The sequence below is a fragment of the Artemia sp. Qi Xiang Cuo genome, chromosome 2 (assembly GCF_049724085.1).
Source record: "Artemia sp. Qi Xiang Cuo chromosome 2, ASM4972408v1, whole genome shotgun sequence".
Lineage (NCBI taxonomy): Eukaryota > Metazoa > Arthropoda > Branchiopoda > Anostraca > Artemiidae > Artemia > Artemia sp. Qi Xiang Cuo.
Genome location: NC_142795.1, coordinates 72,698,085 through 72,770,173, shown reverse-complemented (window position 1 = coordinate 72,770,173; position 72,089 = coordinate 72,698,085). Strand labels below are relative to the sequence as shown.

The 72,089-nt window shown below is 35.9% G+C and overlaps 2 protein-coding genes across 4 annotated transcripts in view; one reads left to right on the top strand and one right to left on the bottom strand.

Moving 5' to 3' along the window:
* Positions 1-13,090: 13,090 nt before the first annotated feature.
* LOC148955586 (myotrophin) lies at positions 13,091-38,565 on the top strand. Its single transcript, XM_089103115.1, has 4 exons — positions 13,091-13,181; positions 22,392-22,502; positions 29,661-29,744; positions 36,996-38,565. Exons 1-4 carry the CDS (start codon positions 13,113-13,115, stop codon positions 37,080-37,082), a joined length of 351 nt encoding a protein of 116 aa, XP_088959241.1. The 5' UTR covers positions 13,091-13,112; the 3' UTR covers positions 37,083-38,565.
* Positions 38,566-60,294: 21,729 nt separating this feature from the next.
* Positions 60,295-72,089, bottom strand: part of LOC148955585 (uncharacterized) — a 136,665-nt gene continuing 124,870 nt past the window's right edge. For all 3 annotated transcript variants that reach the window (XM_089103085.1, XM_089103076.1, XM_089103101.1), the window contains exons 5-6: positions 69,383-69,631; positions 60,295-61,199 (exon numbers count right to left, since the gene is read on the bottom strand). In XM_089103085.1, coding sequence (XP_088959211.1) covers positions 60,988-61,199; positions 69,383-69,631 — 461 coding nt within the window. In that variant the 3' untranslated portion in view covers positions 60,295-60,987. The remainder of the gene's footprint in view (positions 61,200-69,382; positions 69,632-72,089) is intronic.

The window sequence follows — 72,089 nt, the reverse complement described above, 5'->3', positions numbered from 1 at the left end:
AGGATTGAAATTCTCTAAAAAAAAAAATAAATGAATAATAGGAAAATAATAAAAAGTTTCCTATAAAAAACATAAATTAAAGTTGTAAAATTCCATAAGCTTCTTTATAAAATGTTGACTATATCTCCAGAAAGTTCCCAAATTCTTCCTTCCAGTTTGTTTACAAGTTTCTGCCTGCTTATGGCGTTTTCTCTGGAAAAGAGACTTTTCATTCCCTGAAGGCTCATCTGCAATTCAAATTTCCCGCCAAGACCGAAGTTCCTATGGTTCGATATCTTGCTATACGAGGAAACTTAACTGAATATTCATTAGATAGAGTTCTGTCTTAAGAAGGGAGAAGCTGAGATTTTTGGTTGGATGGATACTTGGAACGATGCTACTAGACAGATAAAAGGAAATTTTATGCCTGCATTAAATATAATAGTTAGATATATACTGACAACAACATGGTGCTTCTTCGTAGTAGGAAAAAAGAAAAATGTCGTCTGTAGCACAAAGAGCTGCAAGAGTTGCACAATAACTTCTACAGATCTATCCATAAGCGTGAATGAAAGATATATTTTTGCAGACTAGTCTTGCCCCAGATGCAATTTAGGAGTTTATAATATGACACACATTCTAGCAGGGTGCCATCAGCTTTCTCATTTAAGAAGTCATTCTTTTAGGGTGATACCCCTATACGCGTGGAGATCCAGCGGACATCTTTAAAAAAGGCTATCTTTCAGGTTTTTAAAGAGATTAGTGAAGTGAAGGGGTAAAGAAAGAATAGTAATTTAAGTGTGTGTTTTTTTTTACTGTTTTGTGTTTTTTTTTTTTTTTGAAGGGCAGGGATGATTAATATTTTTCTTTTGATATTGTGATGTGTATTAATAGTGTTTTGTATTGTAGGGCCTTGTTCGGCTTGCAGTGAATTTATTTAATTAGTGAATGTATTTAATTAGTTATCTAAAACGTATTATTTTAAAGCTGCTCATAAAAATGTTTCTATTATATGAAGGTTATTCTCGTATTGGGCGATATTTCAAACATTATTCCCAATGTAAAGTTTTTTTTTCTGTTAGAATGACTTTTCTCCGCCTTGAATGAAGTTCCTTTTTACCCCATTTTTTTTCCTTTTTTTTACATGGTACAATTTATGTACTAATGACGATCACTAGAGTATGTGGTCGAAATATCCAGATTTTTTCATCTGTTTTCACCGTCTAATAAAAGGACATGTCCCTATTTTGAAATTTTATTTGTTTGTCATAGAAAAACTGTATGGTCTTAGAAAAAAAAGATACTTTCAGGGTACATAATTTATCAAATCTGGTGAAGGGTTTGCTAAAATTTTCAAAGACAAAAAACTGACTCACTTTGTCAGATTTTCCAAAATCGTCCTGATTTATATGTAGTTTAAAAATTTAACCTTAGGACAATATATTTTCAGCAGATTTACCGAAATTATGTATGCCTGAGCACATTAACAATATTGCTCTTATGGCAGAAAGCCGGAAAAACTTACAAATCCTCCCTAACTTCGTCCATTAAATGAAGGAATAAAAAATGAACACAGTTTTGTTTTTCATGATATTTAGGACTAGATAAGTTAAGAGAGGAGAATTTCAGTTTCGAGCATTTAGAGCCCCAAGTTGAAGACGAATAGGAAATTAGGTTGCTAACTTAAGATGAGCATTTTAGTAAGCATATCATTGTTGCAGCTGTGGCGGCAACCTAGTAAAGGACGAACAACGGCCCATAGTAACTAAAAAATCGCCCGAAGTCCCTAAAAATGGCGTCGAAACAAAAGGAAAAGAACACCATTGTATTTACCTTTGATGAAAACTTTATCCAGTAAACTTACAGTCCCTTGCCTTCATCAAGGAAAATCCGTTGGCTCGAACAGTAATGAAAATCACTTTTTTGCATAGGAAGTACCTATTTTGTACCTTCTCCGCAGCTAGTGGGGCACTGGAACATCATAGAGCTTTTTAAGAGCTTATTTTAATGGATATTGTCACATCTACGTCCTTTTGTAATTAACAAAACTCAATATTTAAAATAAAAAAATGTTGATATAGTTTTAGAAAGATCACTAAAAGTCAGTTTTGTGGTAATTTGATTTTCAGGAGCACCCCCCCCCCCCTTCCTGAGGTTTGCATAAAATATCAAAATACACACACACGTATTTAGGACTAAGGCAGTGACGATAGCTCATCATGGTTCAAAGTTAGGGCGATTGGAAAAGACTGAGAAGCTGGAATAATTATTGTAGTTAGGTCATTTCAATAAATTTAGGGGTTGTACAGATGAATACCGCAGGAACTAAAGTAGAAATTTTTTTTTAAGGACTACCAGGCAATTAAATAGGGTAAGGTATTGGAAAAAAAAATATTGGTTTACCAGTAAAGAGGTTGGTAAAATCAGTATGCCTGGAGTTAATCAGGAATTTGGTGGAGTACTCCTGTGTTAATCAGAAAGGGAACATTTTAGAGAATTGTGGACTGACTGAGTTTTGGAATGAGGGTAAAGGTTTGGATATAGAGACTGGTAGCCCTTCAAACGACTAATGATGGTTTAACATATTCAATTACTATCCCAGAACGGCTTCGCCAGCTTTTTGTCACTTCTCTCTATAATTGTTGGTATAAAGGCCCATTCATGAGGGTCTAAGGCTCAAGTCGCCGCTTGAGCAAAACAAATGCCATTAACGACCTTGGTTGAGCCAAACGAGGATCATCAATAACCCGCAAAGCACATCAACTTATTGTCATCAATATATTTTTTCAAAAGAGGTTGCCGGATCTTAAAGAAACTTTGGGGAAAGTAAGAGCTAATTAAATAGCTAGGTTCTTGGGGATAAGAACCCGACCTGATCTTTTTAGAGAGGTTAATAGAGAAGAGCCGATGAATCCGCGTCATCTAAAAATCCAGTTGAATAGGTAATCGAATCTCAGCCGAAGCCATTTACATAGAATTGTCACCGAATCTTAACCAAACTTGGTGGTAAGTAAAAGTTAGTCTCCTAGTTGCGCCTTTTGGTGTTCAAGACCCGATGCAAGCTATTTGGGAGAGAAATCCGCTTCCTAAATGTTTGTCATCAGAGCGGTAACCAGTTGGGTGATCTTCAAAACATCTTTTAAACAAGGCTGTGAAGTTTAAAACCCAGAGGTGAGTATGAGCTAGTCTCAAAATTGTGTCTCTTAGGAGCCTAGGCTCGTTCCAGCATCTGTTGGGGACAAGGGTAAAGGCTCCTAAGTCCTTTCCATACATCCACCCAAATGAGTTGTTGAATTTTGGCCTAATGTGGTAGAAAGTAACGGTAATCTAAGTTCCCTCGTGTTATTTTTCCAAGTTTCGTACACGATTTGCCTGTTGTGGGTAGAAGGAGTTCCTCCATTCTTTTCATCATGACATAACCTAAAATGTTGCCAAATATACATAAACCTTAATGGAAAGGAATAGATAGTATCCTGCTTTTATTTTATTTACAGCCAATCTCACCTTTCCGGGTAATAGGGCAGGTATAAATTATTGTAGCTGGGATATTGTAAAACGGGTTGTTGGATTTCAACAAAATTTGATGGAAAGTGAGGAATAATTTCCAGTGTGGCTCTTTGAATTCCATGTATGATCTGATCGAATCGGGCAATGATACGAGGCGTACTTTAAATTTTTCGTATCAGGACTCCTACCAGAGAGATGGCTCAGTTTCAACAGAATTTAGAGATGACAGCTAATACCGAAAAATATATTCCAAGGATGAGTGGTTGGGGTCTATCCAACCTCTTTGGACGAGGAAGACTAAAAATATTATCGTCAAAGTATCTAGCAAAACGGAATGTTTGATCTCAGTCAAATTAAGTAAAAATTAACAGTAGATGTCCTAGACATCTCTTTTCAGAATCTAGGATTAATTCAATATCTGTGGGAGAGAAGGTAGGGAGGTGCCTAACCGCCAGGGTAGCATAAAACTATTTTTTACTGATCTAGATACTAGATATGTTGGTGGAACTTATTAAAAAAAACTAGTCAAACGATATAATTACGACATCGGGTGATCGTGCTTGATCGAATCTGTGTGAATAGGCTACATTCCTATTCACCACATCCATAAGAAATATCCATGGGGTGTGAATGAAGTTTGGTAGGGATTAGCAGTTTGAGCTTTTCTTGTGCTTTTAGAGGGTGTTTGGTCTTATTTGATTGACATTGCTGCTTGGGCTTCTCCAAAACTGCAACCCATAGGTTAGAGTTGTTGCAGCGTTTCATGGTGCTTTGGCACAGGAGGCCTGGTTGTTAATGCTCATTAGGATTTATTTTCAATTTGAATTTTAACGTAAGTTAATTTCTGCTGGCTCCAAATTTAATATTCATCTCTGCTTTGTATTACAAGATTGTTTTTTATTAATTTAATATTTCAAAAGACGAGGAATAGTCTTTCTTGTTTTAGCAGAGGTATGGTACCTTTTTGCAGGGCTGACCGTCAACACCTTGTGGTTCCTACTATACTGAAGCTCATCAAGCAGGATGGTCAACCCCGAGAAGCGAGCTGGGATGAGCTATAGCAGTAACATGAACAATATCTTTCTAGGGCAAATTCTATAAACTTAGCGATAGGAAAACTAATAACTTGAAACACAGCAGGCAGGTACAAGAATCTGTTCAATCGAAGCAAGAGCCATCTGTCAGGGTGCAAATATATATATATATATATATAATATATATATATATATATATATATATATATATATATATATATATATATATATATATATATATATATATATATATATATATATATATATATATATATATATATATATATATATATATATATATATATATATATATATATATATATATATATATATATATATATATATATATATATATATGTGTGTGTATGTATATATTCACTTTAATCTCGTTATCACTTGCTAAAATTCAGGCAGCAAATGAGTCTAGTAGCTGGTTTCACAGTGAGTCAGGACTTAAGTTGGGTCGCGTTTTATCCCTATTTATATGAATCGTTTTGATGAACTTTGTTCTAAGTAACACAGCAAAGGCCCTGGGGCAGTACGGAGTGAAATTGGGAAAGCAAAACTCTCCTAAACCAAAATTATCATGATGATTTGAACGTCCTAGATGAAATATATATCAAAATAATTATTTTTCTTTTTTCTGATGTTTTGAGAGCTCAGGGTGCAAGAATTAACTTTAAGAGGACTAAGTCGCTCAGACTGGGAATAAGCGAAAGTGAAGAGGTGATTTTGGGGAACGAGGAGATTGATCAACTGGACAGCTTCATTTATCTAGGTAGCAAGGCCGTATCCAGGGGGGGGGGGGGGGTTACCCGGTTTGAACCCCCCCCATCGAAATTTTTGACCGACTCGAAAATAAGTAGAAAATTAGTAAAACCCAGGTAAAAATCAGTAAAATTAATCGAAAACTGAGTCAAAAATTAGTAAACCCCCCCCCCAAAAAAAAGTCAAAAATTAGTAAAACCCCCCCTGAACAAAAATCCTGGATACGGCCCTGCTAGGTAGTATTATTAGTAAAGATGGTGGATGCAGTAAAACTATTTAAAGTAAAATGCCGAGGCCCATGCTTTTTTTTACGTTTAAAAATTTTTTTAATAATAGCAAGATAACAAAAATTAGAATATTGGAAGCTACGGTGATGACAGTGGTCAAGTATGGTTTCAAAACGTGGGTGCTCCGAAAGACGGGGGAGGATTTATTCAAAATTTTCCAGAAGAATTGTCTACGAATTGTTTTGGATACCGTCTGACAGACAGTATTTCAAAGAGTAACTTTGACTAAATGGATTTAAAGCTGTTGCTCGGCAATGTCACCAGCGCAGAGGGAACCAGACGTCAGTGCCGTTAAACATCTCCAGATTATTCTTTCCTCGGCAAGTGCTGGAGCTTCATCGGCTTCGATGTTCATGATAGTGAGTCGACCGCGGATGACCTCCACTCATCTTGCGCGTGGTCTTCCTGTGGAGCGTTTCCAGCCATTTGCTGTTGGAGCGAAGTCAAAGAGGACTCGGTAGGGTGTTTGAGTGGGCAGGAAAAGTAGATGACCGCACCAACGAAGCGAGTGAGACTTGAGCTGCCCAGACAGGGGAGGCAATTTAAAAGACCAGAGGATATCCCAGTTCTGTACGCGTTAAACCATCTGACGCATTCGATTTTACGGAGGTGTTCCGTCTGGCCAGTATCTACCTTGATGATCTGCGTCTGAGCCGTTGGCCAACTCTCTGTCCAGTACAACATAACACTAGCTACACAGGCAGAGTAGATTCGTGATTTCAAAGAGTAAGCTGTATGGAAAATGTGGTTCTATCCCGCTTTCTAGGGATATAATAAGGGTTCTATATGATTACCCCCGGAAAACCCCTCCTTCCGCGGAAAATACCTCTCAAAAAATACCCCACCGAAAAATACCCCGCCCCCCACGAGAAATGCCCCCGTGGAAAATACATCCCAGCTCTCGTTGGGTCATTAGATAAATACAGAACTGGTTCTAAGGGAGAGATGAGACGTGTGTGGAGGCTGAAGTTGATGTACGATCCCCAGGGCCGTAGCCAGGATTTTAATTGAGGGGGGGGGGGTTCAGGGGGAGGTCAGGGGGAGAAAGAAACTTTATAAAACGCATTGAAAATGTCAAATTAATATCTAATCCCTTATGATTTCTGGGAGTATTTCTGGTCTACGCTGTTATCATGAAAGTAAAGTAGTATTCAACCGGAATCTCTCAAAAACGGATAAGCAAAAATAGATGGCAGCACTTTCAATTAAATGCGAAAAATGCTCCTGTTTCGGATCTCTAATTTTTGTTCTTCCAAAATATAAGAAGATAGTTTGGCAATAAGTTTGAGAAACCACTGCACATCTAAAATACTTTTGGATTTTAGAATTGTTTTCATCTGAAACTAGTGCTTGCTTGCTTGCTTGCTCAAATAAAGCGTTAGTTGTGAAACCACAAACATGACTCGAAGGAATGATAGTTTAGCGGAGCAGCTTTCGATAGAATTCCAAACTATACAATTCAACTCCATCTATCCGTTGACCATCCTTTCTGCCGTATGTAAGAACGGCTCACAGTTTTCCGAAATGTAATGTCCTTCTCATGCATCTGGTTTGAGTCTCAGACTTCCCGTTAAATCTTCAAAGGTTGGACACTCGCCACTTTGTTTCAATAGGTCAATATGAATGTATTGAAAAAAGGACTTAACAGAACCAAATTTTTGACCCCATAAAGCAATGATGTGGGTGATGAAAAATAATATAACATCATGCGTTTTAATTTTGAGCTCAGAAGTGAAAAATTTTCTCCCAACTAGTATATTAAGATTATTGTATTTTTCAATTGTACATCCATATCTATTATATTGTTCTTCAGTATGGTCGTCTACTTTTGGAACGCATCTTCTGCCCCTGCGTGTACTACAAAATTCGGCAATAAGGCTTTTGATTGGTAAGGATAATAGAGGATCATCTGTTCGTAATGAGTTTATGACGCTGAAGATTCTACCGGTATCGGGTCTTTTTAAATTTTATAAAACACAGTTCATGTTTAAGTATCTTTATGGTAGTGTTCCTGTTTGTTTTAAGGGAATGTTTGTGAGTGGGGGTGATGTTCATGAGCATGGAACTAGAAATTTGGAAGAATTTCGAAGACCGATTCCGCAAGCGACAAGATCGTTTTTTTCTATCCGTCATGCCGGTCCGAGTGCTTGGAATAGTTTACCAGTGGAACTTAAATGTGTGGATGACCTGCTGCTGTTCCGTAGTTTATTGAGATCGTATTGTTTAGTAATTTATTATTTTTAATGATTTGGCTAAAAAGGGGGGGGGGGTACGTGATTATTGTCGAGTGGCTCCGTATAGTGTGTTAGTATTAGTTTTTGAGTTGGAGGGCAGAACTTGTATTTGTATTCATATTAACTGAAAAGAGTTATTATTTTGGATCTTATTTTGTTATTATGATTTTTTATGCGTCTAGAAGGGATTACCCCCGCACAAGCTTGCTTCTGGGGGTATTTTGTTTGTTTGTTTTTTATGTATATAGTAAAATAAATCCCAGTTATAAATTGAAATTGAATTGAGAAGGTTGAATATTTTTTTGATACAAGTGTATATTTATCTGTTCCGTACTTATTTCTTACGAAGAAAGTTTAGGTCATTTTCCTTGAAATAAAACTATATTGGTTGGAATATTTTTAGACGAATCAATTTGAAGATTGAGCTAGACTTTAGACAGTTCTGAAAACCTTATTTTTGACACGATGTTATAATCTGATGTCTGAACTACATTGTAGTCACATTTGCGGATAAAACCAAGATTGGGCACGACTGCACCACCAGTAATGCATCCCTTGCGGGATTTTACGAATGCTCAACTTTCAAGTGTAGTTCTTACTTTTGACAAATCAGTGTCAGGTACTAATATAAATGAATAGATAAAACTTAAAACGAGTAAAACTTAAGTTGAATATGAAAATCAAGCTAAACGAACAAAAGTCACTATATACAAGAGTTTGGCTACTGCCCCCTTCCATAACTGTAAAGACATAAAGCCTACAGCGTCATTCGGGCTTTACTGAAAACTGTGTGTGTCTTAAACAGTCTTGAAAAGAACTAATAAAATTAAACTGAATATTTGATATAAAATGGATATTAATTGCTGAAAGATCATCAGCTTAAGATTTTATTTCATGGCAATTTTCATTTTATTTTCAATGTTGTAGTAAGTACAAAAGAAATTGTTTGCAATATAATTCGTTTTAGTAAAGTATCAAATACGCAGTAGGCTTTCGACTTTTACAGTTAGGGATGCGGAAAGTAGCTAAAGGTTTGCTTATAGGGAAAATATGTGATATATGTGTCAAGAACAGTCTCGGAAAGAATTAGTAAAATTAAACTGAATATTTGATATATTATGATACTAATTGCTGAGACCTCATCAGTTTAAGACTTTAATTCACTGTAATTTTCATTTTTTTTTTTTCATGATTGTAATCAGTACAAAAGAAAATATTTGTAACATAATTCGTTTTTCTGTTTGTTTTAAGCTTGATTTACATATTCAGTTTAAGTTTAACTCGTTTTAAGATTTATTTATTCATTTATATTAGTTCCTGTTGTATGTTTGTTTGCTATGGCTGTTTATTTAATTTATGTTCGTTTTAAGCTTGATTTGCATATTTTATTTATTTCTGTTCATTCTGGGTTTCACTTATTCTACAATAATAATTTCTGGTCATCTTGAGTTTGAATTATTATAGATTTTTATTTCTGTTGATATTAAGTTTAATGTGGCCCATAGTTTTCTTTGAAAAACTTCTTTTCCGGAAAGGTTTTTTAATTAATTGAGACAAAGTGGTCAGTGTCCAACCTTTGAAATTTTAACGGTAAGTCTGAAACTGAATCCAGATGGATGAGCATGACATAATATTTCGGAAAACTGTGATCTATTCTTAGTTAGGGCGAAAAAGGATGGTCAACAGATAGTTGGAGCTGATTTGTATAGTATGTGTTGAAGAGGACTATCTGAAGCTGTTCCACTAAGCTATCGTTCCTTCGAGCCATCTTTCTGCTTCCGCACAGAAAGCTTTATTTAAGCAAGCAAGCAGGGAGGCACCAGCTTCAGACGAAAAAAATGCTAAAATCCAAAAGCATTTAAAGTATTTCCCGACTCAACTGCCGAAATTTGTTCTTATATAATTAAAAAAGAAAAACTTTGAGATCCGAAAAAGGAGAATTTTCATACATACACGAAAGTGCTGCCATCTATTGTAACTTATCATTTTGTCAGTGATTTTGCTTGAGTACAACTACTGTTACCAACAACTCACTGCAGCACCAAGCCGACTGCGGCCAACATAATTACGCACACTCTTCGTCAATCCCCATCTATTTACAGTCTCCTTTTTCACACCCCCCTCCCGAGAAGTTTCTATTTTACTTAAATACGTCCTTACGACCTCCTCCCATCCAATTTAGGGTAAGAATTTTTGTTTGGCCCTAGATGGTTGGCTTAAAAAGATGATCCGTGACGCTATGTCATCATTCATCTACAGAACGTGTCCTAGCCATCTCAACTTTCCTCTCATTATAGCCCTTGAAAGCGGGGTAGAACCATATTTTCCATACAGCTTACTTTCTGAAATACCGTCAGTCAAACGATACCCGCAACAATCCGTAGACAAATACTCTGGAATATATCAAAAATCCTCCCCCGTCTTTTGAAACGCCCACGTTTCAAAACCATAGTTGACTATTATCAACACTGAAGCTTCTAATATTGTAATTTTTGTTTGCATGCTTATTTTCCTACTCTTCCAAACCTTTTCAATTGTCAAAAAACACCCAGGGCCTTGGCCATTCTACTTTAAACATTTTCCCTGCATCCACCATCTTTAATACTTTACTAACAATACCACCTAGGTAAATGAAGCTATTTAGTTGATCAATCTTCTTATTATCCAACATCACCTCTTCACCTTCACTTATTCCCAGTCTGAACGACTTAGTCTTCTGAAAATTAATTTTCAAGTCAATTCTTGCACCCTGCGCTCTCAACCCCCCCCCCCTCCTTTAAAAAAATTAGTAATATTTTTATCTAGGACGTTTAAATCATCAGCATAATCTTATTCTAGGAGAATTTTACTTTCCCATTTGATTCTGTAAAACAAAGTTGATTCTGTAACTTTGTTTTGTAGCAAAATTTTTTAGTAATTAAAAAGGCTACTCCTATAACTACTATAGCTGCTACTACTACTTGTGACTGCAATTACAGTTCCAACTGCTTCTAACAACTTATGACTATGACTGCAGGTACCTTTGACTACTAGTGTTGTAACAACTGTGTTGGCTACTATGCCCAAATCCTAGATGTCATGTAAATTAGTTTAGAAAGTTAAAATCGGCTCACAGCTAAGATTGGACAAGGTCTAGACATTGTCATAGTTAAAATTTCATCAAAATTTCACTGACAGGCTTACATTCATTTGGGTTGCAAATCAACTTTAAACCTGCTCCCGTTAAGGATTAAACATACAGCCTACTTTGCTGTGTTACTTACAACAAATTCCATCAAAAGGGTTCATATAAATGGGGATAGAACACAACCCTACTTAACTCCTGATTCAATGCGAAACCAGCTACTACCCTAATTTCCTCATTTCCTCTATTCTCATTTCCTCTACCCTCATTTCCTCTACCCTCATTTCCGGTATTTCAACGTTAAAAGATTGAGAAGGTTCTGTACAATGCTTGGAGGTTTCTTGATTTTTGTTCGTCAAAATTTCCACTTTCCATCATTGATATTTGATACATTCAGAGCAGCGGTGGTGACCAATATACCTCTTCATCGTCAGTGAGCAGTGAGCAGTGGGTGAGTTTGTAAGGAAGAACAGACTTATTTGTTATTGAGTCTATAAAAGCTGGACTGAGCTTTTGAGGCTAACGAAACCACTTCATCTAAGGAGAATAATTTCCGATGAGTGGCTGATTTAATTTAATAGTCAAGCTAGGTTTTAATTTTCTTGAACATACATTACAGAAGTTTTCAAAATAGCGTACGCTTCAAGCTGATGTTATTAATGTGACCTTAAAACACCATGTTGATGCCATGGCGTTCAATAGTCTCAAAAGTGACTCATTTTCTAAATTTTATAAATTTTAAAATGTGGAGATAAAGCAGGAAAAATTAATGTTTTAAGGAAATTAAGAACTTTAATATTCAAAACCAAAACAGATATGGTTTAAATTTATAAATTTTTCAATTATTGCTTTAGAGTCAAAACACACACGCGGTTGATTTCACGTTATTTTCAACAGTATCATCGTTTTTATCTTACAATCAATAGAAAAAAAAATCAAAATAAATAAAATAATATATCGCCTCGAAAACCTTGTATATTATCAAAAATGCTGAGCCTACGCCAAGCCCAAAATTTCAGCAGGTGTATCCCTGTCCTCTTGAACTTCTTCTTGCAGCAGGACCAGGTGTTTTGAGCTTTAACTGGAATCAGAAATTCAGACGTTACGTAGGAATTTGTTCAACCATAAGCTTCCAAAACTCCGGGCGGCTGAGCGTGCCAAGTCAAACCAATGACACTGAAGGAGTTACTACACCAAGATTCAAACCCTCGTTGCGAAGGACATAAAACCATAAATCCAACGTGCCATCTATTCAGTTAGGGTGGCTCTATGGTATTAAAAGACACATTAAATACATACAATTTTGGTCCAAAAGATGACAGATCTGTAGTATCATCAATACCATCACTCTTCATTAAATATGCTTTATGGACAGAGCATACAAACATTAGAAGCGGAAATTCTTTTTTGAAAAGTAGAAAATACAGAAATGGAGAAAAGGTCTCTAAATAGAGGTGGAGAAAATGAACCGCAGATATATATATTGTTATCAATAAATATGTATTTTTTCTACGCTATTCCTTAGAGGCTCAAAACTAACCAGAATTTAGCTATTTTAGACTCTTTCAAGCGTAAAAAAACCTTCAAAAAAGTATTCTTCCAGACCAGACCGGTTTGTTTTCATTCATGGTTATGTATAAATTATGTTGCATTGTCTGGAGCTGAAATTTAGGATTTTGGAGCAGTAATACAAATTTTATTCTGAATTTTCATTTTCTGATAAATGAGTCGCCGTGTAAGTTAACAATTTTTTTGTTTTGCCATTATAACTGGTTGTACAGCTTAAAACATCACAATTAATTTGCAAAAATAAAATTTTGTGTCAAACACAAAACTTGGTGTTTTGAAAAAATAATTATTTTGAAACTTTCTATATCATTTTGAGGCGATTTTGGATCTTCAGAACCAAATGTTCTGCAAGTCTTGCAGAATATTAATTGCTGTGGAGCATCAATAAAAATGATTTTCCTTCCTTGGAAATTTGTGGGAATTGAAATTACTACCGCTGTCTTGACTTTAAGAGCCATATAACCTCCCATTGAATTTGAACCAAAATATTTTTTTTACGCTAAGATGTTCCTTCAGCGTTAACATCCTAGTTATTAGTTAGAGTAAGCTACCTATTTTATTTTTAAATAGATGGCATTACTGTAGCGATAGTGTTTCAAAAAATAAAAAAATGAACGATTTAGTCTGGGGCATTAAAAATGGTGATTCAGAACAAGTTAAGGAGGCAGTTATTACTAAGGTCAGTTGATTAGACCATTAAACCTTTTATTTATAATCCTATGAATAACTAAGGACTACTAAGCCGGGCTGTAACTTGGTCTGGTTCTAACCTATTTTAGGGTAGCCTAGGCTAATAAGGTAACTTATTGGCCTAGACTGCTTCACAAGAAAAAGATTTCGGCCTTTAGACAGATCTATAGTAGGGCAAGGTTACCACATTTGGGAAAGGCTACATACCTATATAAAAGGAAAAAATAGTAAAGAAGAGAAAGACAAGGATTAAACAAGCCAGTGAAAAATGTAGACTAAAATGCAAATATTTTGGCCAAAACTTCTGCTTGAACGTCTTCTGTGCATGATATTAAAATAAAAATTCAGGGATACTAAAAAAAAAATTCAAACCTTAAAACAAAACACAACTAAAATTTGATGACCTTTTCCATAAATATTTCTGTAAAGTTCTACCAAATCATATTATTGAGTTAGGAATAAAGTGAATACACCATTCGATGCCTTTTTTTATGCTGATTACAAATGTAATATTCATTTCTATTGGAAATGAATTTCAGCCCCCCCCCCTAGCCTATATATGCTGGTCAATGTCTATGAAATCATATTATTGAGTTAGGAATAAAGTGAATACACCATTTGATGCCTTTTTTTATGCTGATTACGAATACAATAAGCATTTCTATCGAAAATGAATTTCAGCCCCCCCCCCCTAAATAGGCTATACCTAACCTAACCCTGAATTGGCCTGTATAGGGGGGGGGGCTGAAACTCATTTCCGATAGAAATGCTTATTATATTTGTAATCAGCATAAAAAAGGTATCAAATGGTGTATTCACTTTTGTCCTAACTCAATAATATGATTTCGTAGATATTGACCTATAGGCCTATGCCAATTCAGGGTTAGGTTAGGTTGTAGAAATATATACCCTGAATTGGCATAAAGTAGAATTTTGGAAAATTTTGAGTTTTGGGGGAAGGGGGATTTCAAGAACATCTTCCCATAACATAATTTGTCCTCTGAAAGTTGATTCTGATGTTTTTAGCGCTCTATGTCTTAGCACTTTAGAAATATTTAAAGAAGCTTCTAAAGTAAAATTTTGAGTTTGGGGGGAAGGGGGATTTCAAAAACATCTTCCCATAATATAATTTGTCCTCTGAAGTTGATTCTGATATTTGTAGCACTATCTATTAGTGCTTTAGAAATATTTAAAAAGCTTCTTAAGTAGAATTTTAGACATTTTGAGTTTTGGGGAGGGGGGATTTCAAAAACATCTTCCCATGACATAACTTGTCTTTTAAAGTCAATTCTGATGTTTGTAGCCCTCTGTCAATTAGTGCTTTAGAAATATTTAAAACGCTTCTAAAGTAGAATTTTAGAAAATTTTGAGTTTGGGGGGGAGGGGGATTTTACAAACCTCTTCCCTTCATGAGTGCATGGACCTATAAAAATAAAAACATCTTCTCATAACATAATTTGTCCTCTAAAAACAATTTGGATTTTTTTACTGGTCTATCTCTTGTCAAATCCTTTCACTAATCAATAAAGTATAATGGCTTATCAACTCAGAGTTGCCTTCTACCCCATGGCACCTGCATGCTGCTGTTAAAGGGGTTATGATAAGCAAAGTTGTGACATCACAAACAGGTTGGATAAGCAATGTCAGCTATATAGTAAATAAGTTAAATGGATCATTAAATGAAAATACAATTTTAGAATAGGCCTATGTTTTAATGAACAAGGTTAAAAGCTGAAGTTGTGTAAGGTAAGCAGTGATTTATAATTATGATAGTAATATAGGATGAAATGGAGCTAAAACAATTAGTAATGTGCAGTAATTTACCATTATATAGAAGGGGGGGGGGAGGAGTGGAGGTAGGTACTTCAAAGTACCTTCCCATGACATACCTTAGCATGTAGATCCATCCCTGAAAGTTTCATTTTCCCAACCCAACCCCTTTCCAAGATAGCCAAAAGTAACTAAAGTAGAATTTTACCTTATTTACATACCTGTAGGCCTAAGACAAAAATTGAGGTAAGGGTAGGCTAGAAAAGAAATAGCTTATAGGCTGCTATTGGACTAAGTTCTCTATTTAATGCTATTTGCAAATATGATAATTACTGCTATTGTATCCCAGCCCTCCCCTGTTCTATCAGTCAGATACAGCCCTAGGGTAGGCCTATGCACAAAATTTTTGCTTATTACCTTAAATTACCTTCATAGGTGTAGATTACAAGGGGGGGAGCTAAGCCCCCCCAGGGTGAAGCCAGGGGGCTCAGCCTCCCCAAGAAAATTTCAAATTATGCCCTGTAATGTTCAGATTATTAGTACAAGCAGACTTCACAGTTATCTTCTCAGTCTTAAGACTGATTCTTTTAACTGATCATGCAAATCAGTTTCTTTTCCTCCCTGGCAAGCAGAAAAAGTACCTGTCAATTTTGATAGTTACAGCCATAATTAGGCTTCAAATTTAATCTTGATTTGGAATGAGCCTCCTTTTCCTGGAAAGTGAAGAACAGTGAAAATGAAGGGTAGGATCCACTGGCAAAACCATCAGTGCTCAGTGATCATTTTGAACTTGAATGGACTGTGAGTGAAAGAAACAGAAACAAAAAGTTTAACAATGAAAAGATTAGAACAGTATTTTTCTGCAAAGAACTCTAAAGACAGAACCAAGTTTACAGATGGGAACTCACATGTTGGTACCAAAACAGGACAGATAAACAAACAACCAAGTACTTATAGTTTTAGTGGTAATGTTTGAGCTAGTGATGTTAGTGAGAAAGCAAATAACCATGGTAGCCCTAGTAGTAGCAATGTGTCTAGTGTAGGACATACAGTCAGTGTCAGCAATGTCAGTAGTAATAGTACTATAAAGGGCAGAACATTTCAAGCTAGCTGGACTGAAAAGTACCAGTGGTTATGACTTAACACAAATAAGAATGGTGCTGTGTGTACAGCACAGTATATATAATAGCAGTAGGATCTTTCCCTATCTCAGCCATTATAAAAACCTGGACCGAGGTGCGATTGCTCCAGAGAATGTATAAACTGGTATAAACGTAAGCAACATTAGATCTTTTCACGGATAGACAGGTCAGATCTCTCTTGAATGCGAAACTTGGCTTCAACATTGGAACACTAATTTTAAATTAATTTATTCCAATACATACATGAAAATCGGTAATTAGTAGTGCAATGTTATAATTAGATGTTTTTAGGAATTAAAAATAGGTTTTAAAGTCTCAAGTTGGTTTCAAAGGCATTTTGAGAAAGTTTCTGCCAAAATACATGTTCCAGGGTAATTGGACTGCTGATGGCAGATCAAATGAGAGGAGCTGTTCGTACGCGCCGATATATATATATATATATATATATATATATATATATATATATATATATATACTATGAAAACTTTATGAAAAAGAAAGTTTTTTTTAAAGAAAAGTAAAGGCCATATTAAACTTAAGATCAGTAGAAATAGAAGCTTGCAATAACTCAAACTCAAAATGACCAGAAATTATTATTAAAGAATAAAAAAGGAAAGGAGAATAATTGGTATGGTTGTAACACTGCATATAAATTGCTATCGCTATCTAAATTCACAAAGTGCAAAAATTTTCAAACAGAAGTGTTTATTGTTTAAAGTTCAGGAAAGCTCTGCCCATTTTATACAAAAACATTGATTGAAAACGAAACTAGTCTTATCTAGAAAATAAATATCACGACGTGAAAAAAAAATGATAAAACATCCAGTGGCGGATCCAGAGGGGGGGGGGCGAGGGGTGCCCCCCCCTAAAGTAGTCAAGTAATGTAATTTACCTAATTAACGCAAGTTTGATTTAATTAAACTTGCTCCTAACGTAAGTTTATTGGGTCAACCTATTTTGCGCCCCCCCCCTCAAAAATCCTGGATCTGCCCCTGAAACCATCATACCTATTCCACCAGTTATTAGAAGAAAAAAAATTCCTTATTTTCAAAAATTTCATCAACCCCCCACCCCTTTTTTATAAAACCATACATATGCCAATCAGATGAGTCCACTATATATAAATAATATATTAATTAATAATATGTATATAAATTAAGTCATGCTTGTGAGATGTGACAGTTGCAAACCAATTGGCCGGCTCACAAAGTTTTTTCTGCTTTTGCAACTACGAAAAATGCACTTTATAACAATTTCTCATTGATTGACGCATACACACTAACCCATAAGTGCAGAAATAAGTGGGAGGAGCTTTTTGTTCGCACTGAGAATGAAGAGCCAGAAATCATCTGCAGTAAACTTACTGCCTAATCATATAAACTGTGGTGTACAGTCTGCACAGAAGCAGTGGATATGAAAATGTGCCTTCCAAAGACTTCTTGCAATAAAGACTCCTTTGACACATTTGTAACAAAAGGGTTTAGCAACTGGAAAAAAGGTGCTCAATTGCTTTAAGTTGCACTTCAGCAACTATCACAAAGCAGCTATCACAACTGCAGACTCTTTGCACCACATTAATAACATGAACAGCTAAGTGCACAATGCAAGAAACAATTGCATGACTCCTGCAAAGCTCTGAAGCTCATATTCTGATTTTTGAAATACCTTGCCTCCCAAGGAATATCTATAAAAGTTAAGCAAGAAGAGTCTTTGAACTTCCAACACCTTCTTGAACTAAGGGCAAATGATGTTCCAATTTTAGAAAAGTGGCTTGTCAGATCGGAAAAGTACAAGTGGTTGTCACCTGACATTCAAAATGAAACCTTAGAGGATATGTGCCATGCTATGCTTAGACTCCTCATAGCTCAAGTGAAAAAGCATTTTGGAGTGGTGCTTGACAAAACTGCTGATGTTTCCTGTAAAGAACAGATTTCTGTTTGTCTTAGAACTGTTGATGACAACCTCAACATAAGCAAAATGTTTTTTTGGATTTTATGTAACTGAAAACACAAAGAGTGTAACACTATTTAAGTGTTTGATGGATGTCTTTTGTTGTTTCAGTCTTTTGTTACAAAATTGTTGTGGACAATGCTACAATGGCGCTGCTAACATTTCTGGGAGTGAAAGGGGTCTACAGTCTCTGGTGAAGGCCCAGAAAGGAAGAGCCTTTTATGTACATTGCTTTGCTCACAGTCTGAACCTGGTTGCTCAGGATGCAGTGGAAACTAAAATAAATATGAGGAATGTTATGAACATGGTCCAGAGATTTATCACTTTTGTTAGAGGTTCCTCGAAACGGTTGTCAAGTTTTAACAGCGTAAAGCTGGATGAAGGGGTGGCACTCTGACCATTCTGTCCAACTAGGTGGATCTTAAGAAAACCCTCTCTCATGACAATCACTACCAATTACTCTAAATAATCCACTGGCTTGAGGACTTCAGTAATCACCCAGAAAATCATAAACAGACAGCCAAAGCTGATGGATTTCTTGAGCTGATGGAAACTCTAGGCCTATGATTACCTTAAATCACATTGTCCAGTGAATAAGGAATTAATCCTGTAGGTGCTGGTTAATCAAGATGTTGAGCCAATGTGTTAGCTGCATCCCATTCTTGAAGCCATGGCTTGGATGACCAATCTTTGTCCACAGCTCTCTTGAAGGCCTTCCCATTATGGGCTGAGACTGCTCCTTCACTTAGTTAGTTCCAGAGCCCAACAGCTCTATTTGAGAAGAAGTTCTTCTATTGTCTGATGTTGGCTTGTTTGAAGTACAGCTTCCTAGTGTGTCCTCTAGTTCTTGTTGACTGGTCAAGTTCAAGCATATTCTGTTGCAAGGACTGAGTGTGCAGCATTTTTTACACCATGATGACATCCCCATACTTCCATCAATAGGAGAGGGTGGGAATCTGTAACTTCTCCATGCAGGATAGGCAGTCCAGGCTTTTAGAACCCTCTATTGATTTAGTTGCTTGCCTTTGAACACTCTCTATTTTTTCTTGTCACCTTTATTTAATGGGGTTGCCATACACATACCAAATTCCAGTTTTGGTCAAACAAGCTCTTTGTATAGCTTTGGTGACCAACTGTAGAATGTTCTTTTTACAATTCCCAGGGTCTGGAGCACTTTGGAGTCAACTGACTGAGCATGTTGGTCAAACTTCAATTCATCATACACAAGTATACCCAGGTCTTTTTTGGAATGGGAGGACCAATCATTTGCCCAATGCCATCTATTCCACTCATGTGATACCAACCCCTCACATTATTTCTGCCAAAATGACTTGTCTTGAATTTCTTAAGGTTGAATTTTAACCTCCAGAGTTTTGCCCAATCAGAGAGTTTGTTTAGGTCAGCTTGTAATAAGGCCTGCTCTTTGGTTGTTTTCGCAGGGCTGATGATTTTTAAATATTTGACATACAGGTTCATTTTATATATGACAGATTGTGGGGCATTGTTGATATAGATGTTGAATGATGTTGGATTAAGGACTGTTCCCTGTGGGACTCCGTTTCAGTACTATCTGAGGAAAATACCTGACTGTTTTCTCCATGCACCTTTATGCTCTGCCTTCTATCTTTCAGGAATGTGATCACTCACTCCACAACCTCCTGGCTTTTCCTGATTGCAATTAATTTTGCCTGTAGTTGATAATGACATACTTTGTCAAATGCTTTGGCAAAATCTAGGAGAATGAGGTCAACTGAGTTTTCCTTTATCTAGGAATGGAAACCTTTCCTTTATCTCTGTGGCAAAATTGTATGCATCTATCAGATTTGTATCAATGTATTTTCCTGATCTAAATCTGTGCTAACCCTGCACAATAAGATTGCTGGAGGTGAGGTGTCTGACAATGGCAGTATTAGCTATTCCTTCCAGAATTTTCCAACAATGGATGTAATGCTAATAGGGCAGTAATTTGATGGGTCTAATTGGCTGTCACCTTTATGGGTAGGAGTGATTTTACCATTCCGCCAGTCCTGAGGCACTGTCTTTGTATCCAGGGATTTTTGGCAAAGTGCTGCAAGAGGCAAGGCCAATTCTGCATGAACTTCTTTTGTTGTCTGAGGGTGTTTTTTGTCAGGCCCTACAGATTTGTTCTGGTTCAGATTTTTCAGTCTAGCCTCAACGTCGTCTTTACTAACAGTAATTGGCAACATTGGTTTATCTATATACTTTGGTTGATTGGGAAGTTGATCTCTGTCTGGGGTAGTGAAGACTTTTTGGAACTGATTGTTCAGTGTCTCAGCTATTTCTTTATGGCTGGTAATAGATGCTCCATCAACGGAAAGCTCAGTTATTGAGTGTCTTCCAGGTTATTGTAGGGAAGCATACCTCCAAAATTTCTTGGTATTTGATTTGGAAGCAGTCTCTTGTAAGTTTTCATGAAAGCTGTCAAGCCTTATTATGGAGTTGCTTTAATCTATCATAAATTTACCTGTGTTGGCATATCTTTATGTATCTTCCACTGCTTTTTCTTTTTTTTTGGATTGGCAGTTTAGTATCACAGGTGGGAAAAGGAAGAGTTCTTGGCTTACAGATCCATGTAATTGTTGTATGCTTGTCACAAGATGATACAAGAATCTCTTTCACTTTAATCCATGACTCAGGAGCATCTGCATTCTCAATGAATGGCCAATCTTTTCTTGATAATTCTTGCTGAACTTGGTTGTAATTTGTATGCACATGTCTTACATACTGATATTTCTTTGGAAACAACCTAAGCCAGCAAGCAATTGTAATATGATCCCTTGCTCTAAATGGCGGTTCAGGCTTTATGCTTACAATCGTTTCTAGATCTCTTACTAATACAAGGTCAAGAGCTATTGGGGTTTGCCTGTCTTGATACCTAGTTGGAAAATTAACTGCCTTGTGCAATGAGTGATCTTGTAGACATGCGATAAATGGGTTAATATGACCAGCTTCTTTTTCTCTTTTTGCTAATTCATTGGTAATAATGTCTCCCCCCCACCATCCTTTCCAACATTCTCTTGAAGTACCTAGGAGTTTGGTGCCAAAATGATCCTTTGCCACAATTGTCAATTTGTATTAGTGATTCCTTGTATGTTTATACAATTTTTAGAAAACATCAAATAATTATAAGTTTTTTTTATCTCCTTCTTATAACAAAGATTGAGCCGTTTTTTGCCCCAATAGATTTATGGATTTCCTTGAATGGTAAGTGCCTTTGATTTGAGTTAAATATGACCTATTAGTACTTGCCTGTAGACTCATCAGTATTTTTACCAAAGGAAGACCTTCTATTGCTGAAAAGTAGGAACTTTAGAGTCTTTCTTTCTCCCTGCATTGTTGGCTATGGAGCCTTGCAGGAGGGTGGGGGTATTTGATGTTTGTTTTTGTTGTTATTTTCATGTATGCATGTATATAGTTGTTGTTAATGATCTCCAGCATTTGAAGCTTGATATGCTCCATTTTTTGTCAATTCCTTTGTTGTCCTTTTGACGATTTTTTGTTCTTGTTGTTGCAATAAGATATGTGATTTGGAAATAAATTCTCTGCTAAAATAGTAATGTCCAAGTAAAGGATGTTATAGCTCTTTTGTATTATTTGTTTTTTATCTGATATTTATTATTAAAGTTAGAAACACTTTTGGTGGTCTTTGTTTTAGCCTACAAGGGGAGTGATGTATGTAAACTTATCTCCATATAACTACTGTCTCATGTACCTGCAGTCTTTCCTTTCAAAAACCTACCATTTTTTAAAGTAACCTCTGTGTCGCTTCTTGTGTCTAGTAAAGGAAAACACACTCATATACCATAAAAATATATACATAAAAACTGCAAAAATAAAAGATACACAATAAAAACTTAAAAAAACACAATGTGTCTTGCTAAAGATGGTCAGTTTAAAAATTAAAAGACTTTAGTAAAATAGAGACTATGCAAATAGTTTGTCAAAAAATCATTGAAATAAACTTTACACAGTGAGAAAAAGAAAAAAAGTGGAAGAAGGGCAGGAGATTTACTTATTTAACATCATATATAGGGGGAAAATAATTTTTCTGTGGAAGATTTTTGGTCTAAAATAGGTATTTTCTTAAGGCGGAAGGAAGGAGGAAAGGTATAAGGGAGGGACTTGGAAAAATCAAATTTGTTTGGTGGCTATGGAGACCACTATTGGCGAAATTTCAGTTAATTTTATTTTTCCTTTCCTCAAATTGGCTCTGCAAAGAAGGGAGGTATAAGTGACCTTACATTCGTCAAATAAGTGATGAGGTATGAATGTGTGAAAAAAGATGTGGCTCTAATTACATTGGTATTTCTTTTCAGGGCATAAATGTCAATCAGAAATTTGATGGAAGGCCGCTTTTGGTATTTGCTGCTGACTATGGTCATGCAGACATATTAGAATTTCTGCTTTCTAGAGGAGCATCCATAGATGTAATATTTTTATTATTTTTTTTTTCTTATTTTAAGGACGCCTAGGCGGTCAATCATTTGATCAAAAGCTTCCGTCAATCGATGGATTAAAGCATGGCTGACCGTCTAGGAACCTGTTTGACGCTTGAATAAAGCGTTGACGGTGATTGATAGAAAGTTTCAATGACTCAATCGCTTGACGAGAGTGATTGACTGTCTAGACGGGTTTTGTTCAAATTTTGTGTCAGTCACATGCCAACAACAATGGAAGATATACCGGAAGAAAGCAAAAATGTGGGGGCGAGTTTATTTGTTTTTTAATTGAGTTTTACCGGGATCACCCTGAGTTATGGAAAGTTAAAAGTAAAGACTATTTTAACCAAGATAAGAAGAGTACAGCATTGGGCAGGATATTGAAGGCGGTAAAGATATTGAAACCAGGTTATACAGTTCTCGAACTAAAAAAGGAAATTAATGTTTTAAGAACGAATTTCAATCGCCATTACAAGGCGATCGAGCAAAAAAAGAAGTCTTTGGTGTCCACGGATGATATCCCACAACCTTACCTGTGGTACTACAATGACCTTGTATTCATTAGGAATCCGATTGAAAATGCTGAAACAGGAACAACAGAGGAAAGAATTTTACTTTATTGTACTAGCAGTAGAAACTTGATTGTTTGGTGGGCGGTGTTTATCCCCCTCCCTGCGGAAAATATCCCCTAGGAAAAAAACACCTAAATGCGCCTAGTTGGTCTCTAATCCCTTTGCACTTAATAGAAGGACTATAACTCTCAATTTCTGATCTAATGAGCACACTCCGAAGTTTCTGCGATCATGAGGTATGTATGAATGTAGGAAGGGATGAGGAACGGCCATTCAGTCTTCTATACAGAGTAAACTCTGCTCATTTTGGTGCTTAATGTTACTCTTTACTTTCATAATAACAGCGTAGACCAGAATTATTCTCAGAAATCATAAGGGAATAGATATTGATTTCACAGTTTTGAAGCGTTTTTTAAAGTTTCTGTTGTACACCTCTCGCCTCCCAAAAAAACTTTTGGTGGAAAATACCCTTTTGAGGGGTTTTTGATGGAAAAATTTTCCACGGAGGAGGGAATGACCGGTATGATTTTAAAAAGTATCAAAAATTAAAGTTTTTTTTGCAAATTAAAGTGTCCCAAGACAAAATTTTCATCCGAGTTCATCTGCAAGAAACTTTTTTGGTGGAGCTTTCAGATAGAATGGAAAAAAATGGAAAAAAGGGAAAAACAGAGGGAAAAGAGAAAGAGGAAAAGAACGTCAGCCGTACTCCACTGACCAACTTGTGTAGTTAGCTACGGAATACTTCAGGCAACTTCAGACAAAAGAGAATATTCTAGCCCAGGGTTGGGCTATGAAAACGAAGAAGCTACGCCAAGACCAAAAACGATTTGCTGAAAAAATCATTAACAATACGCTTTTTGAAGCGGAGTTGTGCAATGTGACTAGAGAAGGAGTGTGGTTCTCATCTTTCTTCTCTATATTGTGCTGTACTAACTTGAGTAAAAAATCAAAACTATCTTGGTTCATTTTGATAAAGTTCCTGCAGTCCTCTCGTTCTGTATCGTGCAGAAGGTTCAGTAAATGATTATGAGTGAAGCGATTTCTCATCTTGTACCAACGACCTTTCTTATTTTCTTTTTTTCTCGCTTTAGCGCAACCAAAGTGCATGCAAGAAAAGCCAAATCAGTATTATTCTGCATTTCACACACGATAGACACTTCACTACCCGACTCTGAACTGAAACTAAAAATCTGGCCATGAGTTAAATTAAACCTGGTTAGCTTTGGTTAAGATTGAAGGGTTGATTGAAGAGTTGATTGAAGTACACATCAATCGATTGACAAAAGCTTTTGATCAAAATGATTGACCGTCTAGGGTGTCCTTTAGATTCAGTATATGTATTGGTTTGTTCTATATAAGATAAACCAGGCTATGGCAAGCCATGTCCGTAAATTTTGACAAAATTTAGTTTGCTTAGGCTATTCCTTTCATGGATATAAGTAGCAATGCCGTTTTTGGGCATCTTCTCTGATCCGAGATTTTGCTCTCACGTTTGTTCTAAACTAGTCATCAGAAAACATGATATTGAAACAATTTTTTTGTGGTTTAACTTTTCCCTAGTATTTCTTAGACTATTAAAAGCCAGAATCTGTACTTATATATTTATCAGCTTATTAACACAACACTTGTATTAATTTGTTTAACAGACTTACAGTGTTGCTATAAGCTTCAAAATTTTTTGCCTTGCTGTACAAGCATAGGCAAGACGCAAAAGCAATTTTAAAGCTCTATATTGGGGAGGTAAGGGGGGGGGGTGCCTTCCTGGAGGTAGCCCATAGAATTAGAATTGTATCATAGCTTAAAGTTTGAGAATGGATCTTCACTAGGAAAAGCAAACAGTATAAATCGTTTTCAACTGTTTGTAATGGTATGGGAATGTGGAGAAATCATTGACCCCCCCTTATTCCACTTTGTTTAAATATTTCATAATTAAAATAAAAAAAAAACTACTGTACTATCAGAAATCTCTTGGTGAATAGATTCTGAATATAATAGGGATCGATTGTAGGCACATGCATGAGACTAACATGACAAGTTTGAATAAAAATAAACACAGAAAAATAATTTTAGAAAAGAATAAGGGCTAGCACAAAAAAGTGAGATTTGATTACTAATGGCTCATTTGCTCTGTTGCGTATCAGCTGAATTTCCAAATTGAGGTCCAGTCTTGTGCTTTTATTTTTACTTTATATATAAAATATTCCTTTTATTTTATTATATATGCGATTGTGCAATAATGCCATCCTTGATCCTTAATCGCTGTTGCTTAGTACTGTTTCAGATCCAACTAAGCTTCCAAATTATAATTTAGTAAAAACAGTTCCAAATTTAAAACTTGATGACAAATAAGAGTCAGGAAAAGATGTTTTTTATTTTGTATGAGCGTTAATTAATTCTCAAAAATTGCATTATATAATTCCTACATGAAACTTTTCCATTTTTAAAAGTAATCTGGTACTAATGATTGCTTAAATTTAGAATAAATTGGTTTTTTGTTCAGTATTGTTTATGAGAAGAATAAGACGTATTTTATTCTAGGCTGTTAAAAAACTGATGACAAAATTGCACATAAATCTTATTTGGAATGTGAACAAGTAGAGGTTTCACTATTGATTTCTTCGCAAGTTAATTTAACGCTCGATTTTTTTTCTCTCTTACAGGTTTATTTATTTGGCAAAACAGAAGTGCAGTAGGCTCTGGGCTTTTTGCCAACAAGTAAGAAACATAAAATAGTAAGAACTGATCTACTAAATAACAATTGACATAAAAGAATGAAAGGAGAAACATACATTAACATAACTGCTATACTTAATCAGACTCTTTTATGTAAATTGATGATTGTGCCATTGTACTCTTAAAAAAGTCTCAAGCAAGTTCCAATTCTTGCACACTCAATAAACAAAAGAATGTTGACCAATTTTTATTATTCCGTCCAATAAAGTAACAAATGAAGTTTGGTTGAATAATAACAGTTGTCTATAACAGAAAACAGGGTTGGGTTCACATTGTAAATGACGTTTACTATTCATATCGCATTGATAAGGTTAATTCTGTTCCAAGAAATCAAAGTGAATGTAACTTACGCTTGTCGGTTGTGATAATTCAAACATTAACAATATGTAGAAAAGCGTGTTTGGTGTTATATGTTTTGCGCTTATTTTTGCTGATTTTTACCCATGTTTCCTTTCATTTTTTAAATTTCACGCCTGTTAGAAGCGAATTTTTTAACTCCTAATGGACGTCTTTTTCATTGAAAATTTAAATAATAATTTTCCTTATTTTAAGACATAATGACCACGCAAGTTTTCACGTAACCAATTCAAAAATTAAATACAATTTTCATTGTCTTTGATGCTTCAATATTAGGGAAATAAAAATTTGCTGCTTTTGCTACCTTAGATGTACATTTTCAAACTTTAACCGAATATCAAAGGCTGTACCGTGGTTCAAAAATGAAACACTGAATTGATTATTACAACCATTTTACGTATAAAAACCATATTGGTTACATTAAGAGATCTGTAATGTAAAAGATGACGCAATAGACTTTAGAAGGTTCACTGTTAGGGGGAGGCAATAACCAAACTTCTGTTTGTAGTAATTTCTGTTCGTTCTAAATTTGAGTGGAGTTTAAATCTCTATCTTTTATGTGATTATTTAGCTTAATTTCTACTCGTTTCAGATTTAATTTATTCTTTGATGATAATTTCTGGTCATTTTAAGTTTGAATAATTATAGTACTTTATTTATGCTTGTCTTAAGTTTTAAAATGACTTTTTAATTTTTTTTTAAAACTTCTTTTTCAGAAAATTAATCCTTATTAAATGAACAGAATTGAACATAAAGGTTTATCTTCCCTCTGAAATATGCAATTTTGCGCCATACATACAGCTGTAACTTTCACGAAAGGGCAATATACTTCTATCACTGCATTCATAAGTTTAATATCTGTTTATTCACTGTAAAGTTTATGTAGAGTATATTACCTAGAGTATTACTCCGAGAGTGATCTAATTGTGCTAAGAAAATACTAAAATTCTCCATTTTTCATCGATTTTTAGCCAATTTTGACTTTTCGACTTAAAGAAAATATATGGCATATGGGCGCCCATAAGCTGAATTCCAGGGGGGGGCAAACCTCGTCTAATTGGCACTTTTAATGTTATATAATAAAAATCTCAGAACAAAAATATAAAAATAAGGTTGCATCATTCAGACAGGGGGAGGGAGGCGGGAGCCCCCCCCCCCCCCCCCCTATATGGGCGCCCATGATATGGCAAGTTTCAAAAAAGTAGCTCGGTAGATGGATTAAAGACGCGAATTTATCGTGACTTTATCGAATGATGCTCTAAGCCGTTTTCTTGCATTGAAAAATTAGAACAACAGGGCTGCAGAAAATAAATACTTTAAACTTGTACGGGAAAGACAAGCCTCAGAACTGCCCTGTGGAATATCGTTAATTAGCCTAAATGTAGCAATGATCACAAAGTATTACCCACCAGTGCATGCTGAGATCTATCATCCAAAGAGTCAGAAATTCATTGTTCGTTAAAAATAAACCTAAATCTCATAAAAATTAATCAATAAATAAATTATAAATTTTATACTTGTCTTCCTTAAGGGATAATTTCGAAAATTGAAATCTTTGAAAAATTGAAACAGACTGATAAGGTTCATGAAAAGAAAACACGAAAAAGTTGATTACAAACAAAACAAAAAAATGAAAAGGTAAAAAAACAGAAAATATCAATAAAATAAAAAACATTACATTTTCTTTTCTAACTCTGAGGCCATGGATGTCAAATTTTTTTATTTTTTTCTGGTTAACTTTATAAAGAATGACCATTTCTGACATAAATGTTTCATTTTTTTTTCTTTAGTTTATAAGCTTCATCGGAAGAATTTTCTAGTGGAAAATAAGCATGGAAAAGTCCAATATTTTTTATGTTGCGCGGAAGTTAAAGAAGAAGAAAAGGTTTTGTGCTATTATTATTGTTTTCGTGCATAATATGTAAACAAGAAGGGGTGCACACAGGTCAGACCCTCAAGAAGGGGGAGGAAGAGGAGGATTTCTCTTGTTAATGGGAGTAAATATGCAGGGTAAAATCAAGAGAGAGACACAGTAGGACTATCTCGTGCGGTAGCAAAGGATAATACAATCACAGCCTCTGTCACTGGAGAAGGTATCTAACAAAACTGATTAAAAATAAGCAGCAAAGTGATTATTTTAAGGGCTACTTAACCTAAGGACGTAGATAATTTGAGAATAGAAAAAGAATGTTTTAGTTCTCTTTAGAAAAGATTTTGATCACTACAGAAGAAGGAAAAATTTTCATTATTGTTATTATTATGTATCTCATATGTTATTATCATGTATCTCATATGTGTATAATTAGCGGTGCACACAGGTCCGATTCACAAGGAGAGGAGGGGAATTTCTCTTGATGTTGGGGTGAGAAAAATGCAGGGTAAAATCAAGAGAGGACTACAGTAGAATTATGGAATCGTGCAGTAGTAAAGGGTGATAGAATAAGAGCCTTCACCACTGGAGGAGGTATCTTACGAAACTAATTAAAGATCAATAGGAAGATGGTGATTTTAAGGGCTACTTGCCCTTCCTTTCTTGAAACTCGTGTATTAAATAATTTGATAAAGTAGGTAACTTGTGATATTGGTGAAAATAACCCTCCGCAGCACGGTTGTATAAAAAAAGGATGACATTGTCTTTTGATGTGATTTCTAATCAGTTCAAGGGTATTTGAGAAGTTGAACGTGATATTTTCTGCTACCATCTTTAAAAAGTCATCTGTTTGGGTAAATTAGTTTTTCACTTTCAACCAAGATTGCACTTTTGAGCTATGTTTATTAAATTATCTTTTGGAGCTACCGGGTATAGCTGAATCCAAACCACCACTAAGCTTTGTGTTCAAGGATGAAAGATGGCACTACTGTGGGTTCTTAAAAGGCAAAAGCTGCGACACTAGACTCGAAAGTCTGAACCGGCGGAGTCTGTTTCATGTTCCATCAGCCAGGGAGTGCGATGGGGGTTGGAGGTCAGCCATCCTGTGCTTCTGCATACTCTTCCTGTGGATTCTTGCTCTAAGCAAAAATAAATAAATTAGACTGAATCAAAATTTTGAAAGTTTAAAGAAAAACTATAGAGCAAAAGAGTTGATATTAATTAGTTGGCACCTTATGTTTGACCTGGTCCTTGATTTGATTGTACCTTAATGTGGTCCTTAAATAGCTGAATAACTAAATGCTTTGCTGATTGCTCAACTTCTCCCCTTTTTACCTTAAAGAATATGTTTGGCTGAAATGCCTAGGCTTGCACTTCTGAAAATAAGTTGTTGAGAAAGATGAGCCCCGGACAGTATTTAGGAGAAACTCGTGCATCTGCCATTAATTTGGCTATATAATATAAACCTAGTCAGGTTTATTAAAACATGGTAGATTCAAGGTTGTTTATTTTCTCCAATTTCTTCATTCCACCTCTCCATAATTATTGTGTTAATTGTGATTATTCTAGCTGTTGTACTTTATCTGATAAGCAGTCTGTATGTATATTTTCCAGGAAAAAGATAAACATGGAATAACTGCTTTACTTGCTGCTATTTGGGAAGGTCATACTGCCTGTGTGAAGTTACTTCTGGAAAAGGTATTTTCTCTACTGACTAGTTTGTCCATATCCAGTGTCAATCATAGACAATTCTAAAATTTTGAAATTAGATTCTTGTATGAAGGAACCCTTATTTTGGTTCTGCCGTCCAATGGCTAGACAATTTAACCATTTTCAGAAACGTGATATTTGGTTGGGAAATTAAAAAGAATACGAGTTTGGAAACAAATTCAGCATAACCACCTCGGCAGCTTAGGTGGTTGTGCTGATTTTTTTCCCAGAATCTTCTAGCATAGCCTGTGCTATGCTGTCTCTGAAGATATTTTTAGGAAACCAAAACGAAAATTCACTAATTCTAAGAACAGCTAACGGTCTGCCATTTGCCTTTAATGTTTATAGTGTAAAAAATTAGCCATCCTGCTTTGCTGCTTCATTAGTTTTTGAATATTGCACCTCAAGCTATCACAAACAATTTTCACCAAGAACAATTCGACTTGTTAACTGGTGGAAAATTAATTGCTGCTAAAATTTTTGGCAAAATTTTTTTTAGGACTGAAAAACGACCATAATCTAGAATTAATTTTGAATCATTGAAATATGAGAACATTAATTTTCTCGTGTTTTACGGATTAAAACAACACTTCTTGTCCAGGTATTAGTTTCATTTCAGCTTATTTCAGGGCCTGTCACTAAGACAATTGCTTACAGGGGGCTAACAACTACTTTGTAAAAAGAATTGATTTCCTCCAACCGTCTTTAATTAATCTAACTACGAAATAGCCAGAGAATAATATCTTAGCTTTATATGCCGGGCATTGCAAAGCTAATTCCTGCTTCCTTGACCTTCTTGGTTTTCCTTGAGTGATGAAAACCTGGTGGAATGATATATACTGACCAAGGGAAAAATCTCTATTGGTTAAAAATCAGTAGATGTCCGTGGGTTAAATCGTCTGTAAGTGGGAGAACAGTGGTTGGTATACCGCCCCCCCCACCAATAAATATTTTTTTTTTTTATAAAAGTCGAATGATAGCAGCTTATGGCTTCCTTGGTAATAGATTTAATTATATTTCACGAAGCATCACAGTGTCTACTTTTTTACTACTGTCTATTTTTTTCTACTCACTCAAAAACCTAAAGACCAAATCAGACACATGAAAATGCATTTACGCCATTTAAAATATTGTTTAAATACCCACCCATTAGACTCAGAGAACTACGTGAAGTGGGATCACTGTTTGTGTTTGGTTAGCTTCCTTAAAGCTTTTTACTTATTGTTTTGTATTTATCTCGACGCACACTGAAATTTTATTTGATTCTGTTCAATTCAATTCAATTTATTCGAATAAAAACATAACACAAACATTAATAACAATAAAGATCCTAGAAGATAACTTGTTAAGGACCAAGAGAAAAAAAAAATTAAAGTAACACTGAAAGAGAAAAAAAAATAGAAGAATAAAACATGGCTAATTAGAGCAAATTTGTTAAAAATGGAAATATTAAATTATACCATCAAGTTTTGTTACATTTTTATACAACTTGCAGAAACTTGTGGCTAGTTCAACACTGGAGGGAATTTTGTTCCATTGAATAATAGATTTGTAAATGGGAGATTGCTGGGCAGCACTAGAAACGCATTTAGGAATTTTAAAGGCTCTATTGGATGAACGGAGACAATGGGCTTCGAATTATTAATATTATAATAGGTTAGGAGTTGAGGTGGAAGATTATTGTGGAAAGCAGAGTAAGCAAGCGATAAATTTAGTTTTTGTATGATTTGATCAAGTGGAGCTATGCCAAAATCTGAATACAAATCACGAGTTGGATATAGACGGGGAAGCCGAAAAACTGCTTTAATGGCGCGGTTTTGGGCAAATTTGAGTTTTTTAGTGAAGGACCGTTTTGTATTTCCCCAAACTGATCCGCAATAAGAAAGGTAAGGAAAAATAAAGGAATAATAGAGGGTAACTAGGATGTCAGGAGGAAGAAAATAATTCACACGGTTAATCATAGCTACTTGTCTCAAAATTATTGCTGTTATGTAAGAAATATGATTAGAGAATGACAAGCATGAGTCAATAAATACACCAAGAAACTTGGCAACCTCCACTTGTGGGAGGATGTCGGAGGAGTACCTGAGACCAAGAGCAGGTTGAATAACGTCTTTGTTGTAGGGGGTTCTGAATAACACTATTTGACTTTTTTTGCTATTAATGGTCATGTTATTCGTAAGGCACCACGCCTGGACTCTGTTCAGAAGGACTTGGGCAGAGGTTACTGCCAATGGTAGATTGGTGCCAGTGATGAAGAAGTTGCTGTCATCAGCAAATAATACAGGATACACTGAAGGGCCCAGGTCTATAACAAGATCATTGATATACAGGAGAAATAAAATAGGGCCTAGAACGGAGCCTTGCAGGACACCCCTCCGAACAGGTAAGGGCTGAGAGGATACTCCACCTAAGCTCACACTCTGTACCCTTCCAGATAGATAAGAATCAAACCAAGAGAGGGGAACACCACGAATACCGTAGCTATTTAATTTACTTATTAAAATACTATGATCGACCATGTCAAAGGCCTTAGAAAAATCCAAAAATAATCCCAATACAGTTTTTTTAAGGTCGAGTTGTGAGCGTATGAACTGTGTGGCGTCAATTAGAGCATGAGAAGTTGAGAATTTCGGCCTAAAGCCATATTGGTGAGGATAAATCAAGGATACGGAATGCTGACTGTCAAACAGAAAGGGAGACAGACGTCTGAAGATGATTCTCTCGAGCACTTTGGATATAACAGGAAGAATTGAGATTGGACGATAATTACCTATCTCAGTTGGATCGCCCTTTTTAAGAACTGGAATAACAATGGCTGACTTTAGTAAATCAGGGAAAACTCCGTGGGTTAAAGATAGGTTGGCAATATGCTTGATGGGCTCGTAGACAAAAGGAGATATGGTCTTCAGGAGCTTATTACTTAATCCAAGACAGTCAGGAGTAAAACTATTAGGGAGAGAACCGATGATTTGAAGTACCTCATTGCTATCAGTTGGGCAGAAAAACATGGATCTAAAATTGAAGCAAGGGAATACAGCCTGTGAGGAGGAGCGGGAGTCAGTATGAGGAACATTCGAAAAATAATTATTAAATGCATCAGGTGCATGTAAAGGGTCAATTAATCTACCATTTGTGTCTTTAAGGCGAATAGGTATAGACTTTGATTTTCTATTTTTTGAAAGTATATCATTAATGGTGGACCATATCTTTTTCAGATTTCCTTTGCAATTGAGAATTTTTGTATAATAATAATTTTTCTTCGCTTCACGGATGAGTTTAGTGTATAAGTTTTTATAATGTTTATAATTAGATAGGTCAATATCACTACGGGTCTTACAGGCTAACTTATATAATTTGTTTTTACGATATGAGGAGACAATGAGGCTATGTGACATCCAGGGGCAAATAGGGATATTTTTCCGGTTAGGTTTACGAATAGGAAAAGTTGAATGGATAATCTCACTTAGCCTTTGCGCAAAACCATTTGTGGCAGAATTTACCTCGTGACAATTTAAGACATCGGACCAGTCAGTGGTTCTTAGGCAATCGATGAAATGGTTTATATTTGCAGAACTGTAGTTTCGAGTAGGTGTTGGGATATTAATTCTAGACCGTAGAGGTAGTGGTTGCGAAGGTAGAGACAAGTAAATAGGAAAATGGTCTGACAGATCCGAAAATAATATATTTGAGGACAGGTAATTTCCCAGGGAAGTGGATACAAAAATGTTGTCAATTAATGTTGAAGTTGATCTCACAGGATCGACTCTACTGGGGAAAAAAATTGTGGGTAGAAGACCACTCGCGGTTACCGATTCAAAAAAAGTGTCAGATTCAATATTTTTACCAACATTGAGTAGGTTGCAATTAAAGTCCCCAAGAACTATTGCCTTTTTATGGGGTAGGTTAATAAAATTAGAAAAATCATCAAACAGATTACAAAAACATGAGGTCGGAAATGGAGGAGGTTTATAAAATAAGGAGAGTATATAGGAATTTTGGCCGATAACTATGTTTACAATTATTGAATAAATACATCTGAGATTTAGTTGTGTAGAGAAAATAGATTCGCACTCTGATAGCCTGGTAAAATTTACATTCGAACGGATGTAAAGTGAGATACCACCAGTACACTTAGTCAATCTCCTGGGCATATGGATTATTTGGTAACCAGGGAGTAAAAAATCACTAGTGTCATCATTATCGGAAAGCCATGTCTCTGTTAATCCTATTACATCGAAAGGGCAGACACCATTAATTGAAATTAAATCTTTAAACTTGAGCCACTTATCCCGGATGCTTCTGATGTTGAAACAAAGAACATTAAGGGAATTATTATTTACTAGTTTTGGCTTCACATTAGTAGCAAAATCGAAAATATCAAGGTATTTACAACTAGCATTTGTTAAGGTACCAGGGAGGCTGCTTATAGGGTTGGCATGCTGATTATCATCTATATCGGGATAATTAAAAACAATGTTATTGGAAAGGGATAAATTAGTTAAAAACGAAAAGTCACACATTAAATAGTCGTCAGGCGTTCTGATTGTGACTCAATCAGCCTATGTTGGCTTAAAACACTCTCAATTTGAATTTCTGCTTCGGAAACTATGGTCTCGCCAAAGTGGGTTTTTGCCAAATTCTTCAGAATAATGCATTTCAACTGATTGGGTAACTCTAATTGGGAGATGAGCATAGAGGTAACTGTAAAGCTGGCTAATTTAAAGTACACGTTTGATTCATCTTCCAAAGCATTTGGAGAAACTGTGTGAAATCTGTGGGGAGTAATTCCAGGTAGCTTTGTCGGTTTTGATGTCTTTCCTTGCGTAGGATTTTCCGAAAGGGGGTTCTTCAGGTTTTTTGGGGGGCACTTGCTATCAAGGGGAACCATGCATTAGTTTTGTCTCGGATGAGATTATTCTGAAAACTTTCAACACTAAGGGAAGCATTGGGAACTCTTGGTGTCCTGGGGGCTGCTGGTTGCCTGGGCCCTGTTGGTGGTTCAGGGTCTGTTGGTTGCCTGAGGCCTGTTGGGGGACGGGGGACTCTTGGTGTCCTTGGGACTTGCATTGCTACAAAAGGGATTGGAAGTTGTTGCTCTTTTGCTATTCTTAGTATCTCTGCCCTTTGTTTATATTTGGGACAGTTTCCTTTATCTAGGGACTGGTGTTTGCCCTTACAATTAGTACATATTGGGTCAAATTGACAGTTTGACTCATTATGGTCCTTGCCAAGGCAAATCTTACAAATGTTGGAATCCTCTCTACAGTATTTATCTGAGTGACCAAGCTTTAGACATTTAATACACTGTAATGGCTTTTCTTTGTAAGACTTGAAAGATTTTTGTTGGCCAAAGAGGAACACTTTGTCAATATTAAATTGTCCTTGAAGCTCAAACAACACAGTTTTAAAGTTTGAGGTTTCAGTGGTTTCGCGACCAAGGGTATGAACACTAGAGACCGGAATGCATTCACCTTTTTCATTCATCAATGCTTCCATCAGGTCCGAGTTTAGAAATGATATAGGGATATTGTAGAGCACTATCTTTGTTTTTATTGGGCTTGGGGACCACAGGTGGGCTGTGACAACAACATTTTTAACACTTTTTAGCTCCATTACCTTTTTCACTGATGTGGGATCGTTCAAAAGGATATCTAGGGATCCTGATCTGTTTATATTCATATTAAAGTTGCAACGAATGGTCTTGAAGAGAGAAACTCGCAACTTTGGTAGATCACGGTTGGTAAACAAGCAATTATCAGATTGGGGAACTAGTTGAATAATTACCGGGGAATCGGCTAGATTTCTTGAAGAGTTGTTCGTGGTATCGGTTAGATGTATTATTGCTGAATCTGGTGGACTTTTTGTTCTCTGTCTTCTACGCTTAGCCGAGTTGACTATCTTAAAGCTTTCGTCATCTTTTTCAGTCTCAGGTGGAGGGGTGATAGACATTTGGTGTTATCCATGTTGAGGGGAAGAAGACTTTTCAAAGAGGTCGCGGGTCCGGTCGTAGAAGTAGGGGGGGCTTAGGAACTGAATATCGAAGATGGTTTAAACGTGGATTTACTCGTATCCTTATGATGAGGTTGTTTTGGAGGCTCCTTTTTTCCAAACATTTGATCTATTCAAAATCACAAATTCAAACACTAATTTGAAATTGTTTCACAATAAATTTAAAATAGTCAACAATAACGAGAAAAGTACCAGTAATCTGGTTTAGTGTTTACTAATCAGTTGCCAAAAATTTAAATATTCACTATTTTAACAAAGTTAAATAGATTAATGGGTCACCTTAAGTCAAAGTATCCACAAGTCTTATCCAAGACAGGAATTATTCACGTGTTTCATTTGACCTTTAACACAATAAATTGTCTTTCGTCATTTGCACGTTATAAGAATAGATAATCTGATTTTGTAGTGGACAAGTTTGATTTTTTAATCAAAGCTGCCTGTGAGGAGTCATGAGTTATAAGCGCTGTGTTCTACTCTGAGGAGTGATGAGTGCTTGTGAAACACTTAACAAGTGCATTTTTTGGCCCAGTCTCGTTGAGTCTCGTTTTTCTTACCTTTGTAACATTTATGTTTTTGTATAGATTTATATCTTAACAATTTTTACAAGAATTTATATTTTATAACAATTTATAGTATTTATATTTTTTATAACAATTTATATATTTATATTTTTAAACAATTTATGTTCATAACATATTTTGATATTTATTATATCAACTAGATTATATATTTACAGCTTACTATTATTAGAATGTATATTTTATATTATAAGACTGGATAATGGTTTTCTTTTGAATATATGTACACAGTTCAATGCCTTTTTATCCGCGTACTAATTCCACGTGGCTTGTTACGAAAACCCATCCTGCTTCTCATGCTATAATGTCTTAAGATTATTTGCGCAGTGATCCTTAAAAGGGGCTCTTCCCTAGAACATATATACATACGCAGGATTTCATATATCTTGGTAGTGCACAATGATGAAAAACAACATATAAAGGGGAATTGAAAACATAATGTAAAAAAACGCATTAATAGAAAATACCTGGTGAATTGTCAAAACCACGTAAGTGTATGCGCGTGAACCCATTCTAATTATATGACTAGGGTTCTGTGAGGTAAAAACTAAAGTTGTCATGTTAGAAGTTAAAAATATTTTCATGGTTAATACAAATTTACCCCTTAGAAAATACACCAACATCCCTGCTCACTCTTATCCTTTTTTAGGGAGCGTCTAGAACTGGCACGACACCTGATGGTACGAGCTATTTCGATGCCGCAGAGAAAGACGAAATCAAAGCCCTTCTTAAATAGATTCTATTTCACTTTGTCGACGGCACAGTATAAAACAACCACTCATTATGAAAAAGCTTTATTTTACTTTTCTGTTGTTTTTAGTCTTGTTGTAGATTTTTCATTGGGAAATATTTCAAACCTATGTACCCTTTTCTTAAGATACCCAAGTAAAAGTAGTTCTGTGAGTTAAAAGTGAGGTTGTTTTCTACTGTTATTTGGCTTTTTATCTAGTAAACGGAATATATTAACTAGAGGGCAAACTCCAATTATGTTTGAGTAAAGAATTTTGTAGCCCTTGACAAGTATCTAGCCCAAGCCTAATGGATAGCTTATCTTTGGCTAAAGCTGTTGTGCGAGTACGTCAGGATCTGATGCTGGATCCGTGATGCTTTGAGTGCTTGGTCGGAATGTAGAATTCGTGACAGTAGTTTAGTGTTAACTCACTCGTCACATCTTATTCTCAAGACAGAAATAAAAATGGGGGATAAGTTTTTTGACTGGGGGTGTGGAAACAGAATGGAAATGACAGTTTTCCTTTTAGAGTTCGAACAGACTTTCCTCTGTGAAAGAACCTAATTATCCCTTTGGTTAACATAAATAGAAGTTTGCCGATTAATTGGACATATTCATTTAACATTTTTGGGGAATTTAATGCTTTTCGAGGTTGAACAGAATCTCATAGTTTGTACAGCTTCTGAAGGCCCAGTGGAGGGTTTAAAAACAAGTCAGGTTTATAAAGGAAACTATCGTGGCCATAAGAATCCAAAGAAAAAATGATGCTGTTTCAAAAACAAATTCCGGGCAGAATTGCTTCCCTCGACAAAAGAGCCTAGTTGTCCCTTTGGTATCCCTAGTTACCCCTCTACCAACTGAGTATCTAGGGACACATTTTAGCTCTTAAAGCTTAAAGAGTTTGTGTTCTTGTTAGTATATTTATTATAAATTTTCTGATCTTCTCTGCTGGAGTTTATTGAATGTGCTCTTGTGTGTATCCTTTATTTACTTATATTTGGCTAAGAGCTCTAATACGCTGAATGTCTGGCCTTTTTTTTGTCAATGCATTCTTGGTTTTCCTAACCATGTGCTGTTGTTTTTTAAAATAATTTTCTATTAAGAAACAGATTGTTTAGATTATTTACATTCTAGCTTCTTTTTAAAAGTGACCACTTTATGGAGGATTGTTTCGTTATTAAAATTATCAGCGGACCATGTAGTTGAATTTATTTTCGTTAAACAGTTTCTTAAGACAATTATTAGGAAATTATTGTTTAATTGTGTCGTTCTAGAATTACTTGTCCTTGGTATTTTTCAATTTTAATGTCAGTAGAAGGTATGTCTAAATGTTTTCCCGAATTTTTTCTTGGAAGATGATGAGTCTAGTGTTTGTTCCCAGAATATTTTCACTTAGGTCGTATCCAATCTTTAAGAATTGCTAGATGGCAGTAAATATATGAAAACAATGTTCAAAAATACTTGAATTACTAAACAGTTAAAGTTGTAATGTGATTATTTGATAAACTTCAGGACAGAATATTATTATTTTCTTTACCAGTAAAATGGTTTATCCTTAGCACAGTAGACATATCTAGATAGTACGATCATTTCCTATCTCAACCATTAGACAAAGCCTGACAGCGATGCAGCTCCTCTGGAGAACATATAAACCAAGAGAAACATAAGCGACGTTAGATCTTTTGATGGGTAGGTACGCGTGTGGCATCGGTATTTACAGCATGTAGAACAGGAAAAGAAATAAGATGAATCGAGCGTTTAGGGGATAAGGAAGAATGCAAAACGTTGAAGAGATAAAAAAAAGGAAAATAATTGGTATGGCTGTAATAATGCAAAAGGTAAAGATGACATTGGTTTGAGAATTGAAAGAAAAAGCGAAGAATGAATTTACAAGGATAATCAAGACAAAAATAAGTTCTATTCGAACAATGCCATAACATGATGACATTTGATTGGGAAGTTTGGCGCTTCGCATTGATATTTCAGTTTCATAGCTTTATCATATTTTTCTCAAAGGGAAATTATGTGGTCGGCATGAATCTTGCTGTTAAATTAAATTTAGTTACTTCCTTCTTTCATATGTTTATTGATATTGGTCTGATTTTTATTGTCTGTAGTACTGAGGAGCTCATTAAGGAGATAATCATCAGGAGTTAAGGAGATAATCAATCACTAAGGAGATTAAATAAAAAAAAGAAGTTTTTTCTTACCTGTAAGTAAGGAGCGACATTAAAACTTAGAACGAACAGAAATTATTCCGTATATGAAAGGGGCTGTCCCCTCCTCAACGCCTCGCTCTTTACGCTAAGGTTTCTATTGTTTAAAAAAAAGAGTTGTGAGAAAGAGTCAAACTTTAGCGTAAAGAGCGAGGCGTTGAGGAGGGGACAGCTCCTTTCATATACGGAATAATTTCGGTTCGTTTTAAGTTTAAATGTCACTTTTTACTTTCAGTTAAAAAAAAACGTTTTTTTTATTTATTTTCTGAACGTTTTAGAATTAATGCAGATTTTGATTATGGCTCACTGTACATGAATAATTAAAACGAAATTTGCATATTAATTTTACTTTTTTTGGCTAAATGACTTTTTCGAATTTTGATCTGAAGATTTTGAGAAAAAAGGGGTGGAGGAGGGGACCTAGTTGCCCTCCAATTACCTAAAAAGAGCTCTAGAACTTTGAATTTTGTTACATATATTAGGGGGTTTGTTCCCTAGTAAATACCTGTTTACGCTAAAGTTCGAATTTTGTTCCAATTCTTTAAGAATGATCCCTTAATCACAAAGTCCTTTAATTAGAATAAATAGCTCTTATGAAAGTACTAAAAAAAATTAATGTAAAGAGCGAGGTATTGACTAGGGGGCGAACCCAATCATATACTTAATAGTTTCTGTTTGTTTTAAGTTTTGATGTTGCTCCTTACTTTCAGTTGAAAAACTTGTTTTTTATTTGATTTCTGATCCTTTTTAAACAATGCTGTTAAATCCGGTGCCCCCCATCCTAACAACGTCTCTTCCTCCATGGAAAGATCCTCCCACGTAACCCCGACCACCCTCCCCCCCCCACTAACAGAAAAAATCCCCCTGAAAATTTCTGTTTACTTCCCAATAACCAATACTATATGTAAACATTGGGAAAACTTCATAACTTTCAAACATTCCCCCGGGGACTGTGGGGGATTTAGTCATCCTCAAAGACATAGTTATTATATTTTTTCAATCATGCTGAACAAAATGGCTATCTCACAATTTTGATCGGGTGACTTTGGGGAAAAAATGAGCGTAGGAGGGGGTCTAGATGCCATCCAATTTTTTGGTAACTTATAAAGGGCACTAGAACTTACAATTTCCGTTCGAATAAGCCCTCCGCGATATTCTAAGACCACTGGGTCGATAAGATCACCTCTGAAAACAAAACAAAAAAAGAACAAATAAACACGCATCCGTGTTCTTTCTTCGGGCAAAAAATACAACATTCCACATATTTTCAGATAGGAGCTTGAAACCTCTACATTAAAGTTCTCTGATACGCTGAATCTGATGGTGTGATTTTCATTAACCTTCTATTACTTTTAGGAAGTGTTTCCCCCTTTTTTTGAGCATAGGCATATTTCTCAGGCGCGTAAATTTTGATGGGTAAAACTAAACTTGATGAAATTTATATATTTGAAATCAACATAAAAATCTGATTTTTTTTATGGATCTATTGGTATCAAAATTCCGTTTTTTAGAGTTTCAGTTGCTATTAAGCCGGGCCGCTCCTTACTTACAGTTCGTTACCACGAACTGTTTGATAAAGAGACAGACACTAAGAATTGTTGTAAGTCCTTGAAATGCCAAATAACGGTGCTAGCTCTACAGGCGGATAAGACATTGTTAGCTACCGCTCAAAGCCTAAGCGAGGGCAGTTTTCTTAGAAAGCGAAGCTAATTATTACAAGAAAGATAAAACGAGAACTGAATGTAAAGAATCAAAAGAAAGAAAAAAAACAACAAAAAACTCAACCAACCCTTTCTCCAAAAAAGAAAATCCTAGAATGGCGTATGGCTAAAATAATTTGTTTTGGCATCTGCAAAAGTCTTAAGCTATGTCATATTAAAGCTTAATAATTAAGCTACAGCAAATTATGCGACCAAGGTCATTGGTGGATCTAGTGCGGGGTTATACCCCCTTCCCTGTGGCCCCAAACAAGCCATGGACCAAACAAAGTTTGATTAGTAACTGGCAATAAACTTGGTAACTAGAATGATTAAGTAATTTTAAATACTCTTAACACAATTCTGAAACATTCCAAGTTTTATACCAAACTTACACGTAACCCGAAACTGGAAAGATAATGAAAAGAATCGTGAGGATTAACTGAAAGAGTAATAAAATAATGCTTTCTGATGAGAAGTTTTACGTAATTTGCAAGTTCGTTGCAGAATATTTACAACAATAATAACAAAGCATTACTTTATATTCTTTGCATAATACAAATGCAATTCTTTTGATGCCCTTCACTTTCGGAAAACTCACTAAGAATTTCACGACAAACAGTTTTTAACAGAAGTTTGGTATTATCTTGGATAGGGCTATTCTACAAGTTATTAGAAGAAAAACAAAGGTCCTACATTACATTTCGAAGGACATCTCTATGGCCCAAAAAGGAGTATAAAAGAGGAAAAATTCAGGGGAGTATTTTTCGTTACCAAGAAGAAAAAGTTTTGACTCTCCATGGCGCAATATTACTATCTAAAACCACAGGTTATTATGAAACCTTATAGATAATCTGTGCTAAAACTATTATGTTGACCCCTTGTGGCAAAACCTTTCGTGGCAAATTTTAAGTAGTTCCGCTATTTCGTGGATCCCTCTCACTATTAATGAAATTTCGGCTATTTCCTTGTTCCAGTGTTGATCAGAAGCTAGCACTGGAAACTTCGGTATTTGCAAAATTTAATCCACCCTCCCCCCTTTTAGAAATTCTGGATCTGCCACTCAGTCAAGTCATAAGCCATACCTGTGAGATGGGACAGAAGCGAACCGTTTCGCCGGTTCAGCCCCTTTCTTTCTGCTTTCTCAATCATAAATAATACAGGTTCGTACCATTTTTCAAAGTTAATCGAGCAACTGGGTAATATACAATGAATCGCTTAAACAAAGGAAATGGGAGGAGCTTTTATACGAGCCGAGACTCTAGGTGACAGATACTTTTTAGGATGATCGTACTGTCTAGATATCTCAACTGTGATCCTTAGTGACGGGTTCAGTCCTCATACCCTAGGTGTTACTCTTTTAGATCGATATCCAATATCTACAAACTGCTAGATGGCTGTTAATATATGAATACAACGCTCAACTACAATTGGATTACTGCTTAACAGTTAAACTTGGGGATTTCTCCCGGTAAATTTTTGAAAAATATAATCCTAAACGGGCTTTTAAGTTGCCTGAAAACTTATTTTTGGAAATGATTTTATAATGAATACAAAAGTGTAAAAAAGTAAAGGTGGTCAGGGCCTTCTTTAAGTCTTTAAAACATAGTTTCTTCAAGCGGTAAGGAAGTTGGGGCGCTCCTTCGGGGGTTGAAGCTCACTAGTGGATTCTTGGCGCCCAGCGGGCATGGCTTGGACTAGCCATGGGGAATGCCTCCTGTAGTAAAGTAAGTTTAAGCTTTTGTAAAGTAAGGCTATAGTTGCCACCCAGCTGTCACCAGCTAGTATAACGCAGGTTTTGGTTGGTACGTTATTACGCCCCTTGTAGGGGATATAATTACGGTTCTAAGGTGAGTAAACTTTGGTAGCGTGCCTTAGGCCTTGGCCTGACTAGTTACCATGAGCGTACCGACTGGGAATTACTCGAGAAGCTTAAATAAAGTTGTATAGAAGTTGGTTATAACATAATATTTTTATTTATCCACCAAAATACACAGTCTATATATATATATATATATATATATATATATATATATATATATATATATATATATATATATATATATATATATATGTATATATAGAAGGGGTGCAGTCTGGGATTGGGAACCAGAAAGTCCTACATCTATTTTATCCTGGTAAGCGATGAGCTGGATGTTCCGGTGACCCCAGTATAATGTCAGTGAGCCGGCCCTCTATTTAGATAATGACAATCCCCTAGTGTGGGGTTCTCGAATGTTTGCTTAGTAAAGTGTTTGTTTTGACAACAAGATCGTTTATTGATGGAGAATACAAACGCTGCAGCACGGACATCCTTGGCCTCTCTGAAACAGGAGTGAACGAAACCATCGAAAATGAACTTATCTTTTCTCCTGATGGACATATCCCTTTCATTCCTTTACTTCCAGTCAAAGCAACGGTTCTGATGTTAGATCCATGCCAAGATGTAGCCCTCTAATCATTGCAGGCTATTTCAACGAATACGCATACGTCGGTAACCTTGAAATTGACAGTGAACACGCTGTAGCAAACTTGGATTCAATGATAGATGCGAGCGAGGGGGAAGACTCGTAAAGTTTACTCAACAGCACAGCCTGGTCATAAAAAATATCCTGTTTAAGCACAAACCGTTGGACATGATTACCTGGAGATCCAGAGATGGAAGGACACGATCTCAAAGTCGATTACATTCTCATATATGGGCGTTGGAGAAGCTCTATCATGGATTGTAGAGCCTTTAGAGGTGCTGATACTGGCTCCAAAAATGGGTTTGACAACACAGTAGTGAGGTTTATCTTATCCCTCAGCCCAACAGCACGGAAGAGAGCCATTCGCCTCTCCCCCTCCCCTCTCCAAGGTAGGACACATCGAAGATGAACAATTCGGCTTAGAGATTTTCAATCCGTTCAGCATCCTGACTCTGGGTCAGAGAGTATTATTGAGGACGAATGGAGGTCAATCAAAGAGAATATAAAAGAGGCAGCTGAAAAGATCCTTGGGAGAAGAAAACGATTTCGAAAAAAATGGATATCTGATGAAACCATCGAAGAAGCAGCAATAGGGTGATATTGGACTTAAAGGGCCTCAGGAAATAATGCCACGAATTAGCTCACTAAGACTGCCAGGTATATTGGGATCAAATGGTAACAGAAACCGAGAAGGCTGCACGGCACTCAGATTTGAGAAAACTACCAACTTCCCAAAGAGGCCTCTGGTAATAATAAGAATCATACAACTACGATAAGAAGCAATGCTAGTACATTTCTCTTACGTAAGGACGATATTACAGAAAACGGATTTCTCCCTTTCAAAATTTACTTAATCCTACAACATCTGTAGCAACCCTCCAATGTCAACAATATTTTCGTAAATAGCAGTAGATCTTCCAATCGGCCAGCTAGGGAAAATGGAACTATTCAGCATGACCCCTATGAGGATATCGATGGTGGACCACCAACTTTGCAAGACATCCAGGCAGTCATCAAGAAACTGAAGAATCATAAAGCCCCAGGAATTGACTGAATCCCAACAAAAATCTTCAAAGCAACCCCAAGCCTAACTCCAAGGCTTCAGGATCTTTTCAATACAATTTAGATGGAAGAATCATTCTCCCAGGATCGGTGAGAATCTGTAATCATCCCTGTATTCAAGAAAGATGAAAAGGCTGATTGCAAAACTACCACAGTATATCCCTCATTAGTATAGCTGCGAAAATCTTTGCTATTGCTCTCTTGAGTTGGTTCAAATCTGCAAGAACTCGACAACCCAATCCAACAAAGCTTTATTAAGAGCAGGCATAGAATGCATCGATCAACTTTTCACGTTAAGACAGATACACAATCATAGGGTCAAATGTCAGCAAAGAACAACAGCAGTCTTTATCGATTTCGTCACCGCTTTCGACTCGGCAGTCCGTTGTGGGTGAATGGCAATGCTGAAAAATGGAATACCATCCAAGATCGTTCACCTAATCCAGGCATACGACAAGCAACCGTGAGCCTGCATCCTAATCAACGGGGAGCTCACGTCTTGGGTCAATTTTAATTTTATATGAGACAAGGTTTTATCCTCTCCCCAGATCCTTTTGACTTTAAATGGACTAGATTGAAAGGGAAGCCGTGAAAAAATGTGCTAGAATCAACATGGTTCGATTGTCAATAACAAGGATTTGGACTGCGCAGAAGATGTCTCTCTGCTAGGTGTTTTTTCCCTAGTAACGCAGGACATGCTCCAGAGTGTATCTATAGCAGCTGCTCCCATGGAATTGAACATCAGTATTGAGATGACAAAAGTGGTGAGTAACGATGAATCTGACTTACCTCTATTACTGAATCACTGCCAGCCTGAGCTAGTCGACAGATTTAAATACCTAGACTCAATCGTAGATATTAATTGTGGATGCAGTGATGAAATCAATGCCATCACATAGCCTCCTCCATCTTTCACAACTGCATGGACTACTCTGGAAAAGGAGGGAGGTTATTATTAAAACTAAAAGTCGAGCCTATAAATCTCTTGTTTCCTCTGTTCTCTTTTATGGATATGAAGTATGGCCAATAAATGTGCCCGAAACTCAGGTTCTGAACTCGTTTGATAGTAGGTGCATAAGGTAAATACTCAGACTGACTCCTCTTTATTCTTCAGAAGCATTGATTGGATACGTTACCTCTAAAAAAAGAAACGCATCCGTGATCATTCTTCTCAGGAAAAACACAAAATTCCGCATTTTCGTTGATAGGAGCTTGGAACCCCTGCATTAGGACTTTCTGTTTGGTTCAATTCAGGGCCGTATCCAGGATTTTTGTTCGGGGGGGGGGGGTACCCGATTTTTTCCCATGTATTCTGCCTAACATCTTCGAGCAACATTACGGGAGCTTGAGGCAGTAAGTCCGCCCCTTGCGAACAAGGACATGTTCACTAGGGATACTTTCGTGTCTTTAAGGGGCATTTTTTTTTTTTTTTTAGTAAAGCAAAAGTATTTACATACAGTTAAATACTACAAGCTAATTTTTTTTTATTTTTTTTTGGGGGGGGGGAGACAGCAAAAACAGTTAACGCAAAAAGAAGCCAAATATTAGAAGTAGTCTATATATTTTTTAGTTTTTTTTTGTTTTTTTTTTAGCTAAAAGTAAGGTCGAATATCTATGAAACAAAATCCAGGCGACGATTTTTCTTCCCTGCAAAAATGTCGATGACCTTGTCAGGGCAGATGTCAACGTCCCTATGGACTGCAAGGAGGGCTAAGCCACTCAATCGTTCTTCTCCTTTTGAAATTCTCAGCCAGGTTTTGAGCCTTCTGAGCGTTGAGAAACTTCTTTCCGGAGTAGCAGTGCTAACAGGTAACGTCGCAAGAACAGCCAGAAGAAGAAACACATTTGGAAAAAAGGTGGCATCGCATGCCTGAAGCGAAGACACAGCACAAGTAGGCCTCTTTGATATCGAAAAATTCTCCCACTTGATGCGCCATAGCTCAATTTCTTGCTTCAGATCTCTTTTTCTCCCTCTCTCTCTCTCTCTGTTTGTCTGTCTGTCTGTCTGTCTGTCTGTCTGTCTCTCTCTCTCTCTATCTCTCTCTCTCTCTCTCTCTCTCTCTCTCTCTCTCTCCCTCTCTCTCTCTCTCTCTCTCTCTCTCTCTCTCTCTCTCTCTCTCTCCCTGTCTCTCTCTCTCTCACTACCTTTCTCTCTCTCTCATCGACAGCATATAAAGCTGGAATAGGAGCGCGCCAATCTCGCACCATATAAAATTCTTGAGTGTAACATCAATCTTTAGCCTGAAACATGCAGTTTTTCATAGAAAAATTAATTCTATTTTAAAAATTATTTGTTTTAATTACAAAAGGTTTTTAACCCCATTAATTTTCGTTAAAATGAGCTATTGAACAACTCTCTACGATGTTCCAGTGCCAAGCTATCTGTGGAGAAAAATAAAGAAAAAAAGAGATGCCGTTTAGGCAGAATGCTGTAATAGCTGCCACTTTTCTTGATTTTCAAGCAAATATATTTACCTTGCTGTTCAAGCCAAGGGACAAAAAGTTTCATATTTAGGGGTCTTGGACAAGGTGGTTCTAATGGTGTACTTTTTGTTTTGATATGACTTTTTTTAGGAGTTATGGGCGTTTATATTTCTTAACATTGGACATGAACGTCTCTTAATAGGTTGCTAGCTACCGCTGCAACCCGGATAAGAAAATGAAATAGTTGGCGCTGTAGTATCTTCCTGTATATTCTGCCTCGTCTTCTTTTTATTTGGATTAATATGGAGACGTTTTCGTATTAATCTTATTATTGGAATACAATTCCGAGGCATTCAGTGTGTTGCTACATTAGACTTCGAATTCTTGGTTCCGTATTACCAAGCTGAGATCAAACCCGCTGCGCCACTATAGGAAATAAAGCATAAAAATAAATACATAAGTAAAGTCTATTTGAGGAAGGAAAAATATATCGCCATCAATCATATCCTAATTATTAATTTGATAGAAAATTAAAAGAAAGAAGATAGTTGACAAAAATGTGGGATTCTTATGCCGACATCCCTTTGATGATTGGGTATTATCAGGACCCATTCTCTTTTTCTCTTTTTCCTGGACAGATTTTGCATAGTCTTTCACTTCGTATGAAATTTCATGGATAGAATTTTCAAAATCTTCAAGCTTATCTTTAATAGTAGCACCAGTTATTGGACCATGCACATGCTCATAAAAACGAAATAATGTATTTATTCCTGTTTTTACTTTAGGATGCTCTTCGAAAAAAATTTCAAAACCTTCCTTTGCAGTTCCTTTTGAAAGGTTACGTGTAGAATTTATGTTGTGGAACTTGGTAATTTCTTTATTTTTCAAATGTCCTTTGTCAATACTTCTCAGAAGTTCTTTTACATCCATCGTTAAAGGATCAGAAGTACTTCCATTTTCATATTTTTCCAAAAATTCAATTATGCGGTCCATCACGTTATTGAATTTTGATAAAGGAAGCATGTTCTTAGGAATTATGTTCCTCAGAATATCCTCATTAATACTTATATCTTCAAAAGTACTTATTTCAATTATTTCTTTTGGGATTTCGTTAGTTATTTCAAGCAATTCAGTAAGCATATTGCGGTATTTTTTCAATTTATCTCGCTTGTCCAGCATCAGTAGGATTGCACTTCCAAATGAAAATATGTCAGCTAATCCTGAAATTCTATTACGTTCAGATATGTTTTTAAAATCTTCGGCTGTAATAGTGGTTTCGACGTGTGATAAAAAGTCTTTAATTCTTTTTCTTAGTAAACTCTTGTTTATATTCACTAGTACTTGTCCTGATTCTTCTAGTTTTTGCTTGTCAAGTTGGCCTTCCACATCTTTACTCTTACCGTTATTTTCTAAATATGATGAAAATAGTTTAAAGGTGTTTCTTTTATTCTCTTTGTTCGTGAACAGAGCTCTAAGGATTTCCGTAAAATTTATGTATGTATGCTTTTCTTCACGCCAATGTGATACAAGTGTTCGTACAATTTGATATTGGAGTGTCCCCGCTGCGATTATGATTTCGCCGTCTTCATTATTGCCCTCTTCTTCTTCGTCATATTCACCACCATGCATATTTTCATCTTCATTTTCCCTCCATTGTTCTGCCTCAGATGATCTTATTGCAGGCTTAGCAGCAGGTGGGTTTTTAGGCATATTTTGAGTGGGTGCCTCCTTAGGTATCCTAGCATTTGACTCTTCGGTTGTAGTTTCAGTAGGTATTATTGCTGTTGCTGTCAAGGTAGTTTGTTTTGCAGGGGTGGGTAATATCTTAATGGTCCAAGAAGTTGGCTCTTCTGTTTTGGTTATAGTAGGAATAATGGTGTTAGTAGAGGGCGAAACTATTGTTGCAATAATCTTTGTCTTGAGGAGAACTTCAGAGTGCTTGTCTATTTGTGAATGTTCGAAAGATTTTACACCTTTATATTCTTGACTAATTGGAAGTGCTGGCACTGAGCTTGCAAAGAATATTAAATAAATTAACAGCAGTTTTGCACAACTATTCTTAAGCATATTCTCAAATGTAATTTATATTTCGTCTTTTCTATTCGCTTCGTGCCTTTTGAGATTATTTTCTTTTCGTTTTTAAGATTATTTTTCTTACCGTTCCGGTAAGAACAAAAGATAAAAGTTGTAAACATGCGTCAAGAGTTTTTGTCCAATTTTTGATATGGGCGTAAAATCAGTATATTAAACATTTCTTTTCCTACATTTTGAGGTGGGTAGTAATATTTTATTGACCAAATTCATAGTTGCAGCAGTAATTGGAACCTAGTAAAGAATGAAGCTGATCCAAAAGTAGCCACAAATATAAAAACTTTTTAATCGTGATGTCAGTGTAAGAAACGCACTCGAGCCCATGATAGAAATTTTAAAACAGATTAAAAAAAAAAATAATGTCAAGTGAGGAAACATCATCATTTTGAAGCTGATTTAGATATGATAGTTGTTCATCTGTAAGTCTTAATGGAAAAGTCTATTGGGGAAAGAAAAACAACCTGACACTAAAAAAAAGGGTGTCGGATCGAAATAAAACTGCACCATTGGAATCATCATGGCCAAAATCCCTTTTTAGGAGAAGGAGAATCTTTCTTCTTTTTTGAAACTATTTGTTTTGGTAATAAAAATGAGCTAATTAACGAAACCATGTTTAACTTGTTAACGAGTTAAACCAACTCATTATTATTGCATCCTTGTTGCAGGGTAGATTTTGTGTAATCAGTCCCAGTCTATGTCTTCCATTTGCAAAGCTTAAGTAAACTCCTTAATGAGTCATGCATAATAATTAACTTGTTAACGAGCGAACTAAAGTAAGTAAAAAAAGAAGACAATATCAAAAGGAAATGCAATTTTTTACAAACACTTTATCTTCGCATACAGGATAATTTTTTGACAAGACAATATAGCCCACATGTCTTTTAAAAAGCTGCTTCTCTGGGGCATGCCGTCATATTTGATTGATTTCTTTACTGGTTCTCTAAAATGTTGTCATATTCCTCGTAATGAGACTAAATTTTGACTAGTGATTCAATTTTGACAATATGAGTTTCAAAGGATTTCCTGGGGGAAATATGTCATCCCATTCAACTTGACTCTTCTAAACTGGCTGCACCTTCTTTGGCTGAATCCTCCTTTTCCATTCAAAGCAATTTTTATACTACTGACCTTGTCCTTACTTAGGTCAGTAAATTAAAAAACAATCTTTGGTCGATTCTTCACACTTAGTTATTGAACTTAATTTTTCTCAAAACATTCACTCAATAACTTTTGTTATATTTTTTGTTTTTAAGCTTAAGGACGCAAATGATACAAAATAAAAACAACACAAAACAATAAAACCTTTTGCATACAGAACAATTTGTAAAATTGCAATAGTAGTAGTCATTCAGCAATGTTGTAGAAGAATATATTTTCATATCCCTACTGATAACTCTCATGTTTTGGATTATTCCATTCTCATTATCACTAATGGGGAGTATTCATAATTTCCCCCCATAATTGTAGTTTTCGTGATTCTTCGGAGAAAATATCAGATATGAAACACTAACTGAAAATAATTTCCATTTTTCCTGATTCAGAATGTCCGACAACAATCTTGCCAAAATTTGAAAGCTGAAATTCAGCTTTATTTATTAACCAAATTAAATTCTTGAAATTTGCTTTGTATTTTTTTTTAATTAAAAGCAAGTTTAACACATGCAAAAATACGAAGATTTATCTAATTTCTTAGCAAGATTAGATATTTCTTTGATAATTAAATAAGAAAAACAAGTTTTTACGACTGAAAATAAGCAGAATCATTAAACCTTAAAACAAACAGGAATTATTACGCATCTGAGAGGGGCTGCCCACTCCTCAACAACCCGCTCTTCATGCTAAAGTTTTTAGTTTTAAAAAAAGCGTCTTATTGTTCTAACTATACGAACCTTCTGTTTCAGGAGTCGTTCTTAAAGAAGAAGAAAAAAAAAAAAAATTTCAAACAGTGTGTGGCAACAAACTGTAAGTAAAGAGCAGCATGGTTCAGTAGTAACCAAAACTCTAAAAAACTGAATTTTCATGCTAATAGATATATAAAAAAATTGGCTTATTATTCTGATTAAATAAAAAAAAAGTCTTTTCAACTGAAAGTAAGGAGCAACAGTAAAACTTAAACGATCAGAAATATTACGCATATGAGGGGGTTAGCCCCCTCGTCAATGCCTTGCCCTTTACGCTAAAGTTTGAATTTTGTCAAAATTCTTTAAGAAAGACCCCTGAATCACAAAGGCCGTTTAATTAGAATAATTGGCTCTTTTGAAAGTACTAAGAAAACATTAACGTAAAGAGTGAAATATTGACGAGGGGGCGAACCCCCTCATATACACAATAATTTTTGTTCGTTTTAAGTTTTAATGTTGCTCCTAGCTTTCATTTGAAAAAACCTGTTTTTTTTATTTCATTTATGATCGTTTTTTAATTAATGCTGGGAAATCCGGTGCCCCCTCCATGGGAAATTTCCTTCCCCCACGGAAAGAATTTGCTATGACTTTTAAGGGGTGTTTCCCCCACAAAGATCCCAGATACGGAATTTGTCTTCTTTTTTTCACGGGTGATTGCATCAACTCAATGATCCTAGAATATCGGGAGAGGGCTCATTAAAACGAAAATTAAATGCTATAGTGTCCTTTTTAAGTGACCAAATGAATTGGAAGGCATTTAGGTCCCCTTCCACGCACCTTCTTTCCAAACTAGTCAAATCAAAGCTTTGAGATAGTCATTTCGTTCAGCATAGTTGAAGGGTTCAATAACTATGCTTTTGGAGATAACTTGGCCTCCCAAAGCCCATGGAGAAAGGTCTTTAAGTTATAAAATTTGCCTGTTGTTTAAATTTATTATTTCTTTTTGGGACGTATGTAGGTATTTTTGGGTGTTTGGGGGGGGGTAAACTTTCTGCTGGGGGGATTTTCTACTGGGAGAATTTTCAATGGAGAGGGAAGTATCTGGGAGACAGAAGTTATCAGGGACAATTTTACACTGAGGGAGAATCCCCCAGAAGAGCCAAGTTAATTTAGCCTACTTTAGTACACTAAGAAATTCACGGAAGAAAGACAGACTTAATTAAAATATTACGAAGTAAAGTCTGAATGGGTTTAGTCTAGCCAGATAAAATAAACTGATTAGCTTTCGAGAATTTTGGGCTAATTGAGACTTTACAATAGCTGCATCCGTTTTCGTCACCCATTGTTCTTAAAGGTCTTCCCACTTTTACTCTTATATTGCGTTTTATTTCGTCGTTCTAAAAACCTCGTTTTAACTAAAAAAAACGGCTTATAAGAGCTTTCCTTAGCCAGATAAAATTTCAAACCACAGATAGAACTTCAATCAGCCAGATAGAATTTCAACCGCAACGAAAATTGAAAGGATTGTTTTCGATGCGGTAAGACAAACATTAGACTTGCTAGAGGAGGAAAGTGCATGCTGCTGGGGAATTTTTTAGAGCTGACATAGAGCAAAATTAAAGCTGTGCATTTGCTTTGTTAAAAATTTGTCTTAAAAAAGTATTAAATTTAGAAAACTATGTAATTATTCATATATTTGATTTAGTAAACTTGTTTTTAAAATCCTTGTTGCTTTACGGCATTTTAGAAAGAGTCAAAACCAACCATGGGCATATTGCTGTCACAAATGATTTGTGACAGACCCTAATACCAACTTGAATTAAAATCAAATTGCTATCAAGCCATGGCTAATTGGAGGCAAATCTGGCATGAGCCTTTTGCAGAGTTGTATGAAAATGATGTCATTTTACTTGTTGATAGATAGTCTATCATCCTTCCATCTATCCTAGGACAGAACTAAGGGATGGTGAAGATTGTTTGGTTGACTCATTATGGACAGTGTCCACTGGACTAGTATTCAAAATACTGGACTGAATTTGCTTCGACTTGAAGGCATAAAAAAATGACCTGAAACTGATTTTGTTCATGGAACTTGTTGCCTGCTGATTTTTGCTCGTGAAACTTTTTGCATGCAGGTTTTTGTCCGTGAAACTTGTAGCATGTTGCTTTTTCTTTTCGTGAAACCTATAAATTGATTTTTCTCCCCGTGAAACTGATTTTGTTCATGGAACTTGTTGCGTGCTGATTTTTGTTCGAGGAACTTGTTCCATGTTGATTTTTTTCTTCGTGAAATTTGTTACATGCTGATTTTTGTCCGTGAAACTTGTTGCATGTCGATTTTTCTCTTCATGAGAAAATTTTAATTTTTCTCATCATTCACATTAATTTTTCTCATCGTGAAACTTATTTTGTTCGTACAATTGTCGGCGTGCTACTTTTTTATTCGTGGATCTTGCTGCCTGCTGATTTTTGTTCGTGAAACTTCATGCATGTTGATGTTTTCTCTCTGCGAAATTTGTACATTGATTTTTTTCCTCATGAAACTGATTTTATTCAAGGAACTTGCTGCGTGCTGATTTTTGTTCATGGAACATGTTGCACACTGATTTTTTGCTTTTGAAACTTGTTGAATGATGATTTTTCTCTTCATGAAATTCGTAGATTGTTTTTTTCTTTTCGTGAAACTGATTTTGTTCATGGAGCTTGTTGTGTCCTGTTTTTTTTTGTTCTTGAAACATGTTGCGTGCTTATTTTTTGTTCGTGAAACTGGTTGAATTTTGATTTTTCATTTCGGGTAACTTGTGCAATGATTTTTTCTCCTCGAGAAACTGATTTAATTTTAGGAAATTGTTGCATGCTTATTTCTGGTTCCTGGAACCTTCTGCATGCTGATTATTGTCCGTGAAACTTGTTACATGTAGATTTTTCTCGAAATTTGTATATTGATTTTTTCTTCGTAAAAGTTATACATTGATTTTTCTCATCGTGAAACTTATCTTTATTCATGGTACTTGTTGCGTGCTGATCTTTTGTTAGTGGAACTTGTTTGTTCATGAAACTTGCATGCTAATTTTTCTCTTCCTGAAATGTATACATTGATTTTTTCCCCTCGCGCACCTGATTTTGTTCATGGAACTTGTTGCATGCTGATTTTGTTCATGGAACTTGTTGAGTGCTGACTTTTGTTTGTGAAACTCGTTGCATGTTGTTTTTTATTCGTGAAACTGCGTGCTGACTTTTGTTCGTGAAACTTCATGCATGTTGATTTTTGTTTTCACGAAACCTGTACATGGATTTTTCTCCTCTTGACACTGGTTTTGTTCATGGTACTTGTTGCATGCTGATTCTTATACCTGTAATATGAAAAACCATGATGCAGCAAGACTATTGAACAAAAAATCAACATGCAACATGTTCCAAGAACAAAAAAACAGGACACAACAAACTCCATGAATAAAATCAGTTTCTTGAAGAGAAAAAAAATCAATGTACAACATTTCACGATGAGAAAAATCGTCGTCCAACAAGTTCTACGAGCAAAAAATCAGTATGCAAAATCTTCCATGAACAAAAATCAGCATGCAACATGTTCCCGGAACAACATCAGTTTCACGAGGAGAAAAATCGATGTACAAGTTTCGCAAAGAGAAAAAAATCAACATGCATGAAGTTTCACGAACAAAAATCAGCACGGAGCAAGTTTCAGGAATAAAAAATCAGCATGTGACAAGTTTCACAAACAAAATCAGTTTCACCAGTAAAAAATTATTGTACAAGTTTTACGAAGAGAAAAATCAAGATTAAACAAGCTTCACGGACAAAATCAGCAGGCAACAACTTCTGTGAATGAAATCAGCACACAATAAGTTCTATGAACAATATCAGTTTCAGGAGGAAAAAAATCAATGTACATGCTTCACAAAGAGAAAAATCATCATGCAACAAGTTTCACGAAGAAGAAAAAATCAACATGTAACAAGTTTCACGAACAAAAATCAGGACGCGACAAGTTCCATGAAAAAAATCTGTTTCACGAGGAGAAAAATCAATGTACAAGTTTCACGAAGAAAAAAAGCAACATGCAACAAGTTTCACGGACAAAAATCAGCATGATAAAAAGTTCCATGAACAAAAATCAGTAGGTAAAAAGTTTCATAGACAATATCAGTTTCAGGAGAAAAAAAAATCAATGTACGAGTTATAAGAAGAGAAAAAGTCAAAATGCAATTAGTTTCACGAACAAAAATTAGCACTCAACAAGTTCCATGACCATAAATCAGCACACAACAAGTTCCATGAAGAAAATTAGTTTCACGAGGAAAAGAAGTTTCACAAAGAGAAAAATCAGCAGGCAACAAGTTCCACGAACAAAAAAAGCATGCAACAAGTTCCATGAATTAAATCAGTTTCACGAGGGGAAAAAATCAATGTACAAAATTCACGAAGGGAAAAATCAACATGCAACAAGTTTCAGGAACAAAAAATTAGTATGCGAAATGTTCCACGAATAAAAATCAGCATGATTCAAGTTCCATGAACAATGATTGGGCTTCGGTTGAATTGCTTGCTAGGATCCACCGATAGTTAGGTTAGGGCACCCAAGGTTGGAAATGCTAGCTAGGGCCCGGTTGAATTGGACACTAATTTTCCGATTGAAATGGCTGCTAAGGTTCTCCGGTGCTAGGGTCCTCTAGCAGGGGTCCTCCACTTCCTAGGGTCAGGTGGACTCCGTTGGAATGGCTCGTTAGGGGCCCAATTGAATTAGATGCTCGGTTCCTGCTTGAATTGGTTCCTAGGGTCTCCCGGTGGTTAGGTTAGGATCCCACGTTGGAATCGCTCGCTAGGGTCCCGTTGGAATTGCTTGCTTGGAGCTCGGATGAATTGGATGCTTTGGTTCCAATTGAAATGACTGCTAGGGCCCTCCAATGGTTAGGGGGCCCCATTGGAATTGCTTGCTAGGGGCCCGCTGGAATTGGAAGCTTGGGTCCCGGTTTAATTGGTTGCTAGGGTTACCCGGTGGTTATGTTAGGACACCACGTTGGAATTGCTCATTAGGGTCCCATTGGAATTGCTCGCTAGGGGCTCGGTTGAATTGGATGATTGGCTCCGGTTGAATTGGTTGCTAGGGCCCTATAATGTCTAGGTTAAGGCTCCAGGTTAAAAGTTTGAAAATGTCCTAGGGGTGATGAGGGGGGTGCCACACGGATGGCAGGGGGCTGGTTCGTAATGCCGTGGTGACGTGATGTGTTTTGCGGATCATCGTGAAAGGCTTGGCTTGTGATAACTTGAGTGAATGGGTTAAAGCACAATTTGTAGCAAGAAACATCTGAAAATGTCCTGGAAGTGATGATGCGATTTCAGAGGAAGCCGCAGAGCAGTAATAGTGTGGCACTGTGGCGTGAATTGCTTGGAGTATCGCGTTCTGGCAATGAAACGCTAGAACTCTAGATCTAGCAAGAGGGTGCCGCAGGATAGAAATAGTGTGGCACTGTTGCGTGAATTGCCTTGGAGAATCACTCTCTAGCAATGAAATGCCTTGTTCCACTGTTCAAATAAAAACAGTGTTCAATTTAGATTCACAAGCTTATTTTTGGAAGAAAAGGGTTGAAAATATTCTAGGAGTGATGAGGGGCGATGCCCCGTGGATGATGGAGGGGCAAGTGTGTAAAGCTGTGATGGTTTATGGGTGTTTTTGGAGGCACCATGATAGGGTTAGTTTGCAAAAACTTGAATCACCAGATCGAATTTGTAATTTTTAACATGAAAATATTTGGAAAATGTCTTTGGAATGATGATGTGATGTTAGAGGGTGCTTCAGAGTAGTAATAGTGTGGCCCTGTGAAGTGAATGGCCTTGGAGTATCACTCTCTGGCAATGAAATGCCTGGTTCCGCTGTTCAAATAAAAACAGTGTTCAATTTAGATTTCCAAGCTTAGTTTTGGAGGGAAAAAGACGAAAAATGTCCTAAGGGCGATGAGTGGAGAGTGCCACGTGGATAACGGAGGGGTAGGGGTGTAAAGCTGTGATGGTATTATGTGATTTGGGAGGCATCATGATAGGGTTGGTTTGCAAAAACTTGAATCAGTGGATTGAATTCGTAATTTTTAACAAGAAATGTCTGAAAAATGTCTTAGGAATGATGAAGGGGGTGTCAGAGGGCACCTAAGAGAAGTAAAAGTGTGGTAATGTGGAGTGAATTGCTTGGAGTAACATGTTCTACAGCTTAAAAGTTGTGGTGGAGCTGTTAAAAGATTTTTTTTCCGTGGTGGGGGGACGGAAAATCTAACATGCGCTCAAAGAAATAATCCATTTTCATTAAAAGTTCTTAATATGGTTTAAACTTAGCTCTAATATCAATATCTCGCTCTCGAAATGATTGCTAGAGGATGGGGGGCAGCCAAATATTGTTACAGCGGTGTGAAGTATTCATAGTCATGGCTCAAAGAAATGTGACGTTTTCGTTAAAAGCTCTTAATTTGGTTTAAATTTAGCTCTAATATCAATCTATCTCTTTCGAAATGATTGCTAGGGGGTGCGGGGCAGCCGTGTATTGTCGTGGCGGTGTGAAATATTCACAGGTCTGGCTCAAAGAAACGTGGCGTTTTCGTTAAAATCTCTTAATGTAGCTTAAATTTAGCTATATTCAATAAAAATAGCTATATTAATAACTAATAGCTATATTAAAATAGCTATATTAATCAATCACGCCCTCTGAAAATGATTGCTAGGGGGTGGGGGCAGCCGCATATTGTCAAGACGGTGTGAAATATTCATAGGTCTGGCTGAAATAAACGTTGCGTTTTCGTTAATAGCTCTTAATATGGATTAAATTTACCTCTAACATCAACCCTCCCTTCGTAGAATTGCCTGCCAGGGACCCATACCTTTCTTCTTCCCGCACTTTTTTTTGTTTTTTACCATTTGTCATGTTTTTTACTTGCTTTTTCTGTGTTTTAATAATGTTGTAAATTTGTTATTATTAATGAATTTGTATGTACAAAGCCCCATGTCTTTTTTATATTCCTTGTTTAGGATGAATCTTCGATACCCAATAATTTGCTCAGTGAAATATCTAGAACCCTAACTACGGGTCCCTTCAAAATACGAAGGTGTGTCTTGCCAAAATGTAAACATTGAATCAACACACGGTCATGGAAACATGTGTGTCTCCCATGACGTCACGGGAATCATGCCATGAGGCTTCCAGAATCCATGTGTCTTCTGGAAATCAGATTTCGTCATCCATATTGCATAGATAAATATTGTCTTAACAGCTGGTCACTAAGACAGAGCATGCGCTTGAAACAGGGATGCGCTTGAAACAGGGCGTGAAAATGGGAGATTCTTATTGCCGTGTAATTGGGTATCATATAGAAAGTATTTCTTGATACAGAATATTCGAAATAGCCTGGTAGTCCAGATGATTAAGGCAGTGTTCCGTTGGATGTAAATGGTTTTTCGAGTCCTAACGAGAACAAAGAACTAAAGAAAAAAAACATCTTGAAGGAAACAAAAAAAAGCCTTGAAAGAAAGAAAAGAAACGCTTTGAAAGAAAGAAAAAAAGAAAAGCCATGTACATCTTGACGAAAAATAAAGTCTCAAAAAAGTATTATGTGGCAGTGATGTGTGCACTGCCATTACGTAAGATGTGCGCCGTTACGTAAAATGTGCACCGTCCAACTAATTGGAAGTAATTAACCTCCAGTCTTTTTAGACACATTAAAAGATTAATAGAACTATTGATTTTTAGTTTGAATGATCCCTTTTCCGATCCCTAGGACTATTGGTTCGATGCAGTCACCACTAGGAAAAAAACAACAAATAAATACACGTCCGTGATCTTTCTTCTGGCAAAGACTGAAAAATACCACATTTTTGTAGGTAGGAGCTTGAAATCTCTACAATAAGATGAACTGGTCAGGGCCACTCCTAGGGTTGGTGGTAATCAGCAAAAATAATTATGGCACCCTCTCCCGACTCAAACATAAATAAAAATACCCAGAAGCGCAATCCACAGCGCCCTTCAAGTCGCAGAATTCCCAACCTACAGCATCCTGGGTAGATTGCCTCGATGCCTCCTCCTGTTGAACGGCCCTGCCCTGATATTCTGAATCTGATGATGTGATTTTCATTAAGACTGTTTGGATTTTTGTTTTTTTCCCCTTTCAAAAATCAGGCTAATTTTCTCAATTAAACTTAACGAATTTTATAAAAGTAAAATCAGCATAAAAAGCCAATTAGTTTGGTGTATACCGAGTCGTCCCTTACATACAGTTTGGTGCCACGAACTATCTGAAAGAAAAGAAAAAAGGGCCATAGAAGCTGTGTTTTTCCATTTGAATCACATATTAATGTCATTTAAAGAATGGCAATTTTTTTTAACAACAGCCAGCAACTTTGTACGCGACTCTAGTCATCAAAGAAATGAAAAAGAAAAGAAGAAAAAGCGCTATGGAAATAGTTTTTTTTTTCCTTTGAGTTACTGAATTCACAAATTATCTCAGTTTATTTCAAACTGCTTTTTATTCTAAACTGCCACTTCAAATTGATGTTATTTAAAAACAAGAAAATTTATTCCATTAGATTCCATTAGCACTTGAAAACAAACGAAATCGAGACAAAGCATATAAAAAACGAGTAGTCTTATAACAAATTCTTAAAACATTAGATTAACATTTGGAAGAAAACTTTAAAATATCACACATAAAATAGCCCTTTTTGGTCTCTATTGAAACATAAATTTCTAGTCCCGTATACCAAAACAAGATTTTTTTTAACCTTTTATTGTCGAAGAGGACAAAATTTGTCCAGTTTTTTTTCAAAACTGATTAACAGAAATCTCGCTCACTATAATTTTATTTAAAAAAATATTTACAAACCTATGCAAAATTTTAGATGATATAATGTTGTGTCAGAATTCTGGGAAAACAAATTTTTAAAGCTAATTTGGCATTACTTTGCGGAAAACAACGAAACTAATCAAAAAAGTTAAAAGGATTATATTGCTCAGTTCGCCGGAATGTCTAAATGCCCTTGATTCCTGGGTATCTCAAGATCCTTACAAGTTTCCCTTAGTTTCTATTTTTTTTTTCCATTGAATTCATTAATTTTTCAGTGAGTATTACAAATTCTGTTTTCATTTAAATAAGCAGGCGTATACGCAGGAGTGAGCTTCTTTGGGGTGGGTGATTCAAAAACTTAAAATTTATGGATCATGTGGAAAATATAATACATCCGGGGAAGGTTTAGGGGAAGGTTAGGGGGAAGATTTAGGGGAAGGTTTAGGGAAGGCTTAATACATTAGGGGAAGGTTTTAAAAATTAGATATTTTGGTCTGGTTTAATAGGTTTTGATATTTGGTCTAAAAGCTTTGATGCCCCCCCCCCTGCTACACGCACATCTTTACATAATGCTTTCAGAGCTACCTTCAAAATTAACAGTTGGATAAATTTTTTCCGCCATTGTAGAAGCAGTTGTTAGCTCTTTGATTATGGGCTAGATTGTTGGAAAAGGAACAAAAGATAAATGTGAAATATGGTTTCAGTGTAAAAATTCAAAAAAGCAAAAGCTTTAAGTTTTGAAAGCAAAGCCTCTACAGCTTTTACAATCGGTATATTAAAGTCAACAACTGAAACACTAAATATAATTAACACCAGTGAGTATTTCTGTTATATAGCAGTAATTTTAAAAATATTCAGCTTTCGTGTCAAACCTAAATTCTCCAGCCATTTTGTTAGAGATAAGCAATAGTTGTAGCTTATCTAACTTAACCGAAGCATAGAAATTGTACGTAACAAAGTTTTAACATTATTTTCAAGGGGGAGAATGTTACAGAGATGGAAAATGCTTTTGAAGCATACACTGGTTATAAAAATACCATTTAGATTTATTTTGAGTCAAACTCCCTGAAAAAAAATGTAAAGCTTCTCCTGGATTCAAAAATTTTGCCTCCTACTTTTGAGATAAACATAACAACCTAAAACCAAGAAGTTTATGCAGTTGGTACCAAATTAAACTATTATGCGTTATAAGTTTAATACTTATAAAAGCTTCGGTATTTCCTGCCTATCCACTTTTAGCTTTCACTTCATTAGTTTTTATTTTTACACTTATTAACTTTTATCTTCTTCTTTATCCTTATTTTCGTTTTGTTCATCATCTCCTTCTTCATAATTTTCAGGATTGAGACTTACACTTCTTGATGATATTGTTGAGAGTTTTCTAGGCTGAAAAGTAGACACACGAAGTTTATTTCTATCAAATGCCTGTGTGTAGTATTGAAGCAGTTTATCTGTTGGTTTAGTCTCGTTGTCAGAACTTTCATCTAAAATTAACAAAAAATGATCAATTGTAGTGACAGTAAAAAAAAAAAAAAAAAAAAAAAAAAAAAAAAAAAAAAAAAAAAAAAAAAATCAATAGTAACAAAATAATCGAGATATGATAAAAAAGAAGGAAAAAAAAATCAAAGGCGGTAGTTCTTGAAGATATATACAGTTACTGAAAACATATGTGTTGTGACTCATGTGGGTACTGTAACTCTTCTTTGAGGATTAATTTCCAGGGAAAAATAGGACCCACTTTTCCAAGATAGTAGCAAATGAACAATATTAAGGAGAATCAATATATAAGCTGAAACAAAAAAGAAAGCAAATCTAGGAAAGCAAATGCACCAAATGAGCTCTTTTTCTTGAAGCGTTGCTGTGCAATAGTTAAATTTTGAATTTTATTTATGGCGTTTGATGGATGGTAGCGTTCTTTTTATTTTGGGTAAACCTGGACACGCTTTAAAAAAAAATATTCTCTCAAATGAAAGTATAGATTGATATCAGAACTTAAAGAACAGAAATTATTCCGTATATGAGGGAGGCTATCCCCTCTTCAAACCCCTGGTCTTTACTGGAAAGCTTTAAAAGTCCTTCTCGTTCAATGTCAACTACTCTTGTATTAGAGCAGTCGTTCTTAAAGAATTGGAAAAAAAAACTTTATTTACCGTAAAGAGTAGGGAGGGGTTCAGCAGAGGGCTTCGTCCCTCGTACACAGAATAATTTTTGTTCTTTTTAAGTTCTAAAGTCTTTCTTTACTTTAATTTGAGAAATCTTGTTTTCTGTATTTGATTTACTAGAAATAGACCAGGCTGTTTGCTGCCTTTTTGCCACCTCCCTTCGCTTGCTGAGGTATCCAACCCTTATTAAGCACTAGCTCAGGCCTTTACCTTTTGCAAATTTAGGCCGACATCACCACTTTCTGTTGGGTACTTTGGCCTCTTGCTACTCTTTGGCCTCTTGTACTTTTGGCCATTTGTTATTATGATAAGACTTTTAACCTACAAAAAAAAACATCAAACGTACACGGCAAGACTCTATGGCCGGGAATGCAGGGGGAAAAAAAGACAAAAAAAATCACTAAAAAGGAAAAATACCAATCAGCCACCAACTGACTATTCATTGAAAACCAAACTGTAACAAAGTGCCTTGTCCAAGAAACATAACAACATACAATTCCAACAGACAAGACATCAACCGCACAGGGGTGGCTAACGTCATGTTTCCGTTATTTGTTCTCCGTTTTGTATGGATTACATTCAATAGTTCAGACATTCAGAGTTTCAGTGGCTGCTACTGCTAATAGAGTATTATTGTTCATTAATTGCAAAGTTTATATATTCTTACTCAAAAGTAAATGTGACTTAAAAGTACTTTGTGAAAATGAAACCTCTTTTTGAAAACTGTTCCTGCTGTTAGAAAATCACGCTTTCAGGAGAACGGAATTCCAGGCCCTTCTTACGGGCAGCTGAATTTGTTTCATTTGACCATACTGGCAAAATTGACTCACTTGATATCGACGGACTGTTCATACTTCCGAAATTGCTTAAGAAAATTGGTGCCCAAAATTGGTACCCGAATATGAAATTTTCGAGAAACTGAAAGAATCAAACCTACAAATGTATGTCTATTCCGGCCTGAAACGAGGAACTGGGTGACTTTTTGTTAATAACAAGTCGTCAGTAATTATTATCGAGGTGAAAACTTTTGAGATGGCTGAAGACCCATCAGGAAAAGGCTATGAAACTTTTAGTGGAGTTAATATATGGTTTGACCTCGGAGAAATTGCTACAGAATTTTTTTCTACACCAGAATGTTAAAAAAAAAAATCAGCTGAATTACACAAAAAGAACAACCGAAATTTCTCTTGCACAAGTGTCCCAAATTTGTCCTTGAAGAGGGAAAATGAGGGAGAAAATCGATTTTTGTATTTGTAAATGTTATGGAGCTTAAATAGTCGTTTTCTATTAAATCAGGCATAACGAATCAGAATACCACGTCAGAAATCCAGTTTTCCGTATCAGGGTATCAGTTTAGACCTTCCTGAAAAGGGGGTAGGGGTGATTAATGTAAGCCGATTATTATTTGACGGATTTCCTGCGACTAAAGGATCATTTTATATCAAATAAAATAGTGTACTGCCAAATATGAGGTCAAAAGCAGTTTTTTTTCTATTTACCTGATTTCCACCTCTGAAGGCCCGTAATATGAGGGGTTGATAAGTATAACTTCTTGAAAACCAATTCTTTAATCGAGGTCAAAACTTCAGATCTATCAGTTATAAAAAGGCACGTTTGGAACTCAGGTAAATTATTCTAAAGGACAACCTAAAGCTAAAATTCTTCTTCCTACTCGTCTTTGTGATCGTCCTCATCCTGTGTTTCTGCAGTGTTAGTACGTAACCCCCCTTTGCACTCCCCGCAGGCAAAGCTGCAGGGTAAACCGTTCCAATGGCAGCTGCATCTGATAGACTTGCACCCACTGGTGCACTCGCACAACACCGCCTTTTGCAGATTTTCTGGTCCTGGTGAAGTATCTGTCATAATGGGAAAATATATATTCCGTGAAGAAGAGAGGTGCCAATCTCACTCTTCGGGCTTTAGCGAATTGCAAAGCTTCATGATTTATTCTTCTATTATCTATTTTCAAACAGTTCGTGGTAACGAACTGTAAGTAAGGAGCGACCCTGCTTAATAGTAACCAAAACTCTAAAAAACGGAATTTTGATTCCAACAGATACATCAAAAGAATCAGATATTATGTTGATTTCAAATATACTCGTATAAGTTTCATCAAGTTTAGTTCTATCTATCAAAAGTTACGCACCTGAAAAAATTTGCCTTATTTTCGAAAAAAGGAGGAAACACCACCTAAAAGTCATAGAACCTTAATTAAAATCCCACCATCAGATTCAGCGTATCATAGAACCCTACTGTAGAAGTTTCAAGCTCATATCTGCAAAAATGTGGAATTTTGTATTTTTTGTCGGAATAAAGATCACAGATGCGTCTTTATTTTATTTCTTATTTATTTTTTTCCCAGGGGTAATCGTATCGACTCAGTCGTCCTAGAATATTGCGAGAGGGCTTATTTGAACGGAAATTAAAATTTATAATTCCCTTTTTAGGTGACCAAAAAATGGAGGACAACTAGGCCCCCTCCCACGCTCATTTTTTTGCCAAAGTCACCCGATCAAAATTTTGAAACAGCCATTTTGTTCAGCATGGTCGAAAAATTTAATAACTATGTCTTTGAGGATGACTTAATCCCCCACAGTCCCTGGGGGGAAGGCCTGCAAGTTATGAACTTTGCCCAATGTTTACATATTACATTGGTTACTGGGAATATTTAGTTGCTGCTCTTTTGAAAAAAAAATACCTAGCCACACTCACACAACTGATTGGAGTAGCTGATCCGCTGACAGCACTAGAGATTATAGCCTTCTCTTCGGCTTCTTCATAGACCCTTCTCTCTTTGTACGAAATATTTACTCTACATTAGCATACTTTCCATAAGTTGACGTGGAGGGATCTTTAGTATTTATTGGACAAACTTGGTTAACAGGCGATGTGATAAAGTACCTTAGGTCAGTGTCCAACACTAGAATCTTAACAATTCCTACTGTAGCAATTCCTGAAGCTTCTTTGTTCTCTTGACAGGTCCTCTGCACTCTACATTACAGAACCAGCTAATCTGCTCCTTTATTAAACTGGTCACAGAAGCACAAACTTTCCTTTCGCTGGGAACTGCCAAGCCATTCATTGATCGCTAGTGGCCAGTCAATCTTTATGTCGTAAACATGAAACATTCAAAGTTGTTTTCAGTCTTTTGGTCACTGGTACTGGTTACAAACAAATTGTAAAATTAAACGAAATAAAGTTGCAGAAAAAGAATCCCTTAAAAACAACTTATTTTACTATGTTGGGCTATAAAGGGCAAATTATATTGGGCAACTTATTTAAATTCATACTATTTACACGGCTGCACGGGTGCAGAGGTGCTGTCCAGTAGAAGGAGGATAAAAAAACATTTATTTCTGTACATTTTGGTTTTATTGGTCAGCACCTCTGCCCCATCACTAATTTGTCTCAACCAAAAACCAATTCTCAACACACTTGAACTTTAGTTTCAGTAGCCGTAGCTGCAAAAATTTGCCCAAGTTTCTACATTTGAAATATTTGTGTAATAGCTGCACTCTCATAGCATATGAATACTTTAATACCAAGACTCAACTTACAATTTTTATTCTAATTTTTGATGGAAAATCAATCACGGTCAATGAAGTTATTTTTTTTTGTCTTGTTTTTCCATCTGGTACCAGCATGTCTGATGAAACACAAGGTGAAAAGCGCATTGCTGCGAGGTATAGGCACATGCTTTCACGTGATAAACTGTGCATTGGAAATTCTACAAGGTGTATTGAACAATATTTGAATTTTTCAAATGAAATTTAGGAAACTAGCTACCTTCGAAAATTAGTGAGGATTCAGTGTCTCAAAACTGATGATTATAGCGAAGAGTGCATAAACAAGTGAAAGACAATCTAAAGTCCGTAGTAGACAAGTAAATTAAAAAAAAATTTGAGAGAAAAAAAGAAAAATTTTAAATACAATACAATTGTGACTTGTTTGGATTCTGACTTGTATTTGCCTCTCAGTTGATTAATAATCTCAGAAAGTAACTCGGGGCTAGAAATTCCCGGGCGGCCCACTGCCGCCGACCATGATGGTGGTGCACCCGTGCGCAAAAGTGTTTGCAGTGGCGGATCACTTGAATATTTTCAGCAGCATGCCGCTGGTTTTCCGTGCGGCTTCGGGGACTTCCCTGGAGGAAAAAAAATGAACCCGCATCCATGAATACCCTTCTCGGAAAAATTAACAATTATTAATATTGGCTTGAGACTTTTATAATATGAGTTGTCTGATGTACTGAGTCCGGCGGTGGGATTTTCAACAAAATCACTCGCCCATTTGGGGGTTTCTCCCGCCCCCCTTTCCAAAATTAGGGCAAATCTTTTCTGGCTAGTAAATTTTTTGGGTAGCTTAAAATTTAATGAATATTAAATACTTTGAATCACCGTAAGCAATCAATTGTTTTATTGTATAAATTGGTTGCAAAACGGCTTATTCCGTTTAAATTTGAAAAAAAAATTCGCTGGTAGCACATTCCTCCTTAGTCATGGAATAATCCTTGACCACGCTCATGATGATCTGTTGCTTATTCACTTTTGTGTCGGTAAGCATGCGGATGGAATATCTTATGCTACAAAGAAAATATTTTCGTGCAATAAGAGAGAAGATATCGCTCCGCAGCATCCATAGTGGCGCTAACTATATTTGTAACGCCATCTAAGTTATCATATGGCAATTTGGATATCTGGAATGGCTACCAAATGACAATTTTGTAACTTGCCGGAAAACTTTACTTAGTTGTTAAAACCAGGAAGTAGAATAAATTAATGCTAGTATCTTCCAGAACTGACTAGCTTCATTCGAGTTGTGTTTGTTTTTTTTTTTTTTAACAGTGCCTTCCTTCAATAAGGTGCCCAAAGACTGAGACTGTAAGAAGCAGCACCATTTAGTTTGTGATTTTTTTTTATCAAAGAGTACGAAACTTGATTTGAAATAAGTGGTTATGCTTATGACATTCAAGCGAGTCCAAATGATGCCAGAGAGAGATTATTTTCCACCCTCGCCTCTTAAACCCTCTCCTATGGAGGGTTTGTGGAAAGTTGGAAAATTTGGGCAAATGACGAAGCATGTTCTCAACCAAAGTGTATGAACAAAAAAATTGAAGTAATTGCAAAGCTTCATGATTTATTCTTCTATTATCTATTCTCAAACAGTTCGTGGTAACGAACTGTAAGTAAGGAGCGACCCGACTTAATAGTACCCGAAATCTAAAAACGGAATTTCAATACCAACAGATATATCAAAAGAATCAGATATTATGTTGATTTCAAATATACTCGTATAAGTTTCATCAAGTTTAATTCTATCTATCAAAAGTTACGCACCTGAAAAAATTTGCTGATTTTAAATATATAAGTTTCATCAAGTTTAGTTTTACCGATCAAAAGCTACGTGCCTAAAATTATCTGCCTTATTTTCGAAAAAAGGAGGAAACACTCTCTAAAAGTCATAGAACCTTAATGAAAATCCCACCATCAGATTCAGCGTATCAGAGAACCCTACTGAAGAAGTTTCAAGCTCCTATATGCAAAAATGTGGAATTTTGTATTTTTTGACGGAAGAAAGATCACGGATATGTGCTTATTTTATTTTTTATTTATTTTTTTCCCCCATGGGTGATCTTATCGACCCAGTGGTCCTAGAATATCGCGGGAGGGTTAATTCCAACAGAAATTAAAAGATCTAGTGCACTTTTTAAGTGACCAAAAAAATGGAGGACAACTAGGCCCCCCTTAAAATCATTTTTTTCCAAAGTCACCCGATCGAATTTTAAGATAGCCATTTTGTTCAGCATGGTCGAAAAATATAATAACTATTTCTTTGAGTATGACTAAATCCCCCACAGTCCCTGGGGGGAAGGCCTGTAAGTTATAAACTTTGCCCAATGTTTACATATATTATTGGTTATTGGGAAGTATACAGAATTTTTCAAGAGAGATTCTTTTTGGTAGTGGGGGTGGGTGGGTTGGTGCTTACATGGGAGGAATGGGATGAATTTTTCATGGGGAAGGGATATTTCTATGAAGGGGCACCTGATTTCCCAGCATTACTTAAAAACCGATCAGAAATTAAATAAAAAACAATTTTTCAACTGAAAGTAAGGAGCAAGATCAAAATTTAAAACGAACAGAAATTATTACGTATATGATTGGGTTCGCCCCCTAGTCAATACCTCGCTCTTTACGCGAAGTTTTTTTTTGTAGTTTCATATGAGCTATTTATTTTAATTAAAGACCTTTGTGATTAAGGGGTCATTCTTAAATAACTGGAAACAAATTTAAACTTTGGCGTAAAGAGCGAGGTATTGACTAAGGGGCGAACCACTGATATACATAATAAAGATATACAAATATAGAAGTTCGTTACGTAAGTTAATTCGTAAGTTACGCAAGAAAAAAATTTCGAGAAAGCCATTTAACCCCCAAAAAAGTAAAATTAATATGCAAATTTCGTTTTAATTATTCGTGTACGTTGAGCCAAATTCAAAATCTGCATTAATTTAAAGACCTTCAGAAATTAAATTTAAAAAAAGAAGTTTTTTTTAACTGAAAGTAAGGAGTGACATTAAAACTTAAAAAGAACAGAAATTATTCCGTATATGAAAGGGGCTGTTCTCTCCTCAACGCCTCGCTCTTTACGCCAAAGTTTCACTCTGTCTCACAAATCTGTTTTTTAAAACAATAAAACACTTTAGCGTAAAGAGCGAGGCGTTGAGGAGGTGACAGTCCCTTTCATATACCGAATAATTTCTGTTCCTAAGTTTTAATGTCGCTCCTTACTTTCAGTTAAAGAAAACTTGTTTTTTAAAATTTATTTTCTACAAAAGGATCATCATGTATGAACTCTTATGTGGGTTTTTTCCAGAAATTATTTCCATGGGTTTAGAAAGGATGGGATTTTGGCAAATTTTGTATCATAAAATTCAACGGGTCAAATAAATTTGAAACGGGTGTCAATCAACAAAATAGTATATTTTTCTGTGGAAGAACAAACGAACTATTATTAGGAGATGTTTGATCAAGAAAACTGAAGAAGGATGGGGTGAAAGCTAAAGACGGTGACAATGTGTAACGATAAATTAAGCAATGAGGTAAAGTAGAAAGCATAAGCCAATAATACTATCCCATAAGAAGGAATACAGAAGGCTCTCCAAAATAAAATATTCAATTCGATTAATTTTTTTTTTATAATTTTCAACCTTAGGGTGAGAAGCAGGGGTGAATCTCCAGAATTTTTGTTGGGGGGGGGGGGGAAGAAGGGTCCATATCTGGATAGTCAAAGGACATGGGATGTATAATAATTTTTTTCACATTATTGGGGGGGGGGGAACTGCCCCCCCTTGCCACCCCCCAAACGACACCCTGGTGAGAAGGGGGAGGGGAAACGCCCTATCTCTTTCAAAATGGTATCTTTTGTATCCTGGAGGACCAGCAGTAATGGAATATACTTACTATAACCAAAGAGTGTTCAAAAACTGTAAAGTATCCCCTCACCTTTATCGGCAATGTAAGCGGGTTTCTCAAAAACATCATCATCTTCCGAATCACTTGTAAAGGGAACACCGCGATGTACAGGGCAAGGTTCCTTTATTACTGGTGTGCTTACATCAAACGAAACTGATTTCGAAGTGGAAGACTCATCATGAAATGCTATTTGCCTTGTTAATTTTGGCTTTGGTTTAGGCACAGTTCTGCCACTGCATCCGTCTTTTGGAGATATTGTTCTCTGGACAGGATATTTTCCTAAAATAAAAGATTCTGTTTGAAAGCCCCTTACGGGTTGGATATTCCTAAAATGCCAATTTTCTCTGTTTTTCTCTCTTTTTTTATCTATATTTCCTTCTGTTCCTCTTTCTATCTACTCTCCTTTATGTTATTCCATTGTGTTCTACAACTTAGGTTTGCTCGAAAGGTCCTAAGCGCCGAATATAGATTGGGTCTTGAAAACCTTTCCCTAATAAATGGGTTTCAATAAAAAAAAATACTAACGATTTAGTTAAAGTTCAGCTGACTTCTTAGTACAATAGATCCTTTTTCGTAATTCAAACTTTAAATTACCCTGTTTCTATCCAACGATATTGTTCTGGTCCAGCTCTTTCAAATTATAAAGTAATACATGTGCATATGCGTTTGTTAAAAGCCAGTGGCCATATACACAAAACAAGACAGAAAAAAATACAAAATTGAACAAATCAAACAATAGCACTCAAGACTTTGAAATCATAACTTCCGTGCCTCTAAAAAATTCTTTATAAAGCTTCCCACTGGAATAATTAGCTACCTAAAAGAGATCTCTAAGATACCTGGGAGCCCTGATGCAGCCCTCCCCCAAAAGCTATCCCTCAAATTCTCCAAACTTTGGCATCACTCAGAAAATGCTCCAGGTCATCCCTATACAAAGGGGGCAAGTACACCTACATCCCGGGACATATTCAACATAAGAATCCAAATATATATAGAATCCTAACATCTCATAATATGTACCCATAGAAAATAAAAGTAGAAACATAAGTAAAAGAAAATTAAAAGCTAAGCCAAAGAGGTAAAATAAACGGAATAGGGAGCTAACCAATAATTTTTATGACAAAGAAGCGAAACCGCCTTTGTTCATACAAACGATTGTATTTAATATATTAATAAATGTGCACAAGAGCGGGTTTTTAAAGTACAAAGGGCATTAAAATATTGTTTTCCTTTTGCCCTCCCCTCCCCCGGACGAATCTTACGTTCATTTGTACCTGAAAAGTGGGACTTTATATAATTTCCATTTTTTCTTTTTTTTTCCCTTTTTTAGCCAGTGTTGCCACGTTGAACAATGAAAATAAGTAGGCAGGACTAACTGGTTAAATCTGACAGCGCTTTCTTCTATAAAACTTCGAAAATTAGTAGGTTGTTGATTTCCAAAGGCAAATACACCTTCTTAAGTTGTTTTGTGTAACATTTTATTGGCTGATTTTTCACTCATTTATCTTTTTTTTTTTGTTAATTTGGCACTCGCAAACGCAAAAAACTGTATAGCTATATATTGAGGTCTTTCCCATCATAAATCGAATTCCTGATGAGTTTTTCAATATATAAAAGTTTATGTAGGTTTCCGCTTAGCCCATTCAAGTGAGGAAATTTAATTTCCACCTTCCTTGGTACATTAAGATTTTTGTAGAATTCATTCTTTGTGGCAATACTTCCATGCAAAAATCTATAAATATTCCGGTAAGTAGCTTAACAACGTGGCTTCATTTTGAATGTAGTACAGAATATTGTGTCGGGTATGCTTTGAGCTGGAACTGAAATATTTTTTTTTACCCTAATCGTGGCTGGGTTCTTCTACTTCCTATGAATCAAATATGCTTCTTATATAAAGATTTTTATGCAAATAGGGGTTTTATATAAAGAGCCAGAAGGGGAGTTTCTATTCTCTAATTCATAAGGAAACTGTAAAATAGGTCATTAAATCTTGGGAAGGACGATGGTTGACTGACCTTGACATTCGTGTTTTAGAAATTCTATCGCAGCTTTTGAAAATGTAGAAACACCAAAATTCATAGTAAAAGTAATATTTTTTTAAATTTTGTATCATCTCGTGAAAAGAGTTTGTTTAAATGACTCAAGGAAGGAGTCACTCACGACGATGCAGATAAGGCACAACCCTTACTTTTCGTGCACTGTACAAATAAAGTTAACTGCAGAAGGGTGTCCCCTAAAAAATAAAATCATATATAAAATTAGTACTTGGTGGTCAAAAAGGAGTTTCGCTTCTAATTAAAAAGAAATTCAGCTTCTTGGGCAAATTTTTGTATTATTAAATTGCGCAAACAATATAATATAATTATGAACTATGATGTTAAGAATATTCTTCTTTTTCTTTTTTTCCAAAACTTAAAACAGCACAGAAATTTGCTATAAAGAAAGAAAAAAAAACTAGCCTATTAGCTGGTGACCATTTTCTTTTTAGTCAGATCTAAGTACAAAGCAAATTGTAGATGGCAATATGTTGATCGTAAAGTTCTGATACTGAAGAAGAAGCTTACCATTCAAAATACGCGTTATTCTTCTTAAAATATTTAAAATATTTAAAAACTGTGTGGCGTCAATTAGAGCATGAGAAGCTGAAAATTTCGGCCTAAAGCCATACTGGTGAGGAGAAATCAAAGAAACGGAGTGCTGACTGTCAAACAAAAAGAGAGACATACGTCTGAAGATG

Excerpts from the sequence above, each read along its gene's own strand:
- LOC148955586 (XM_089103115.1), top strand. The coding sequence starts at position 13,113 with ATGAACGATTTAGTCTGGGGCATTAAAAATGGTGATTCAGAACAAGTT. Across the intron at positions 13,182-22,391 it reads AGGAGGCAGTTATTACTAAG|GGCATAAATGTCAATCAGAA; the intron begins GTCAGTTGATTA and ends ATTTCTTTTCAG. Across the intron at positions 22,503-29,660 it reads CTAGAGGAGCATCCATAGAT|GAAAAAGATAAACATGGAAT; the intron begins GTAATATTTTTA and ends TATATTTTCCAG.